The following is a 68,053-nucleotide window of genomic DNA, read 5'->3' as shown; positions in this document are numbered from 1 at the left end:
CAAATAAAGAAACACGTAAAACTATCATCCTATAGGGGGACACTCCCAGGGTGCCTTGAGGCGATATGCAGAAACTTTATTCAACCTAAAGAGAGAGACCGTGGGATATGCTGTCACTTCCCGCTCCCACTTACTATGAACATTCTTTCCATCCACCTTGATATTGACCTACCCAAACACCATTCTTTAAGGGGACACTCCTAGGGTGCCACGAGGCCGAGGATAAGTATCATGGTATGGACAATAAAGGGAGAAACGCAAAAGGTTTAAATGAAGCATCATATGCCCCTAGTACCTCTCACTGAATGTTCTACCTAGGGGTTCATTAACCTAGACAACCGGCTACTGATTTTAGTCTATGTCATTTTTTAAACTGCTAAAAAACAACTTTTATCTTTGAAATAAAATAAGTTCAAGTAGTCACATTAAACTCTTTAATGGATTGTCCTTAACCTTGCATGCAAACATCAAATCTATCTAATTCACCTTTCTAGTTAGGTTCTCAAGTAGGGGTATTCCGTTTCCGTCACCTTAAATATCCTAGCCTCAACAGAACCCGCCTTAGACAAATGGTCCCTTATAGATAGATGTTCTATACTTTAACATTTTATTAGTCAATTTAATCCCATTAAACTAATTAAAAGATTAACGCCTAAGGTTGCTAATCATATTAGAACCGTGATCTTAGGTCTATCTCATCCAAGTTTAAACATTTTAAAACCATGAATTAAACCTAAGTTAGCATACATATCTTTCTTATTGATTTTAGTTCTAATTTTTTTTATAACCTTTATAAAAGAAACAACTAAAACATACATTTCCACAAAACGAGGTATTTATAACGCTTATAAATTTAACCTATTTGTCATGCTTCATGCAATGTTCGATCATTACTATATATAAATTTTATATACAAGTAACTACCAAGCACACATGCTTTCCATACACCCTTATACTATAACAATTATAATATAAAGATGATACATGTCAATGATTTATGCATACATAAATATAACTTTTATATTATATGATGCATGAGCATGCTCTTACGTAATTTAAATCATGCTTCTCTAAATCATAACATTTATAATAAAGAGATGATGCATGACCAATGCATAACCTAAGGTAGGATTTTTCTATATAGCATACCAAATGACATATAAATAAAACATAATTTTCATGTATATTAACATAGATTAATGGACTGGGATGAACCACCTCTAAAACCGGAATGAAAAACTCTATCTATTACATTTTTTTCACCGAGCAAACCAATTCGCAGGCGAACCGGGTCTTGAACTGCCGGGTGAAACTCCCATTGTTTAGTAAACGTCTCCAGGTAAACGATCGTGTAGCGCACAAGATGAAAACACGCGGATGCTAAACGATCGTTTAGATGACTGTGAAGCCGCGAAGCCCGATCGCTTAGACAATCACTTAACATGCGAAAGGTAAACAATTTACTCCGCAATCATATAGTTAGTAACTAAACGATGAAGCTTGCTAAGCTATACGACCGTCTAGTGTACGTGTGTAAAACAACTCCTGAATATCTGATACTCAACGATCGTCTACCCCATCATCTACACGACCCGACCAACACTTAATCATTTTGATCCTCGAAGAATAGCAGCCCTTGCTAAGAAGCTTCTTCATGAACACTCATAGACTCAAACTACTTTGAAATTATAGACTCGATAGCAGTTAATTATGCCAAAAAATGCAGGGGCCTTTACAATTAACTCGAAATGTAAAAGAATTTAACAAACCAGAGGATTCATCCCAGAAACTCCATTAATCCACACACATCTACAAACGATTTAATGCTTAAACAGAGAGTAGACATGCTTTTATCCATCGAGAATGTAAACGCAATTCTTTGCATCAATGAATTTGGAATATCAGAAACCTAGATCTGATACCAATTGAAGGAACTCTTATACAAGAGTACCTCTGAGCGGAAGCAGATCTTTCCAAAAGCATTGTGACAGAATTACCACATTTGCATTCAAACAAACAGATATGCATCCTATTGTAAATTACCGACATGCTTTAAGATTAAACAACCAAGAGAATAAGGAAACTTATCAGTTGAAAATATTTCTTCTCGGCAAATCTCACTCTCTCCACGAACGGATGCTCTCGCTCTCGCTAGAACGACAAGCTATCGTTCACCAAAAATTCGGTTGTCTACCACAAACGGCCACCACATGAACAGATGAACAATGGGGACGACACTACCACTTGGAACCCTTAGTATTCTCGGTGTGAGAATCCAAAGAGTGGGCTATGTTCGGATTTGGTAGAGGGGAGGAGGAAAAGAGATCGTATACAACGATCAAGCAAGTGGGAGAAAGGCGAGTCTATTGTATACACAAAATGTTTGATCGTTTATGTGAAGTACACGATCGTGTAGGAAAAGGTCAGCGATCGTCTATATGATCGTTTAGTAAATGCTCGACCTTAGATGATTGTTTAGGAAAAGGTAGGCGATCATTTAGAAAGAAGTGCGCACGTGTAGTGAACTCGAGCTATCGTATAGTCTCTGATTTACTAAGCGATAGGCCGCAAACACCTTTGTGAGAAATTAACCATGTTCTTTGCAAAATGAAAACAATTTTTATTTTATTCTTCAGTTACGAAAATCGAATGGAACTTCCCACTAGCGCACAATTATGGAGAAAACAGCGACCAATTATCCTATAATCGTCCAATTAATAAAATAATAAATATAATCATATTATATTTATTAACCTATAGTTTAATATTAGATATAAACCATAGTGTTTTCTCCTTCACTAGATATAAATCATATTTATATCCATTTTCCTTCAATTAATGTATCTCATATATAAAATCAATCATATCATATATAATCGAACTCCCTCTTGTCAATTTGAACATTTCAAACTGACCCAAAAACTAATTCTCAACTTGAATCCATTGAGCTACCAAGGGGACCTTATAGACCTATGGCTCGAAGCTCTAACGATACGTGAATAGCTGACTAAACTCTTTAGCCACGAGATCCACCATCCATTAACTACCAGACATTCCACTAAAGACCGACAACTGAACTCTTCTTACCACAGATATATTTTTGTATCCATCAGATATAACCAATCAACAGTATGATAACCCTTCATAGATGCTCGTAAGTACAGTTGGGCCAATTTATCGTTTTGCCCCTGTAGTTACATCTAACTCCTTAAGTGCCATCAATCCCTCTAATGAACAATACAACATAGTCCTACTATGTGTGAACACCTCTTGAGCCATGAGAAGGTGTGTGGTGCCACATCGTTCAAGCCCCGGGATCAACCCTTAAGGGAGCAATCTATCTACTTACCCCTGCTTCAGAGAAGAAGTGAATTCTATCTTGTGTAGCTGAGTTCCCAACTCCTAAATCAGATGAATCCCCAAAATTGTAGGTTTGAGTTGGCAACCTAGCCACTCACACCCATGCAAATCAAAAGACCGCCATCAATGGTAGGAGTTCCCAACTCACTAAGGATTGAGGTCACGTTACCTATGGTCATCGTAGTGACGTGAAGTCTCTATCATGAACGACGTTATATAACGAGATGTTAACACTTCGTGGTCAAGTCTTATACAAACTCTTTGTATAGGATGCCTCCACTCGCATATCCCCACACGAATGATCAGGATCAGACCATCTGTAGTAAGTCACAATACTTGAAACTATTCTACAAAGCGAGCCGCATCCATAGCATTACCAGGATAATGTTTTCCTTCTATATGCATATACTACAGACATTTTGGTTATAACTCAAGACATGATCCACTTGTATGTCACCACATACATGCTTAAGTTACATAATGACAGCCAAGGATTTTAGTTTATTGGTTTGTGGTAAAGCAAATAAAACATCCAATGTGTAAAGTCAAGTAGTGAAGAAAATATCATATATTATACATCACAAGCATTCGTACAAAAGAAAATATCATATATTATACATCACAAGCGTTCGTACAAAAGAAAATATCATATATTATACATCACAAGCGTTCGTACAAACTGTGTTTACAAACTACAGGACACGAGACTTTAGGGCATCATCCCCAACACAAGCATCCTTCAGTTCCTTCAACACTTAGCCAAAAATTCCCCTTGTATAGCCCGTATGATATGTAATGAGAGCTAAGCTTCCTCACTTAACCACTTTTCTCCTGCTTCAAACTCATCTTTTGCTTCGAGATGCACAAATCCAATCTAACTTAGATGTTTAACCCAAAATTTTGCTTAACTTAACAATAAACATAGTATAAAAGGGAAAGTAAGGTATGGGTCTCATATAGGGAGTCACAAGCTGAGATGCGTTGGACCGTGCAGCGCATGCTAAAGCCGCAAGCACAAAAGCACTATGTGGGCATTAGACTATGCGAAAGAGCGAGTAGGGCTATGCATGCAGCCACGCGAGGCGCTAGGCGCAAGGTTGTGCTGGAGTGTGTTGGCGCGCGGCTGGACGAGCGCACGAGGCATGCGTTGAGCAAAGCGTTGGGCTATGCTGGTGTATGCTGAAGGCTTGGGCACATAAGGCATGCATGGGTGCATAGGGTGAGTGTTGGTGATGCAAGATTGCTACATAGCCAAGACTTAAACCTTAAGGAAATTTCAAGTGTTGGACGCATGGAAGGTAGGCATTGAGATGAAAGTACCCTATTTTAGACTAAATGTTGAGCTTAATTATGGAAGTTAGCTTAAAAGAGAGACCATTGCTAGTAGCTAAAGTATGTTGTTATGTTCATAGGGTTGACACCAATAGGAGAAGCTTATCAACCCTAGGAGGATTACCCAAAGTCATGAGTGACTATGACTATTTTCTAAATGTTTTAGTAAATACATGTTTTAGTTGAAAGTTTATTCTCATGCTAGCTTATTTTAAAGTAGGTTTTCCAAGCAAACCAAGTTTAGAAAAGATGGTTAATGCATGCTAGTTTTAAGAGGAAGTTTCTAAAACATGTTTAAAGTAATGACGTACTTAGTTATATGAAGCATGTGTTAGAAGTTATGTTTTATGATACTATGTTTTCAGTAAGCTTGTTTAGTGGAAATACTTACTTAAAAGTTATTTCGAGCTCGATACTGAAGTACTTAGAGAAGGTATCTGAGCAGCAATACCCAGATTACAAGTATGTTATGATCCTTGACATTGAAGGTAAGATAAGATGGGTAGGATCTAGTTTAGCTCTGCATGCACATATGACAGGTTAGTGATGTAGTTGGGATTGAACAAAAGAATTCTTTCCCAACATTGGCTGTAAGGTGATTGAGCAAAAGAGTTCTCACTCCAACCTAGGTTTATGTTTGAGGGATTGAGCAAAAGGGTTCTCTCTTAAACAAGGATATCCGACGTTGAGGGATCGAGCAAAAGGGTTCTCTCTGAACTAGGAATCAGTTCATCTATGTTTTTAGATACAATGAGTTTTAAAGTTTATGTACACATTTGCTTGGCAAGTTTCAACATATTTGAAAATAGTTTGAAAATGAGATAGTCTGAAATCATAAGTTTAGGCGTTGGTGTAGATTAATTTGGAAATAATTAAAAATAATTTGAATCATTGTGAAATCTAGAGAACTAGTAATTTTGTTATGAAAGTCACTAAGAGACAAGAGAATGATGAAGATTTCTCAATTTGATCGACTGTCATGGTAAATGACGGAGGAGAAAAATAAAAGGGCCGATCAATTGTGGGTTGTGACTTTATTAACCCCTCGTATTGGAGTGTGGCTTTAGAGCCGAACCAGGAGGGATGGGCCAAACATTGCATCTTTCAAACACTCTCTCCCACAAAAGTTATTTGAGGGAGTTCAACGATGAACGCATGAGAGTAATTTAAAGCTCATACTTTAAATTTAACTATAAATTGATTATTAGAGAGTAAAGATTTTAAGGGTCAGTTTGATTTGAATGTAAACTTTTTTCGACATATAGAAAGTATATATTTTTAAGTATTTGAAAAGACATTTTAAATAGGCCATAAATTATATTTAATCTAGTAGTTATTGAGGAATAGCTAAACTCACAAGAGGGTATTTTTTTAAATTTTTTTTTGAAAGTATAGGGTATTAAAAATTCTAATGGTTTCCATTTAAAACTAACGTTAAGAGTATTTTTTGAAAGTTTAAGAATATTTTCAAAATAAAATATAAAATTCAAATATATTTGGTATAATTTAGTTTTTTTTTCCTCGCGTACAAATATCTCATCCAACTTCCATATGGAAGAAATTTTAATCTATATGGTTAAGGGATAAGTTATTGTGGACGTCGATAATACAAATTTTATCTATTTGGGCTCTACATTATAAATATAGGGTAGGGGCAATAATCTCTATCTATTATTGGTATGATATTTACCCACCATATAAATTGATGTATGGTGCATCATGCACATAATAATTCACAAATTAATTTGTTTAAAATAGTGAGGTCTGATGTGTTTTGAAACTTGCATAAGGGAGGTAGTTTAGGTTAGGTTAATTACAAGTTTTTGATACATTGCTCCCACAATAAACTACTTTTATGGTAAATAGTTTCATATATCCATGTACTTAACCCAACAAATTAGTTTTAACATTTGGAAAATTTACAACTTAGGTTGAAAATGACTCTGGACCTTTAATCTACAATAAATGGAAAGAGAGAAACGTAGAAGTCAACAAGTTTATATATATATATATATATATATATATGTATATTGAATTTAATGAAAGAGAATAGAATTAGATCAAATCTTCAACCTTGCTTCATTAATTAACCACGTTTAAATCGACTGCAAATTGCCTTAAATTATATGTGTCAAATTCAAAATTGATTATTTATCAATAGGATTTTATCTGGAATTTGTTGGTAGGATTTAGTATAATTGAAAAGTGTAAGGGTTGAGTTATATGAAAAAAGATACAATTGTAAAGTTATATGTATATATACGTAGAGTGTGTTAATTTTACTATTTTTTGGAGAGTTTCAATTTTAACCTCAAAATTTTATTAGATAGAGATCAAGTGAGATAGCCAGTAATTTTTTTTTTTTTTTTTTTGAGAAATGAATTAAATGGAAAGTAATTATAATTACATTTTTGAAGAATATATAATCAATTTGGAACAATTTCATCTTTAATAGATTATAAAAATATTTTCTTTTTAAAAAAATGACTAACAAACTTACAACATTAGTTTAAAATAATCCACGGACTTTGGTTAGGGCAAACTTTTTTTTAACCATTTGATTTTCTTCTTTTTTTTCCTCTAAAAGTTAAGTTTATAAAAACTAATTTCACAAGTTTATTTTTATATGCCATCAACTTTTTACTAATATTTTAAAAATCAAGTTGAATTTAGTAATTTTCAAGAACTTCTTTAGTTATTTTTAAATTTTAACAACAATTTAATGTTTCTTCTAAAAATGTGAAAATAAAGTTTAGGAGGAAAGAAAAAACCCAAAATTTTAAAAACAGAAATCTAAGATCCCAACTGATAATAATTATATTTTTTATTATTAATTTATGAAAATTAAGCATATCTCCTCTAAATTTAGCCTTTATTGTAACATAACAAAATATAATCAAACCAATGATTAATCAAAATTTTCAATCTAGATTAATTATTTCATGAAGTTGAAAATGTTTTTATAAAAGGCAACGGCTACTTAGTGGAGCGTGGTTGTGAGTTTCAAAATAATAATTATGGGCAGCAACCAACGGCTAATTTGGAGAGGAGCGTGGTTAGTGAAGGCTGAAAAAAGGGTTATAAAAGGCAGATGATCAATTAAAATTAGGGTTTATAGCTTTTATTTTTTTTCCAACCAGATTGAGGTTAATAATAATTGCCTACTTTTCAAATTTCTCTTCCTCCTTAATTAATTTCTTCCTTTCCTTAATCTTCTGGTTCATTATCTTCTTCTTCTTTCTTCCTTTCTTTCGGTTGTCCTAATTCTCATCTTTACGATCAACATCTGGACGGAATGAAGCATAGCCTCTAACTAAAATCTGGTTAGTGAATATATATAATATAATTAACCCAAATCAAATCTTGTTTAATTAATTAATTTATTATTGTTCTACTTACATTTTTATTTTGTTCTATCTAATTCCATATTGATCAGAAAAGAAAGTGGGATTTAAATTAATGCCTCTCCTCTCAGATTTTTCTAATTTCATTCATTTTTTTAATTAATTTTCTGGCACTTTTATAGTGTTTTAAGGATATATATGTATATATTTCGTTTTTCATCTTCTTCATTTTTAGAAAGTGTTCTTATAACTTCTTCTTTTCTTCCTATATTTTCGAAAATTCTTCCCCAATTATTTTCTCAATTTCAACTTTTGCTTCACTTAATATTTTGATTTTGCAAAAACCTTCAAAAAGTTTTTATCAAAATATTTCCTCAAAACTTTTTTTTATCTTCCTTAATATTTTGTTTTTGAAAAATATTTTCTCAAACTCTTTTTATTTTAATTTAGATTTTAAAAACTCTTTTTCAGAACGTTTTCTCAAAATCTTTTTATTTCAATTTTTTTAAAAAAAAACTCTTTTTTTCAAAATGTTCTCAAAAACTCTTTTTATTTCAAATTTTTTGTTTTTTTTAAAAACTTTTTCAAACGGTCTTCTCAAACTCTTTTTATTTCAATTTTTGTTTTTAAAAACTATTTTTTTAAAAAGTTTTCTCCTTCTTCTTATTTCGAATTTTGTTTTTGAAAACTCTTTTCAAAAGTTTTCTCAAACTCTTTTTCTTTTAATTTTTTTTGTTTTTAAAAACTCTTTTTCAAATTTCTTTTCTCGATCTCTTTCTATTTCAAAATAAAAAAATAAAAAAAATTCTTTCCAAATTTTTTTTCTCACATACTCTTTTTATTTCAAATTTTGTTTTGAACAACTCTTTCCAAAATGTATTGCCAAACTCTTTTTATTTCAAAATTTGTTTTTAAAAAACTCTATTTCAAAATGTTTTCTCAAACTCAATTTATTTCAAATTTTGTTTTTAAAAATTCTTTTTCAAAATATTTTCTCAAAATATTTTTATTTCAATTTTTTTAAATCTTTTTTAAAAGGTTTTCTTGAACTCTTCTTATTTCAATTTTTTTTAAAATCTATTTTTCAAAATGTTTTCCAAACTCTTTTTACTTCAAATTTTGTTTTTAAAAAGTTTTCTCAAACTCTTTTTCTTTTAAATATTTTGTTTTTAAAAACTATTTTTCAAACTGTTCTCTCAAATTCTTTTTATTTCATATTTTGTTTTTAAAAACTATTTTCAAAATGTTTTCTTAAACTCGGCTCATTTCCAATTTTGTTTTGCGGAAAAATGCATTTTTTATCCCTACGTTTTGGGTCTATTTTCTATTTAGTTCATAGGTTTCAAAACGTTACATATTTAATCCTTAAGTTTTGAGTTTAGTTTCAATTTAGTCTATAGGTTTCAAAATGTTACAATTTTATCCTTAACATTTGAATTTTGCCTTAATTTGGTCCCTAGATGTTTTAAGATTTACACTTTTAATCTCGATTATTCACTAAATACTTATTTTTCATCTTTAGTGTTAATTTATGTTAAAAAATTAAAGATCATTAAAAGAATTATAATTATTTAAGTTTTTCTATTTTGTATCACTTTTTAAGTTAAATATAAAATTTCACTAAAGATGATAAAATGAGTATTTAGTGAATAATTGATATTAGAAATGTAAAATCTTGAAACTTAGGAATCAAATTGAAACAAAATACAAATGTCAAGAGTAAAATTGTAATATTCTGAAACCTATGAGAGACTAGATTAAAATTAAACTCAAAACTTAAAGACTAAATGTGTAATATTTTAAAATCTAAGGATTAATAGAAATTAAACCTAAAACCTAGAAGTCAAAAATATTTTGAAATAGAGTTCTTAAAAACAAAATTTGAAATGAAAAGAGTCTCGGAAAACATTTTGAAAAAGAGTTTTTGAAAACAAAATTTGAAATAAAAAGAGTTTGAAAAAACATTTTGAAAAGAGTTTTTAAAAACAAAATTTGAAAGAAAGAGAATTTGAGAAAACAGTTTGAAAAAGAGTTTTTAAAAACAAAATATTTAAAAGAAAAAGAGTTTAAGAAAACTTTTGAAAAGAGTTTTTAAAAACAAAATTTTAAATGAAACGAGTTTGAGAAAACATTTTGAAAAAAAGCTTTTATACACAATTTTAAATAAAAAGTTTGAGAAAACCTTTTGAAAAAAGTTTTTTTTTTTTTTAAAAAAAAATTGAAATAAAAAGAGTTTGTGAAAACATTTTGGAAAGAATTTTTAAAAACAAAATTTTGAAAATTGTTTTCAAAATATTTTCTCAAACTCTTTTCACTTCAAATTTTGGTTTTAAAAACTCTAATTCAAAATTCTTTTCAATATATTTTCTCAAACACTCTTTACTCAAATTATGGTTTTGAAAATTCTCTTTCAAAACTCTTCTCTCACTTAAACAATTGTTTTTATACCCTATTTCAAAACTGTTTTCAAAATATTTTCTCAAATTCTCCTCACTCAAATTTTTGTTTTAAAAAAATCTCTTTCAAAACTTTTCTCAAAATATTTTCTCAAACTCTCCTCACTCAAATTTTTGCTTTTAAAAACTCTCTTTCAAAACTCCTTTTAATGTATTTTCTCAAACTTTTTTCACTTAAAATTTTGGTTAATTTCTCTTTTAAAACTGGTTTTCAAAATATTTTCTCAAACTCTCTTCACTTAAAATTTTGGTTTTTGTTTTAAAAATTTTCTTTCAAAACTCTTCCCAAAATACTTTTTAAAACTCTTTTCTCAAACTTTTTTCAAAATGTTTTCTCAAACTCTTTTCACTTTAATTTTTGTTTTTAAAAACTCTCTTTCAAAACTGTTTTCAAAATAGTTTCTCATACTTTGAACTCGTCACTTGAAATTTTGTTTTAAAAACTCTTCTTCAAAATCGTTTTCAAAAATATCTTCTCAAACTCTTTTTCACTTCATCTTTTGTTTTTAAAATCTCAACCTCTATTACATTTTATCAAACTTTTTCTCTTCCTAAAACTTTCAAAATCTCTTCCCAACATATTTTCTCTTCAATTTTTTTTAAAAAAACTCTCATAAAATTTTAATTACACTTTCCAAAATATTTTCTCAAAATCCTTTTTTTTCTTTTTTTTTTGCAAAAAAGCTTTCTTATTTATTTCTCTTACTGTATAAAATGCTAACCATCCTATGTATTTTCTGTCATAATTAGTAAACTTGAGGTGATTTAAGAAAAGTTGATTGATTGGGAATCAATTTTTCTTTTATCACCTTATCTCTAATACCCTAATTACCCTCTCTTTTTTCTAACTTTATCTTCTTTTTGTAATTCTACTATGTATGTGGTTGCATTTCACTGTGGTTAATGGATGCTAGATTTTACTACCTTTGTATCTATGCTTTTGGCAGTTTTGTTGGCAACCTAAAAGTATTAGGGTCTTAGTGATGCCTCTTGTGCTTTTCATTTACCTTCCTATTTAATACTTGAGCTTTTATCTTATTTTATCTTGTTTTTAGTTATTTTATATGTTCATAGTTTGACTTTCTATTTAATTAATGTGACATCTTTTTATCTTTTTCACTTTTCGTATATTAATGTAGAATCTTCATTATGCTTTCCTTTTGTGTGAGTCCTTTAGTTTCATTTTAGTTAAGGAAGATTTCAGAACAATTCTTATGAATTCTCTTGACAAATTATGGATGTTTTGTGTGTTCTAGTTTCACTTTTGAATTTTTACTACTTTATATTTTTATTTTTCTCATCTATTTGAAATAGGTTATTATATATTTTTTTTTATGTTGGACCAAATGTAGAATTTATTTTTCTTTTGACTTTTTCTTAATACTCCTTCCTCTAAATTTTATTAACTTCATTTTATTCTTATTATTTTATTTGGTTCTCTGTAAAGTTGTCTTTTATGGGACATTCTTAAATGTAGATTGTTCTCATATTTTCATTATCTTCTATTGTCTCTTTTATGTGGACATTCTTTAGTTCATTCTTTATATTCTCTGTTTTTATTATTTTTATTATTTTGTACTTTTTTTTTTTTACTCATTTGTGGAAATTTTTTTGACATTGTCACATTTTTTTCATCCTCTCTTTTATTGTGACTCGATGGATGGTTCAGATTTCTCACTATTTCTCTCTTTTTTTTGTTTCTTTGGTATATTATTGATGTGTTAATTTTGTACACTATTTTTTAGAATTGTAGATAACTTTCTTTGGTTTATGTTTCTTTTTATTTTATTCCCTTTATTTTCTAAATCTCCTTCCAAATTTTATTTATTTTTCTTTATTAGCATTTTACATTATAGTCTCAACAATATAAAAATTCTATTGGATTGTCAAATTATGGATAATTTTTTTTGAGTCTTCTAGGATTTTTATTTTTATTTTTTTTTTATTATTATTTTTTTTTTTGTATTTTATCTCTCTGTCGTGGTACATTTTTTTTAAAAAAACTAGATTGTTAGCTTTTTGGCGTGGTTGCTTCTGTTCAATTTTTTTTCACCCCTTTCTTATTATCGTCTATTTGATGTGTGAACATTCTTTTAGTTTAACTTCGTTTGGTGCTACTACTTTAGATACTCTTATACATATGTGTGTGTTTTTTAAGACAGATAACTCATTTGGTATCTTTCTTTTTTAAAGATTTATGCTTGTACTTTTTTTTTTCTCCTCATTTGGTCATTTTTAACATAGATTATTATATTTTATTTCTTTAGATCAATTCTTAGTTTTGACTTTTACTCTTTTTATGCGATATTCTTTTAGTTGTTTTATCTTATTTGGTACATTTATTGAACTATGGATTGTTCAAATTGGTTTCACTCTATTCTATTATGTGACAGCCTAATTCTGTACACTATTTTCTAAAACGTACTATTATTTGGTATATTGATTTGTTAGTATATAGTTACAAATTATTTTTTGATGTTGATGACTTTCTTTTGTATATGTTTTTATTTGTAATGGTAGATAAACGTCTTTGTGCTTTATTTTATTTTATATTTTCTCAATTCTTTAAAGGATTTATTTTTTATAGTAAGTTTTAATTATCCTTTACCAAGCAATTTTAAAAACTTTCTTGATAAATAGATTGCTTTATGTGTTTAGTAGTCTTATTTTTATGTGTTTTTAGTAATTTTGTTACTTTTTCCTTTACTCATTTGACTGTTTTTTAGAATTTATTTTTCTTTTCCATGGTTTTGAGTGGGGATGCCTGAATTTCTTTTCACCCTCCCTATTGTCTTGTAACATCTTTGTTTACTTCTATTATTTGGACTTTAATGTGACTTTTCTATTTCACTTTTGTACTTTTAATCTCTTTTACATATGACCTTTTCTTTTTGTTTTTCTTTTTTTTTTGTGACATTTTCTTAGTTTTATCTTCTTTTTTTTTGTTATATTATTTGGTATATAATTTTTCTATTGAATTGTGATTAATTATCCTTCTTTCTTTTATATTTTTTTCCCTTCAAAATGGGTGCAATATAAGGACTTCCCAAATGGTAATCCAACTTAGTACTACTCTCGTCTTAGTATACTTAACTACCGAGTTTCTAATGAAATTTGGTACATTAATGCTGGTATGATCGCATCCCACTTTTTCAATCTCTTATATTGACAAGTAATTATTTTCACTTTTGTGTATTATTTTCTTCATTCTACTATTAGTTGTTTTAGTACAAGTTCTACTCTTTGTTGGTGTGATTTGTTAGTTTTGTACATTATGCTACAAAATAATTTTCTTTAGCTTGATTGTATTTGCACTATGTACATGATTCAAAAAGCTCAACCATTTTCTTTCTTTTTCTTTTTTTTTGGGTGACATTTTCTTAGTTTTATCTTTATTTCGTTCTATTATTTGGTATATTATTTTTCTATTGAATTGTGTCAAATAATTATCACTCTTTCTCTCTTATGTTGACATTCATTAGTTTTATTTTTGTATATTATTTTCTTAGTTCTACTATTATTTTTTAGTACAAGTTCTACTATTAGTATATAGATTTGTTAGTTTAGTACATTATGTTGCACATTGTTTTTTTTTATGATTATACATATTTGTCTTTTTATGTGACATTCTTTTTAATTTATCTTGAATTTCTCAACGAGTTGATATTCTTTAATTTCACTTTTGTATATTTTTTCTTAATTAAAGTAGTTCTTTTAACTCTCTTTGACAATTTATGAATTGTTCTCCCTCTCTTTTTTGTTGGTTTCATTTTCTTGAACTCTCTTTGACATATTATGAGTTGTTTTCTTTCCAATTCTATCCTTTCAATTAGTTTCATTTTCTTTATATTATTTTATTTGTTTCTTTGTACTGTTCTCAAATTTTCTTTTTCTTTCTTTTTCGTCTCTTTTATGTCGACATTCTTTTAGTTTCATTCTTTCTTTTCTCTGTTTGATTCTATTTTGTTTTTTTCTCTTTACTTCTTTCAAACTCATTTGTGGAATTTATTTTTCTTTGACATTGTTGCATTTTTACTATGATGGCCCGCAAATTTTTTTCCTAAACTTAGAATTAGATAATTTTCTTTGATATAGGTTTATTTTTATTTGATTCTCTTTATTTTCTAAATCTCTTTTTATTTTCTTAAATTTTTCTTTCTTAGCATTTTACACTATAGTCTCGAGCTAAACTCTCTCGATATATTATGGATTGTCAAATTATGGATTTTTTTTTTTTCTCTTTAGAACTAGATTGTTATGTTTGATCAAAGGTAGATTTTTTTTTTTTTTTGTGACCATCTAATTTTGTATACTATTTCCCATGGTTTTCACTAGGGGTTAGGGATGATTAAATTTCTTTTCACCCTCCCTATTGCCTTCTTGACATTGTTTTAATTTACTTCTACTATTATTTGATTTTTTCTATTGCACAATGGGTTGTTCAAAGTTGTCTCTTTTATGTGATTTGTGTTAGTTTCACTTTTGTACTAATTTCACTTTTGTATATTAATTTCTTTTACTAATTTGGTCATATTTTATTTTTTGGGATATCAAAATGTAGAATTTATTTTTCTTTTGGCTTTGATTGTATTTGGACTATATACATGGTTCCAAACTTTCAACCATTTTCTTTCTTTTTTTGCTTTTTTTGGGTGACATTTTATTCATTTATCTTTGTTTGATTCTATCATTTGGTACATTATTTTTCTACGAATTGTGATTGTTCAAATATTTATCACTCTTTCTCATATATTGACATTCATTTTTTTCACTTTTGTATATCATCTTCTTCATTCTACTATTATTTTTTAAAATTATTTTCTTCGATATACTATTAGTTTTTTTTAATATTATTTTCTTCGTTGTACTATTACTTTTTTTAGTACAAGTTCTACAATTATTTGGTATATTGATTGGTTAGTTTTAGTATATTATTTGGGATATTGATTGGTTAGTTTTCTTTGGGCTCTTGATTGTTTTATGACTATGTACAAGGTTCAAAAAGTTCAACCATCTTCTTTCTTTTTCTTTTTTTTTTGGGTGAAGTTTTCTTAATTTTATCTTAGTTTAGATCTATTATTTGGTACATTGTGTTTCCATTGAATTGTGATTGCTTTATCTTTTATTGACACTCATTATTTTCACTTTTGTATATATTTTCTTAGTTCTACTATTAGCTTTTTTAGTACAAGTTCTACTATTTCTTGGTATATTGATTTGTTAATTTTGTGCATTATGTTGCACTATTTTTTAATGACTTTTATTTATATGACATTCTTTTAGTTTATCTTAGATTTTCTCTGACATTCATTAGTTTTACTTTTGTATAATTTTTTCTCAGTTAAAGTAGTTATTTGACTCCCTTTGACAAATTATGACTTTTTTTTAATTTCTATTTTATTAGTTTCATTTTTGTATATTATTTTATTTGTTTCTCTGTATTTTTTATGGGACATTCTTCAATGTAGATTTATTTATTTTTCTTTCAACATGTTTGCATTTTGCACTATGGATCGTTCTCAAATTTTCACTCTCTTTTGTTGTCTCTTATAAGTGGACAGTCTTTAGTTTTTCAATCTTTGTATTCTTTGGTTTTGTTATTTTTGTTATTTTTTTTTATACTTTTTTGTTTTACTCATTTGTGGAATTTATTTTTCTTTTAACACGTTGCATTTTCACTATGATGGCCGGCATATTTTTTTTCCACCTCTCTTTTATTGTGTCCATGGTGGATTGTTCAGATTTCTCTCAGCCTTTCTCTGTTTTGAATTTTCTGAACCTAACTTAGATGGCCAAACAGAACGTAAACAATCAGCATAAAATAAATCAAAAGCAGTAAAGAACACCTTATATATAGTGGTTCGACCAGTTTGGTCTACATCCACTTTGAGAACCAGCTTGAATTAATTTATTAATGAGCAATAAAGGAGTTTTACAAATTACCGATAATCAACAAAATCACCAATCTGTAATTTTTGTATCCACTGATACCGAAAGATCCACACACAATGTCGCCTTTAAAAACTGTGAATAACTCGCTGCAAAACAGCCCAAAAACAGTGTGCTATCGCCTCTGACCGACGAATCACGCGTAGGCCCACGCGTATCTCTCACTATTGCCGCTCCACGCAAGAACCAGCGCGAAACCCACGCCCTCATCGTCGACCTCGCATGCCAGACGAAAATCAATCTCGCCGGACACCCACACCAACGCAGCAGACGCTTGCCCACGTCAGACCCCGTCACCCACGGACAGGGCGGACGTTTTGCTTCAGGCGGCTCGTGGACTTCAGCGGTTGCGGCTCACCAGACGAAACCCCCAGGCGGCTGCTTCTATATTCGGTTCAGCGGCTGCTCTCCCCTCCTAAAAGAGTTACACAAAAATACTGCCCTATTTTTGAAGAAGAGATAATTGCAAAAATGCCACTACCCAATAATTACGATAATGCCATTGGGCCTTTAAATTTCCAAAAACCTAATAAAAAACCACTTAAAAAACTTGTTATTTTCTACAAATCTCCCTCATAACAAGAATATTTAAGTGCCAAGCTGATTCTTCAATCTTTCTATCATCCAGATTTAATATTCAGCCCATCTAATAGGTATTTGAACCTATGGGCTGGAAGAATCTTGGTTAACATATCTGACAAATTCTCAACTGTATGAACCTTGACCAGTTTAACATCTTTCTAGGTCACAACTTCTCTGATAAAATGAAATTTGACATCGATATGCTTAGACTGTTCGTGATGAGATGGATTCTTCGCAAGATGAATAGCACTCTAGCTATCACAACGGATGATAGGAATGAACTCCTACGACAACAACTCACCAACTATCCTTTTCAACCACACTGCCTCTACAGCTTCTCACCCACTAAAATATACTCTGACTCAGTAGTAGACAAGGCAACAACTGACTATAGAGCAACCTTCCAACTGACCATATTACCAAACAAACGAAAAATGTGACCTGATAGAGACCTTCTTTTATCAAGGTCTGCAGCATAATCTGCATCTGTGAAGCCTTCCAACAATGCTGATTTTTCACAATTCTTGCTAAAACACAATGATACACTGGTACTATCTTTCAAATATCGAAGCACCCATTTAATAACATTCCAATGCTCCTTCCCAGGATTTGACATAAACCTACTTATCATACTCATAGCATATCCTAAGTCAGGCCTAGTACAAATCATCAAATACATAATACTTCCAACAACATTACAATAGGGAATATTAGCCATCTTTAACCTTTCTTGTTCAGTAATAGGACACTGAGATGAAGAAAGCCTAAAATGAGATGCTAAGGGTATCGAAACTGCCTTACAACTAGACATATTATACTTCTCAAGCAGTTTATGCACATAACTCTCCTGCGAAATGGTTAACAAACCTTTCTCCCTATCTATTTGCATATCCATGCCTAAGATCCTTTCTAGTTCACCTAAATCTTTCATCTCAAATTCACTACTCAATCGTTTCTTGAGATCACAGATTTCAGAATAATCCTTAGACACCAGAATCTTATCATCTACATATAGAAGTAGATAAGTATATATACCTTTCTGAGATAGTTTCCAGTTCACGCAGGCATCATATGAGCTCCTGTGAAACCCCTGCTTCAGAATAAAGGTGTCAAACCTGATATACTATTGTCTTGGCGATTGCTTCAGTCTATACATGGACCTGTGAAGACGACAAACCATGTCTTCCTTTCCTTTCACCTCATATCCCTTAGGTTGAGCCATGTAGATCACTTCCTCCAATTCACCATGAAGGAAAGCTGCGGTGACGTCCATCTGTTAAAAAACATATCAAAGTGAAGTGAACAACAATAGATAAAATTAATCGAATGGACGAATGCCTCACCACCGGAGAGAAAATCTCATGAAAGTAAACTCCCTCCTTTTGAGTGTAGCCCTTGGCTACCAGTCTAGCCTTATACCTAGGCTTGCTGTCACCTCCTGTACCTGGCTTGATTTTATAAATCCACTTTGATTGAATGAGTTTCTGATTATGAGGCTTTGGAACCAATGACCATGTCTGATTCTTTTGCAACGAGAACAACTCTGCTTCCATAGCATCGTTCCACTGTTCCTTTGAATCAGATACAATAGCCTCCTCAAAAGTAAGAGGATCTGCTTCAATACTGTCAGCTGCACAAGTAAGAGCATAAGCAACTAAATCAGCATAACCATACCTCGTAGGAGCTTGCCTCACCCGCTGAGGCCTGCAACGTGTAAGCTGATAGTTCTGTAGGTCAATGCCACTTGAGTTTTCATCACCAAAAGCTCCCTCATCAATCAAAGTTCTCTGCAGTTAAGGCTGTCTACCATCAGAACTAGATGACTGATCACTGGAATCACCTGAACTAACTGATGGTTGTGCTTTAGAATCAATTCTAACCTCTGCCTCAACCTGATCAACTGTCTGCTGTTTCTGCTGCTCTTTGACACGAAATGGCATCTCTGTTTCATTAAAGGTCACATCTCTGCTGATAATGCATTTATTTCTGCCCTCTTCCAAGCACCAAAGTTTATATCCTTTAACACCCTGAGGATAGCCAATAAACATACATTTCAATGCCCTCTTGTTCAGCTCTCTTCCTTAACATGAGCATAAGCTGAACATCCAAACACTCTGAGATGATCCAAGCTTGGAGCTTTTCCTATCCATATCTTCTGAGGAGTCTTTAGGCCTAAAGTGGAAGACGAACTCCTATTAATAAGATAACAAGCTGTTTGGGCAGCTTCCCCCCAAAATTTCAAGGGAGTGAAGCATTTGTCAAGAGACATTTTGTACGCTCCATAATTGTTCTGTTGAACCTCTCAGCTAAACCATTCTGTTGTGGAGTGTATGTAATAGTGAAATGCCTCGTAATTCCCTCAGATTTGCAAAATTTATCAAATTTGTGATTCACAAATTCTAAACCATTGTCTGTCCTTAGATAAAAACCTTCCTGCCTATCTGGTTCTCAACCTGCTTTTTCCATTCAAGAAATTTCCCAAAAGCTTCATCCTTCTGTTTTAGTGGATACATCACTCTAGTAGACTTTCCCATTATGCAATGTTCACAAAATGGGAGTTCAATGTCTTTAACTCCTCCTAGCAAACCTTGTTGTGAAAGAGCTTGCAGACCTCTTTCACTCACATAAGCCAATCTGTTATGCCATAACATAGATTTATCTATTTCTTTCCCAGATGCAATAGCAACACTACCTGAAACTGTAGTATCTTCCAACACATAAAGACCATTCCTCAAGGTCCCCTTCAGCTTAACCAAAGAACCCTTGATAACTTCAGAACTCCATTCTCAGATTTATAAGAATAACCTGCTTTATCTAATTCGCCTAGAGAAATTAGATTTCGTTTGAGTTCTGGAACATACCTTACATTTGTAAGAATTCTGATCATACCATCATGTGTTGCAATTCGAATTGACCCAATTCATTTTACATCACAAGCACCATTATCATCAAGCAGAATTGATCCACCATCATTTTCCTGAAAGTCAATCAAGAAATCCCGATTAGGAGTCATGTGAAACATGCACCCTGAATCCATGATCCAAGCATTCTGAACGTCCCTGCTGGATACCATCAAAACCTCTACTGAATCATACCCATCAGTAATATTTGCTGCATTCTGAATTATCAAAGCATGCTTGCTACTTTATGCTTCCTTGCTCTTATTCATAGGGCAATTCTTTCTAAAGCTTCCTTCTTTATGACATAGGAAACACTTTTTGCTTTTCCCCTTTGATTTCGACCTGGATCTCGACTCTTTTTCTTTTCCATTCTTTTTCTCATTTCTACCTCTGGCCATGAGTAACTCTCCATCATTGTGTTCCTTTTTAATCTCGAGATTTCTCGTTCTCAAGGCATCCAACACTATATCCATGGACAATGAATCCCGTCCATATTTAATAGCTGCCTTAACTTTTTGATACGATTATGGCAAAGAATTCAGAAGAATATCTGCTTGATTTTCATCCGACATCTTCTCACCGATGTTATTGAGATCAACTATAATCTTCTGGAATTCATCTAGGTTCTCTTCTAATCCTTTACTTGAGTCCATCTTATATCCAAAGAATTTCTCCTATAGATATAATTTATTTGGCAAGGACTTAGTCAAATAAAGACTTTCCAGTTTCTTCCACAACTCCGCTGTAGTAGTAGCCTCATCTACTAGCCTAAGCACTCTATCTGGCAGATACAAAATTATTGTCGAATAGGCCATCTCATCCATATCCCTTTTTTCAGCTTCTATAATTGTTGGTGGAAGGTTATCTTCATCTAAGATTTTGGCTACCTTTTGTTGTACCAGAATAGCTCTAATCTTTTTTCTCCATAACCCGAAATCACCTTTCCCATCAAATTTAACAACTTCGAATCGTGTAGACATCGAAGACATCTGTCAACTTAATTCCAACAAAAATCCTGAATAAAGAATATGCCAGCACACACTACCACACACCCTCTTTGGATTAACTGGAGCTCTGATACCACTTGTGAGAGTTTCTGAACCTAACTTAGATGGCCAAACAGAACACAAACAATCAGCATAAATAAATCGAAAGCAGTAAAGAACACCAAGCTATATAGTGGTTCGACCAGTTTGGTCTACATCCACTTTGAGAACCAGCTTGAATTACTTTATTAATGAGCAATAAAAGAATTTTACAAATTACAGATAATCAACGAAATCACCAATCTATAATTTTTGTATCCACTGATACCGAGAGATCCGCATACAATGTCACCTCTTAAAACTGAGAACAATTTATAGCACACTGTTTTTGGACTATTTTGCAGCGGGTTGTTCTCAGTTTTCAGAGGCTACATTGTGTGCGGATCTCCCGGTATCAGTAGATACAAAAATTACAAATTGGTGATTTCGTTGATTATCTGTAATTTGTAAAATTCTTTTATTGCTTATTAATAAATTAATTCAAGCTGGTTCTCAAAGTGGATGTAGACCAAACTGGTCGAACCACTATATATCTTGGTGTTCTTTACTGCTTTCGATTTATTTCTGTTGATTGTTTGCGTTCTGTTTGGCCATCTAAGTTAGGTTCAGAAACTCTCACACTTTCTTTGGTACATGTTTCTTTTTATCTGATTCTCTTTATCTTCTAAATCTCTTCTCAGTTTTTTTTTCAATGTTAGCATTTTACACTATGGTCTCAAGCAATATAAAACCCTCTTGCCAAATTGGATAATTTTTTTTTGTGAGTCCTCTTGTTTATTTTTACATTTTATTTCTCTCTATTTATATTCGGTACACTTTTATTCTACTCATGGCGTTTTTAGAACAAGATTGTTATGTTTTATATCTTCTATACCAAATGTAGATTTTTTTTTTTTTTTCTTTTTGACATATTTACCGCTCAATTTTTTTCACCCCTTCTCATTATCGTCTCTTTGATATGTGAACATTCTTTTAGTTCAACTTCATTTACTTTTTATATATGTTACAACTTATTATGTTTTATTTCTTTAGGATCAAATGTTAGTTTTTTTCTCTTACTATTTTACGTGACATTATTTTAATTGCCTTACGTTATTTGGTACATTTGTTTTCTTTTGATTTATGGATTGTTCAAATTGTTTGTTCTATTTTGTGACGATCTAATACTGTTATTTTCTTATAGTTCTATTGTGTGACATTCTTTTAATTTTGTTTTATTTACTTCTATTATTTGGTTTTTTCTATTGCACAATGGGTCGTTTAAAGGTTACCACCTTCTTCTTTTCATGTGACTTGTTTTATTTTCACTTTTTTACTTTAATTTCTCTTACTAATTTGGTCGTATTTTCTTTCTTTGGAATCAAGTTGTAAAATTTATTTTTCTTTTGGCGTGGTTTTATTTCACTTTTTTTTTTCAATCTCTATTGTTTATTTGATCTCTACTATCTTTTTTATGTGATTCCTTTAGTTTTATTTTATTTGATTCGTCTATTATTATTTAGGTACGAAGAAATTTGATTTCCAATGGCTATACTTTTACTAAACAGATTCTTAACAACATACTGTAACAGATCTTTACACATAAAAAAATTTGAGCTTTAAAAAAAAAGATAGAGTGTGAAAATTTGTAAGAGTGAACTTATCTTCTATTTGTAGTCTTCAAGAAGTAAAAGCATATCCCCTTCCCATGGATGTAGGCACCATTTGCCGAACCATGTACATAGCTGTGCTCATCATCATCATCATCATCTTCTTCTTCTTCTTGGAATGCATGCTTGATTTCTCAATTTCTTCACATAATCACTATAGAGAGATCATGCTCGATTGAAGAGAGTTAGAGACGAGTTTTAAAACTTTGAGAAAGAGAGTGAGTTCTTCAAATGAATTTTATATTCAAAATTGATTTTGTGAATAGAAGAAAGAAGCTTACCACATGTGTGTTAAAAGAGCTCAAGACGTGGTTGCCTCTCTTCCAAGTTTTCTACCTAACTCAAATCTCAATTGTATCAAATTCTCCTTGTACTTTATGGCCGAAAAATTAACATAAAAGCCCAATAAATTAGTATCAGAGCATAAAGAGAATCAAGAAAACATTTATTGGAGAATCAAGATTCAAATTCAGAGCATCTACGGCAATAAGAAAGTTTGAAATCGAGAAATTTGATGGAAAGGGTGATCAAAATCAGAGCCATCCTTGACTAACAAGAGGCTCACACGGTTCTTTTAGATCCATCAACTGTTCCGAATACAGTGACAACACAAGAAAGAGAAGATTGGAAGCTGGCAGCTTATGGTACACTAGTCATAAATCTCAATGATAATGTTTGAGGCAAGTCCTATCAAGAGATAGCCTACAAGATTTGGACTAAATTGTACGACCTATTTGTTACAAGGATCTTTCAAACTCTACCTAAGGGAGAAGTTCTTTAAGTTCAAAATGGATTCATTAAGATCTTTGTCTAACAACCCTGATGAATTCAAAAAGATTGTTTCAGAACTTAGAAACCTATGAGATAAACTAGGTGGTGACAATGAAAGCTATGTGCTTCTTAACTCTCTACTAGATACCTACAAAGAATTAAAAAATGCACTGAAGAATTGAAGAGTGTCAATAAACACAGATGCCATTATTTCAGACTTAAGAACAAAGGAAAGAGCTACAATCAGTGAAAAAAGAACAACCAAGTGGTAAAGGATTGTTTGTGAAAGGGAATTCTAAACCTAATCACTCAAAAGATGGAAAACAAGAACATACCAATGAAAAATAAGCCTAAATAGAAGTTGAAACATGAATGGGTCTTAGACTCTGGATGCACCTACCATATGACTCCTAAACCTTGGTTCAACAGCTACAATGAGATTGATGGAGGGTCTACATGGGAAACAATCAAGCTTGCAAAATAGTTGGGATTGGATTCATTGAAGCTACAAGATGAGATTGTGGAACTCCTAAGAAATGTTAGACATGTGCCACTCTTTAAGAGAAACTTATTCTCTTTGAGAATGTTAGATGCAATTGGGTGTGAATACAAATGAAATAGAAGAACATTTGAAGTCATTAAAGACTCTAAGGTGGATGGAGAGAAGGTCAATGACCTATTTGTGGTGAGAGAAGTTGAAATGGTATAGTGACTTCTAATGAGTTGACTGTTGGGATTGGCGTCCTAATTCTCCCAGAGTCTATTGTTATGAAATAATTATTTTATTTGGCATTTGCTCATATCCAATAAACAAAGCTCCATGGTTATTGTATGTAAACTTAAGCATGTATATGAGATATACAAGTGGATCATGCCTTAAGTGATAACTTAAATAGGTCTGTAGTATAAGGATTAAGGAGGGATACCTGATCCTTGTGACACTACGAATACGAGCCGTTTTGTAGAGGTTTGCAAGTGTTGTGAACAACTACAGATGGTAGATCCTGACCATTCATGTGGAGACATGGGAATGGGGGTGTCTTATACAAAGAGTTTGTATAAGATTGGACCACGAGATGACTAGTCTCTGTATATAATGTCATTGATACTTGAGACTTACATCTTACCTAAATGACCATAGGTGACATGACCTCAATCGTGAGTGTTTTGGAAACTCCTGTCTTTGAGGGCAGTCCTTTGATCAATATGGATGAGATTGGCCAGATTGCCAACTCAACATGCTTACCTTTTTGGGGATTTTTCTGATTTGGGAGTTGGGAACTCAGTTACACAAGATGGAATTCACTCCTTCCCCGAAGCAGGAGTAAGTAGATAGATTGCTCCCTTAAGGGCTGATTCCGGGTTTTAAATATAGTAGGCACAACTTCTCTTTGGAAGAGAGGATTCAGTCATAGTAGAACTATGACTTATGTTCATTAGAGGGATCAGTGGTACTTAAGGAGTTAGATGTAACTATAGGGGCATAAAGGTTATTGGCCCAATTGTACTTACGAGCGATCTATGAAGGGTTATCGCACTGTTGATTGGTTAATATGGATACATAATATATCTGTAGTAAGGAGAGTACAGTTGTGGGTTTTTAGTGGAGTGCCTGGCAGTTAACAAATGGTGGATCTCGTGACTAAAGAGTTTAGTAAGTTATTCACATACCATTGGAGCTTCAAGCTATAGGTCCATAAGGTCCTCTTGGTAGCTCAATGGATTCAAGTTGAGAATCAGTTCTTAGTGTTGTAATGTACAAATTGACAAGAGAAAAATCGATTATATATGATGTGATTGTGTGATGTATGAGATATGTCACACCCCACCCCCAGACCACCTTCTTAGCCTGGGAGAGGGATGCGACTGCAGTAATTATCAACCCTTGAGCTGACACTTACTGCCTAATGATTCTTGCGAAATAACTCTGATACCATACTATAACTTATACACAACGGAATGATTAAGTCAAGGAGATAAGCTATAACGGATTAAGTAGGCCCATCTTTTATTACGACAATGATATAACGTTTATATAACTTAAGGACTTAACAACAAAGTTTACAACGACAACTGTAAAAACCCTCCGGAAGTGTAATTGGGGCACGTGGCAGACCTTGACCTTAGTAGCACCTTGGAACTTCTCATCTTCTGCTACCTAGGGGGGGGGGGGATTAAGAAAACATTTTGAATAGTGTGAGCTACTAAGCCAAGTGAGTGGTTCATTTAAGATGAAATTCACTTTGAAAATCATCATTTTTGGGAAATCAATCATATGCCAACACTCGCATTATAACTCATGCACAGTAAAAAAAATAATCATGCAACCAGTAATCTTTATCCCAAAAGCTACATGTAGCATGCATATCATATCATCAATCAATACAATCATCTATGAAAACCTTTCTATGACCCCAATTCCCGCCAATGTGCACACTGACTATTTTTATTTATCCCACTAGTCATGCTTAGGTACTTAACTATATTTCCCGCCGATCATCACCGACAATTATTTTCCACCGATCGAAGCCGACAATTATTTTCCGCCGACCGAAGCCGACTATTTTTCCCGCCAAGCACCTTTTGTTAAGCATGCTAACTATATCCTGGGCATAATCTCAGTTTCCACAGTCACACACAAACAATATCATGGCAATCATCCTATCATCAAAAGCATGGATTTTGTATTTACATATGCATATAATCCTATATCATAGTATAAAACTAAGTAAATACTCATAATATGCATTTATATACTAAAGTTATATAACATTCAACATATGTACCAAAGTTATATAATACTCATAATATATCAAAGTTATATGACAATCACAGTACATATCCAAGCTATAATAACACTCCTACTATGCATTTATTTATCAAAGCAACCTAACACTCACGATATATCGAATCTATAAAGCTATAACACTCACGATATATCGAAACTATAACGCTATAACACTCACGATATATCGAAACTATAAAGCTATAACACTCACGATATATCGAAACTATAAAGCTATAACACTCACATTATGTGTTAATTATCAAAGCTATAACACTCACCTTAATTGCTTAGGAGCCTTTCTAATAGTTCCCTTTTCTTCCTCGGGCTCCCTTTTTATCCCTAGAATCCAGATCCAACTTACAGCTTAGATTACTCGTAGTTCTAAACCTTATTTGGAGATACTTTCTTCTACAAAACTATTCTAAAATGTTTCAAGAAGCTTACCCGATAGCTCGACCCCTCTATCTTTTTCTCATTCTCCAGCCTAATTCCTTAGAGCTTCTTCTCTGGCAGCCTCACCATGAAAACTAGACTCTCTTATCTTTCAGATGGCTTTGGAATTACATCAAACGCTCAAGTAGATTGGAAGATCTCATCGTCTCAAGTTGATGCATTCTCCTCTACCCCCACTGTCCAATGCACTCTACTCTCCCCCTCTTTTTACGAATTTTATGATTTGTGATTTGAAAATGAAATCCCAAAGGCTCTATTTATAGGCGTCAAAACCTCCTATGGTGTTGACACCACCTATTTGGCTGCATGGCCAAGTGGTTACTTCTCCCCTCATCAATGCAAGCTTACCTCACTTTGGCTCAAGGTGTTCTTTCCATACGCATCCACCACAATTTCTTAGGGTTTAAGAATTTCTCTTAATAAGACACCTAATTTTGGTTGACGTTTGCCCTTGCATCTTCAATCTTTGTTTGTATTCAATTTAGGGTTTTCAATGTATAATCTATAAGAACGTGGCCAAATTCAACACATAAATACTTATCCGGCTGTTTAATGTATAGGTGAGTTCCTTCGATCGCGTGGGCGTGACGTTCGAATGCAGCACCAGATAAGGCATGGCTGACGCACAGGCTGGTCTCGCTCTCTCCCACTTTCTCGCTGGTCTCGCTCTCTCCATTCTTGTTCTCTCCAACTTTCTAGCTAAAAATCTCGCTCTCTCCCACTTTCTCGCTGGTCTTGCTCTCTCCCACTTTCTTGCTCAAAATCTTGCTCAAACTGCTCTCTCCAATCTCATTCTTTCCAATCTCGCTTTCTCCCATTTTCTCTCCAATCTCGCTCTCTCCATTTTCTCTTCAACTTTCTCTCCAATCTCGTTAGCTATTGTGAATATGGTTTATCTCCGTGCAACTTTCACACGAATTTTCCCAAATAATTTTCTATATTTTCCTCAATTCTTCAATCCTTTCTTCACTATTTAGGATTTAAGTCTTCAAGGTTTTCTCTTCTTTTTATCCTCTTAGGGTTCTCTCTACTCGTACTCCAGGATCAAAAATGGTTATCGTAACTATAATACCTAACCATTATAGTTTACATTCACTCTTACTAATTGTTGATCCACAGAAGGTGACAATTATTACAGTTATTATGACAATTGTAAAATTATTAGATTATTTACATAACATAAGATTTAACTTTCTCCTAATTAACCCCTTAATCACTTACTTAAGTAGGAAAATGGAGATCCGAGTTTCACAAGATACATCAAGTGGAGGATTAATGTAAATGAGATTTACATTAAGTACCATGAAATAGAAAAAGAACTATGATTTATATGTTTCATGAGACGAAATATTGGAACTATAGGTTATAAATATAATATGGTAAGTTGTTTATCATATATATTTATATAATAATATTAATTATTGGATAATGATATCTTTTTCTCTAATAACCAATTAAGTAGGAGATTATTGGTGGTTTCATGGTAACCATGAGATAAAAGAAAAAATGTTTTCCTAAATTTAGTAGGTTTTTCCATTCTCGGAAAAACTCACATAATTGTTGTCAAGTGAATAATGACAGTTGAAGAGAGACTAAATGATTGTGGAGTGACATTACACGATAGTTCACTCAACTAGCCATTAGCTAAATGATAGTGGAGCATTTGCTAAACGATTGGGCATTCATCTATACGATAGACTTTTGTCATCTCCCATTTGCTCAATTGTTTACACGATTTTTATTCATTCGGTCTCTTCCTCTAACAAAGTCTACACAGAAACCACACTTCTGGATTCTCACATCGAGACTACCAAGGTAGCCATTGTGGTGGTGTCTTACTCAACTCGACCGAGGTTGAGGTATTTAGAGGCCGTTCGTTGGGTTCGTGATCTTGGAGTTCGTTAAGTTCGAGTTCGCTGTGATCGTGCTGTGTTGCGATCATGATGTACGAGCTTTCGTGTGTTGCAATCTTGGAGGTTGAACGAGCGTTCGTGATCGAGGCAGTTTGAAGATGAGTCTTCAAAGGTATGATGTTTTATCCTTTGATCTTATTGTAAAGCATGCTACAATTTCGTATTTTGCACGACCTGTAAGTTTCCATTTCTTGATTGTAATTGTCTACGTTCAAATACGAATGGAATTTGGAACAATCATTCTGCTGCTCATGGAAATTCTCATGTCTGATTTCCTTCACTGACAAAGGCTGACATGTGGCATAAGAGGCTTCCCCACATCAGTCAAAGTGGCTGAAAACTCTATCTAAATAGGGCTAAGGCCATTTGTGATCAACTTATATTTCGTGAGCATTGTGTAATGGGCAAAGCTACAAGGCATAATTTTACTAAACCACAAGATTCAACCAATGCAATCCTAGACTCGTACATTCTAACCTTTGGAGGTCAGCCCCAATTCCAAGCCTAAGTGGCTCAAGGTATCTCCTATTTTTTTTTTACTGGTGATTTTTCAAGAAAAAGATGGGTTTACTTCCTTAAAATTAAAGATTAGGTGTTTGAAAAGTTTAAGGAATGAAAACTCTTAATAGAAAAGCAAGCTTCTAAGGAGATGAAATTCCTAAGGATCGTGGGCTGGAATTTTGTAGTAAGGAGTTCAACCAATATTATAGAAAGTGGAATAACTAGACTAGGACAATGAGGTTTACACCTCAACAAAATGGGGTGACTGAGAGACTAAACAGAATAATCATGGACAGGGTTAGATGCCTACTGTCTGATGCCATTCTTAGTGAGAAATATTGAGCTAAAGCTGCTGCTTACAAAGTGCATACCTTAAATAGGTGCCCACATACATCCTTAGACTTCCTAACCCCTGATGAAAAATGGTCCAAACATCCACCTAACCTAGAAAATCTAAGGGTATTTGAATGTGTTAGATACATACATCAAAACCAAGGAAAACTCAAATCTAAGGCTATCAAGTGCATGTTTGTAGGGTTTACTGATGGTGTTAAGGGTTTTAAAATGTGGCGCCCATTTGAAAAGAGATTTATAATCAACAGAGATGTTACTTTTAGAGAGAAAGAAATGTTTATGTAGAGAGAAGAAGTGACAGTTAAAATCCCTAAGAACCCTACCATTAGAATTGAAGTGATGTATCCTAAAAATTCACCTACAGAAGACACCCTCAAACTGATTAAGAAGAAGAAGAAGAAGCTATTACAGGTGAGCAAGTTGAAAATGTTGAAGACCTGATTTGAGTTAATACTTTCATTAGTAAAAGATAGACAAAGAAGGATGATTGTTCCTCCAACTAAGTACACTGAAATGGAAGGATTTGAATCCTCAGTAGAAGCAAGTAATCGTTGTATGTTAGTGATTTACTTTTGGAAAGAACTTAGAGAAATTGTACAATGTAGGAAAAACATTAAACACATATAAACATGTTTTAGTTATATAGAGAGAAAGGGAAAAGAAATGGTTACCCTTGAAGAATTTCCTTCTTCACATTTTTCCTTTCCCGAAAGTCACGAATAATGTCTTCCTCCTTCATACAGTCAACACAGAAACAATAATGCTCTTGGACAACACCACAAAATTCTTCCTTGCTATTCTCAGGATAAAAAAAAATCAAAACTAGTTGTGGGCACTCTTATTGTGAGGGAATGTGGATTTCTTTTTTAGAGAGACCTTTTCAGGAAGGAATGATGATGTAGAGGAAAAAATACGTTCTGTATTCATAGTAAAAACTTCCTTTATGTTATTATGTGTAAGAGAGAATGGGGGAGTTATTCAAAATAACTCCCTATTATCACATTGAATAACTAACAAGGGAGTTATTCCTCATTTAATTATAATTAATTTAATTTAATTTAATTTAACTAAAAACTTTATATTAAATCTGATTTAATATAAGTATCACATATTTGAATCATAATCAAATAATATTCTCTCACATAATCTATAGTTTTAATATGATCATATTCATATTAACTTTAACCTATAGTTTTATATGAATCTCATTAATTAATATTTGAATCTCATTCAAATATTTATCTCTCTCATCAAACTTTATATTATAACGTATCCATATACATTATATTAATTACATCTCATACGATTAATTTCCTTAATTAATTTGAAAAATTAAAATTAGTCCAAAAATTAATTGATTCTTATTTAATCCTTAATGAGCGCAGGGGCTATGGATTTATAGATTAGAAGTTCCACTGATACGAGATTAGTTAATTGAACTCTTTAATTAAGTTAAAAAATATTCATTAACTGTTGGTCACTTAACTAAAAATCGATAGCTGCACTCTTAGCATTGTAGATATATTTCGGTGTTTATGAATATAACCAATCAAATTAAGTTGACTCTTCACAAATTGCTCGTAACTACAGTTGGGTCAAGTTACAGTTTTACCTTTGTAGTTACATCTAACTTCTTAAGTATCACTGATCCCTCTAATAAATAAGCTATAGTCCAACTATAAACTAGACCCTTTTTTGGCCAGTGAGAGGGTAAGGCACCTCATTACACAAGACGCAGAGTCAGTGCTTAAGGGAGCAATTCATCTACTTTCCCTTAAAATGGGAAAAAGTGAACTCCATCTTATGAAGTTGGGTTCCCAGCTCCCCACTCAGATAAATCCCCAAAATGGTAGACATATTGAGTCGACGAAGCTAGCCACTCTCACCCATACAGATCAAAGGATCGCCCTTATAGGCAGGAGTTCACAACTCACTCAGGATTAAGGTTAAGTTACCTATTGTCATCTCAGGGAAATGTACTCTTCAAGTAACGATGTTATAAAGAGAGACTAATCATTATGCGGAGTTTTATACAAACTCTTTGTATAGGATACCTCCACTCACATGCCTTCACATGAATGATTATGATAAGATCATTTGTAACACTATACAATAATTGTAACAATTACAAAGTGGACCGCATCTGTAGTGTAATGAGGAGAAGGTGCCCAACCTTATATGTCAACCATATACATGTTTAAGTTAAAACATGATCCACTTGTATGTCAAACATATACAGGTTTAAGTTACATTAGATAACCTTGGATCTTAGTTTTTTTGCATTTGGTTAATAGACTAAATGTCAAATAAAATAACACTTTATTTCTTTAAATAAATAATTCATGTACAAATAATTTATATAACTACTAAACCCATGAGATTTAGGACATCAATTCCAACAATCTCCCACTTGTTTTAAAACTAGTTGAGTGTATAAATACAAAGTATAAAAAACAAAGTACAATACACAAAATAATAAAATAGGCATACACTATACCCAGTAACATCTCCCACTTGCCCTAGACTAGATGATGCATGTCCCATAGACCAAGACTCTCCAAGGGACTCTAAAAAAACTTTAACCATGAGAGCCTTTGTAAATGGATCAACAACATTGTGCTCTGAAGCAATCTTCGTGAAGATCACATCCCCTCGATGCACAATCTTCCAGATGAAATAATATTTCGCTCAATATGCTTCTCTCTCTTGTGGCTTCTAAGCTCCCTAGAATTTTCCACAACACCACTATTATCACAACAAAATGGTGATGGGCTTTAACATGTCAAGAACAACTTCCAGATTTGTTAAAAATTTCCTTAGCCATACAACTTCCTTTTCAGCTTTACAAGCCGCTGCATACTTTGCCTCCATGGTGGAGTCAGCAATGCAGCCTTGCTTTGTGCTTGCTTCTCTAGATTACATCTCCTTCGTTAAGAGGGAACCCTGATCCTGATGTAGATTTCCTAGAATCTCTATTAGTCTAAAAATCAGAGTTTGTATCTCTATTAGTCTACCATAACCTTCGCAGCCCCACTTCCCACGTTCGAACGTGGATCAATCGGCTAATTATAAAATAATTAATCAATTAATTTAATTAATAAATATAATCATATTATATTTATATCCTATAGTTTGATATCATATCTACTATAGTATTCTCTCCTCTACTTGATATAAATCATATTTATATCTAACTTCCTCCCAAAATAATGTATCTCATAGATTTAGCCAATTATATGATATATAATTAACTAGTCCAATTATATCATATATAATTGAACTTCCTCTTGTCAATTTGAACATTTCAAATTAACCCAAATATTGGTTCTTGGCTTTAGAACCAACTCTTGGAACTAAACCTAACAACCACCATTTTTTGATCCAGAATCGTTAACCTTTAACTATTCCGTGTAAGTGTAACCCCTCGTTTTCGGTGCCAGAGTCCCACCCTAATGCGCTTACCATAGGGAAAAGACAGATTAGAATAAGAGACTCAGTTACCTTATCCTCTTACAGGAGATCAAATAAAGAAATGCGCAAAACTGCCATCCTTTAGGGGGATACTCCCAGGGTGCCTTGAGGTGATGCGCAGAAACTTTATTCAACCTAACAAGAGAGACCGAGGGATATGTTATCGCACTTCCCGCTCCCACTTACTATGAACATTCTCTCCATCCACCTTGATACTGGCTTGCCCAAACACCATCCGTTGGGGGGACACGCCAAAGGTGCCACGAGGCCGAGGATAGATCTCACGGTGTAGACTTTAGGAGAAAAGTGAAAGGTTTAAGTGAAGCATCTTATGTCCCAAGTACCTCCCACTGAATGTTCTACCTAGGGACTCATTAACCTAGACAATCTGACTACTGATTTTAGCCTAAGTGGTCTTTTTAAAGCCTTCTCATAAACAACGTTTTTTATGAAATATAAACAAGTTCAAGTATCACATTTAAACACTTTAATGGACTGTCCTTAACTTGCATGCATGCATCAAATCTATCTAATTCACCTTTCTAGGTAAGTTCCCAGGTAGGGTGTTACGTTTCCGTCAACTTAAATACCTCAGCCTAGACTAAACCCGCCTTATACAAAAGGTCTCTTATAGATAGATTTGCTACACTTTAACCTTTTATTAGCCAATTTAATCCTATTAAACCGATTAAAAGATTAAAGCCTTAGGGTTGCTAATCATATTAGAACCGTGATCTTAGGTCTATGTGATCCAAGTTTTAAACATTTTAAAACTATGAATTAAACCTAAGTGAGCATACATATCTTTCTTATTTCTTTTAGTTCTAATTTCTCTTTAACTCTTAAAAAGAAACAACTAAAAAATATTATGCATAACGAGGCATTTATAACATTTATAAAGTATAACAATTATAATATAAAGATGATGCATGTCAATGCTTTTTATGCATGTGATAACTTGTAGAAATACAAGTTATTTTGGCTCTTAAGTTGGAACAACTAAGGTTTTTAATGATAAAATCTCCTCATTTTTGTAGAAGAAATGCATGGAATTACTCAAACATTAGCAAACTCATGCAAAAGAATGTTTATTACTAAATACTGCGACACTAACGCATTATACTGCAGGATTTCAACAAGAAGCTAACACATGATTAAGAAGTGTTGCAGGCAAAGTTCTAACGCATAGGCCATGCATCGGAGGGATTCAACGCAAAGAAGATTCATTGATTCAGGTTGTTTGTGTCAAATCACCACTTGCAAATATGGGCACCTGCAACAGGCGGCGTCTGAAAAGCTTCCGAGTGTCAGGCGGCTGACCAGGGCATGGACTTTAATGTTGCCCATCACCAAGCTAGAGATGACCAACGCCTATAAATAGATGAAATCCCTCTAGAGTTCGAAGTTCAGAAATTTTCAAGTTCTCGCTCTCATAATTAGCATAGTCGTAGTGTTAGATTTACAGAAGCGGTGTTGTGGTGCCAAAAAGAGCAGAAGGCAAGAGATCCACCATCACCACCGGTTAAGGAGCAGAGAAAGCCGAGCTTGAGAAAGACACTTCATCCAATTCTTATACAAGTGATTGTACACAACTATAATTGAGCCAAAGAGATAAAAGAGATTGTACTCTACGGCTTGACTCAGTTCCTTTAATCTCAATTATCGCTTTCATTTCATCTGATTAAATATTGCTTTTGTAAAGACAATTTGCTTCTTTATAAATTCATATATTTGATCCATCACACTCTGCCATTGTTTATTTCTTGTTTATGTTGGATGCATCTATACTTCATGCAAAATTTCATTTCAAACGCTTAAGCCAACTTGATCAACTGGTAAAAGCATCTTTAGCTTAGACTATTCGAGAGAATAAATAAGCCCGCATCAAGTAGAACGCCTAATACATCTAGAGATAGACTTACTAGTGTTTATTGCATCTTGTGTTTGACCCATGCATCCTAAAGATAGGTTTTGTATGTTATTCGCATTGAGAAGTGTTGAATAAAGTGTAACGCATAAACAAAGATAAACAAATCATCTCATTCATCACATTCTAGTTCGTGTACACTCATCTTAGATCGACGCATACCACTTGCACTAAAATCCATTTCCACATGACCCATCATTCTCTACTCCACTCTTTTGTATCTTCTTGCACGAGCACAACACCTTACTGTAAATAATACATTCCTTCATACATTTAGGAAATCCCTACGATAGCTACAACGCAAGGTCTGCGTTAGCTTAACCTGAATCCCTAAGTTCGACCCTCGACTTACATGGAATCTAAATTGGATTTATACTTGGGTTTGATTTAGGAAAACTTAAACATTAACAGTGGAGTGTCGTGCGTTTTGTTGCACATCTATAACACATCAACGTGTTACAAATACATAAATGCATCAAAGCATCAACGCATGATTCATACTTAAAACTTATTCTTCCAATTTATTTTATACAATACACTCCTAGCTCGAATCACGATAGCAACAAACAACATGCATAAATATAACTCTTATATTATATGATGCATGAGCATGCTCTTATATTATATGATGCATGAGCATGCTCTTACATAATTAAAATCATGCTTCTCTAAATTATAACAATTACAATAAAGAGATAATGCATGATCAATGCATAACCTAAGGCGGGATCCACTATATGTGCATACAATATGACATATAAAACATACATTGCATGTATTAAACAAAGAGTTAATAGACCGGGATGAGCCTTTAAACCAAAAAAAGGGGGAATGAAAACCCTATCTATTACATTTTTTATCGAGTAATTCGGTTCATAGGCGAACATGGTCTTGAACCGCCAAGAGGTCTTCATCATGTAGCAAACTCCAGTAGGTAAACGATCGTTCAACATGCAGTAGACGATAGAAACATTAGCAAACAATCGCATAGACGACGATGAGGCTGCGAAGCCTGATCGTCCAAATGGTCGTGTAGTGGGACAACAGGTAAACGATTTACCTTTGAGTTACTAAGCGATCGTTTAGTCAGTTACTAAGCGATGAAGCTTGCTGACCTAAACAATCGTCTAGCGCGCTTTAAACGATACGCGAGCGTCTGATCGTCTAACCGATGCATACAACTTGGTAAACGAGTTACCTTTCGATGCTAAGCGATCGTTTAGTCAGTTACTAAGCGATCGTTTAGTCAATTACTAAGCGATGAAGCTTGTTGACCTAAACGATCGTCTAACGTGCTTTAAACGATACGTGAGCGTCTGATCGTCTAACCGATGCATGCAACTTGGTAAACGATTTACCTTGCGATGCTAAGCGATCATTTAGTTAGTAACTAAGCGATAAAGCTTGCTGACCTAAACGATTGTCTAGCTCGCTCGGGCATTCAACGATACTCAGCGATCGCATGCCCGATCGTCAACCCGATACGACCAACTCTTGATTGCATACCCCATCGTTCAACCGATGCGTTCAACCCTAGAACTTTTGCCAGAACTTCGACGAACGACTCAAGACTCCAAACATTTTGAATACAGACTCGATTACGATTATTTATGTCCAAAAAATGCAGGGGCCTTTACAAACAACCGCAAATGTAAAAAGGAATTAAACAAACTGAGGCAATACATCCCAAAAACATCTATTAATCCGGCATATCCACAGCAGAATTAACATTTAAAACAGCGTAGAAATGCACCTATCATGAATGTATACGTTATTTTGTTGCAACAAATGAAATCGGAGTATAAAAAACCTGGCTCTGATACCAATTGAAGGATCTCATACCGAGTGTTCTATGAGCGGACTTAGATCACTTCAATTTCACAGTGATCGAAACACAAACGACATACATTCCAAACATACAGTTATGCATATAAAACTTATTATTGCCATGCTTAGAATACAATAAAACATGAGAAAGAAGGTTCATACCAAATGAAGACTGTCTTCGTATGTCTGAACCCTCAACAGCGAAAAACCTCCCACCGATCTATCGGCACCCAGCGAGTATGTTGACTGCAACAACACGATTCGAGCATAAACGAACAATGCAACTGGGATGACACCACCACAAGAGAAACCCGAGTATCCTCAGCGCAAAAACCCAAATAGTGGGCTCTGATGAGTTTGGTAGAGGATGGAGGAGAAGACGTCGTGTAGACGATAAGCAAGTGGGAGATGAACTCTGCTATCGTATTGCTGAAATGTTTATCATATAGTAGAGCTACACAATCGTGTAGGAAAAACTGAACGATCATTTAGGAAAGATGTATATGATCATTTAGAGAACGCGTGAGGTAGACGATCGTTTAGACGAATGAGCTTCTATCATATAGGCTTTCGCGATCGCTTTCACGAATTTTTTTTGGTTGCTGGCGAGTACGAATGCACGATTTATTGAAATTAAAACGATTTTCATTGTTTTAATTCGTCGGTTACCATAACCTTCGCAGCCCCACTTCCCACATCCGAACATGGATCAATCGGTTAATTATCAAATAATTAATCAATTAATTTAATTAATAAATATAATCATATTATATTTATATCCTATAGTTTGATATCATATATCTACTATAGTATTTTCTCCTCTACTTGATATAAATCATATTTTTATCTAATTTCCTCCAATATAATGTATCTCATACATTTAGCCAATTATATCATGTATAATTAACTAGTCCAATTATATCATATATAATTGAACTTCCTTTTGTCAATTTGAACATTTCAAATTAACCCAAACACTGTTTCTCGACTTTATCCAAGCTACCCAGGTGACCTAATGGACCTATGGCTCGAAGCTCCAACGATACGTGAATAGCTGACTAAACTCTTTAGCCACGAGATTCACCATCTATTAACTGTCAGTGATTCCACTAAAGACCAACAGTTGAACTCTTCTTACCACGGATATATTTCTCTGTCCATCGGATATAACCAATCATGAGTACAATGACCCTTCACAGATGCTCGTAAGTACAGCTGCGCCAATTTACCATTTTGCCCCTGTAGTTACATCTCACTCCTTAAGTACCACTGATTCCTCTAATGAACAATACAACATAGTCCAACTATGTGTGAACATCTCTCGGGCCAAGAGAAAGTGTGTGGCGCCACATCGTTCAATCCCTAAAATCAGCCCTTTAGGGAGCCATCTATCTACTTACCTCTGCCTCGAGCAAGGAGTGAATTCCATCTTGTGTAGCTGAATTCCCAGCTCTCAAATCAGACAAATCCCCAAAATGGTAGTTTTGAATAGGTGACCTGGCCACTCGAACCCATACAAATCAAAGGACTGCCCTCAATGGCAGAAGTTCCCAACTCACTCAGAATTGAGGTCATGTTACCTATGGTCATCCTAGTGAAGTGAAGTCTCTGTCATAAACGGTGTTATATAACGAGACATTAACACTTCGTGGTTAGGTCTTATACAAACATTTTGTATAGGACATCCCTGCTCGCATGTCCCCAATATGAATGATCAGGACCAGATCATCTGTGACAAGTCATAACACTTGTGACCATTCCACAAAGCAGGCCGCGTCCGTAGTATTACCAAGATAAGGTTTTCCTTCTTTATCCACTTACTATAGACCATTTTGGTTATCACTCAAGACATGATCCACTTGTATGTCACCGCATACATGCTTGAGTTACATACAGATAACTAGAGATTTTATGTTTATTGGTTTGTGGTAAAGCAAATAAAACAAATAACCGAGCAAAACAACAAGATGTGAAGTAAATATCATATATTAACAATCACTAGTGTTCGTATATACTGTTTATAAACTGCAGGACACGAGACTTTAGGGCATCAACCCCAACAACAAGGCTCATCAACATTTCAGTCAAAGCTATAAAATTTGATTGCAGTATCAAATCTTATATCCAAGATTGAAAAACCTGTTTCAATCCATAAATAGAATGATTAAGCTTGCAAACCCTTTATTTTTTTTTTTATCTTGTTTAATGAACCCCTTTTGTTAACATATAGATGGTCTCCTCAAGATTACCATTTAGAAAGGCAATCTTGATGTCCATTTTCTCATAGTCATAATATGTGACAATGAGCAAGAGAATCTGGATAAACTACATGGCAACAGGTGAGAAAGTTTCCTCATAGTCTACTTCCTCAACCTGGGTATAACCCTTTGCCACTAGTGTAGCATCAGGTCTGTACATCTTCACCTCTTTTCCTCTTATTGATCCACTTGTAGCCTATAAGTTTGACACCATCAGGTTAATCTATAAGATCCCAGATTAAATTAAAATACATATACTCCATTTCAAGATCCATGGCTTTAACTCATTCATCTTTTTCCACATCATCCATTGCCTGGTTAAGTGACAATGGATCCTTAACTTCACCATCTGATATGATGGTTAAGGTTCTTGTTAAACCCATATAACAAACAGATGGGTTTGGAACCCTCCCATTACATTGAGGATCCCTCAACTATTGAGGTGGATATGCTTGACTAGATGAACCAACATCAACAACATTGTTGATGTACTAGCCTTTGTTGAAGATTCAATAGTTTCATTGGAAATTTCATTCAACACAATCTTACTATAGTGCTTACGCTCCCTGATGTGGTCCTTCCAAAAAAATGTAACATTTGTCGACACAAATACTTTATTCTCTTTTGGATGATAGAAGTAACCACCCCTCGTTTCCTTGGGATAACCTATAAATAGATACAAATTTAAACATGGTTCCAACTTTTTAGGATTTGCCTCAAGCACATGTGCTAGACAACCCCAAATTCTAAAGTGTTGTAAACTACTTCTATAACATCTCCATAATTCCAAAGGTGTTTCAGAAACATTCTTGAATGGAACACTGTTCAAAATGTAAGTTGAAGTTGATACTGCATAACCCTAAAATGAATCAGGTAAATGAGCATAATTCATCATAGACTGAACCATATCCAATAGGGTTCTATTTCTTCTTTTTGACACACCATTTTGTTGAGGTGTACTAGGTATCGAGAGTTGTGATGCGATTCCATGTTCTATCATGTAGTCCTGGAATCTTAAATCTATTTACTCTCCACCTCGATCTAATCAAAGTGTTTTAATGGTTTGACCTAATAATTCTCAACTTATACTCTTTGAAGTTTTCAAGAGCTTCAGATTCGTGTTGCTAATATTAAGTCAGCATACACATATCTCGAATAATCATCTATGAAGAGATAAAATATTCAAACTCTCCTCTTGCCTTAACATTTATAGGACCACAAAGGTCCGAATGTACAAGTTCCAAAGGTTCTTTGGCTTTATGACCTTTTCCAGTAAAAATGTCGTTGTGTCATTTCTTCTAACTTGCTTAGAAGTCCATTCTTAACTAATCTTTCAATCCTATTTAGATTTATGTGACTCAACCTTAGATGCCAAAGATGGACATTTTTCTTAGGAGAAATCTTTTGTTTTTTTTTTTTTTTTTATGTTGAGTAGTTGCAGTTATGAACATTTCAATATTTAATAGTGTTTTAGATACTAACAACCTTAGCACATATAAACTACTCTCTAAGTTTGCAGAACAAATATTAACACAATTCTTATAAAATAAACGTTTTATTTACCATAAAAAAAAATAGAGTATTGTTGTTTTGGAAAAGTTTTTACAGAAACCAGTTTTCGTTTTAAACTCGAAACCACGTAAACGCATCCCAATGCAACCCACATTATCATCTTGTCAAGTCCCGAGCTGCTGCCGGAAACTAATTCCTTGAAAAGAAGAACAAACATGATTAGTGAACAGTTATCCAGACTAAATCATTTTTCTCCACTAAATAAGTTTGAAAAACTAGTAAATCATGTTTACCTTACTTAACCTCCTTTTTCTCCGCAAAATACTAGAGACAGTTTTGTTTTCAGTGTCCCTTCTAGTTGCAATGGAAACAGGTTCACTTGGTAACTTTGACCTTCTTGCCCTTTTGGGCTGCAACAGGGTTAGCTTTATTCCCCTGACCTCCATTCTTCTTCTTTCACTTTTTAGTGCCAGATAAAGAAGGCACATGTTCAGTTCTAGATGTCGAACCTCTGTGGAACTTCCAAGAGGTTGTGGCAACATTTATCTCTCCTTTCCATTTCTTGAATTTCATCAAGGACTGATTAGTCTGTAGCTCTCATTAAGGAGGGTGGTCAGAGTGTAGTCTAGCTTGTCTTGGGTTTTATGCCCTAAAACTCATAGATAGTAAATGCTATTAATTGACCGTCATCAATAAAAAGTTATGGATGTTAAATTAATAAATGTTATTATTTGTATTATTTTCTATTTTGTCTTAATAACCCTAAATCCAATAAAATAACATCTAAGGCTGAGATGAGTCTTGAACTGTGTGTGGTGACATACAGGGATCAATGTTCAAGATACAACCTAAAGGGTCTATATTATAGGAATAAGGCTGGGTACTTTATCCTTGTAACACTGGGAGGGGGCGGGCTTTCCTATGGTAGTCCCGCTGCGGCCTCTGACCGTCCGTCCCGTCTCATCTTTCTTTGGCTACAGGAGTGAAAAGAAGCTCGACTGAATATAGGACCCCTCTTGTAACTCCATCCTTCCCACTTTGTGTTTGATATAAATGTAATGATCCAACGTGTTCGTGTAGGTGAGAGTGAGGTATCTTATGCACAATGAGTTTGCATAAGACTGAACCATGAAATAGTAACTACTAGATGTAACAACGTTGACTAGTTAGGTTCCTATTTCAATAGGATGGCCTAGGTGACTTACTTTTAATCCTGAGTATATTATGTACTTCTGTTCAAGAGGGATTGTCCTTTGATTTTCATGGGTGAGGGTGGTCAGTTCACCGACCCAATATGTCCACCATTTTGGGGACAAGACTGAATGATGAGCTGTGAACATAATAATACAAGATGAAATTCACTCATTCCTGCCTTAAGGGTAAGTAGATGAGTGTTCCTTTAAGTGGTATCTTTGGGACTTGAACAAAAGGGCCCTACCCTCTCGTTGGCCTGAGAGGAGTTTTTGTTTATTGGTTGGACCATAAACAGATTGTTCATTAGAGGAGCACTGGTATTTAAGGAGTTAGAGGTAACCCAAGGGTAAAACAGTAATTTGACCTTATAGTGAGAAGAGTGACCTGGAGTGTACCCACAGTTAACGAATATTGATTAATTTGGTTAATGAGTTTAGCCAATTAATCTCATATTGTTGGAGCTTCTGATCTACAAGTCCACCAGGTCCCCCGTTAGTTCATTAGAGGATACTTAAGAGAGATAATTTAAATTGTTTAAATTAATTTGGGGAAACTATATATCAATGTGATTAATATATAATTAATTATGGATATGATCTATAACTAAATTAGAAAGTAATATTTGAATAAAATTTAAATTAATTAATTTAGGTGAATTAGATTCACAAAGAATTAATTAATAGAGATGTTTTGCACATATACATGAGATGTATATGATAATTAAATATATACATTAAATTGAGTTTAATATATAAATAGTTATTTAAATATTATGAAAATTAAAATTAAATAAGTGTTATTTAATTATTGTGCAAATTAAAATTAAATAAGTGTTATTTAATTATGGTGCAAATTAAAATTAAATAAGTGTTATTAATTGGGCTAATCAATTAAATAAGTGTGATTTAATTAATTATAGAAAAGAAAATATTAGGAAAAGGGTCTGACCTTTCTTTATATAAAGACCTCCTTGTGGCCTTTTGTGAGTTACAACACACATTCTCATACAATTTTAACAATACACAATACCTTAGTGTTATTGTGTAGAATATTTTTAGTCTTTCTACTCTCCAAAACCTTATTCTCCTGCTCCTCTTCTAATAATTGGATACCACCTATCCTCTATTGCAATCCTATGAGAATAACGAGATTACTTTCATGGTAGTATTCGAGATTACGTAAGGAATTGTTCATGATAAAGACCGTTTGGAGTTCCATTCGTGGAACCTTGGTGGGCTTGATCATAATATTAAGGAATCCACAAAGGTAAAAATCGTTCTAATCTTTTCCCTATTGCATGCTAATTCACATGTTTATACGTTCTGTTTAGTATATTGATTCTGTTTATAGTAAAAATCGAATTGTGGGATGCAAGACGTTCTAACACAACACTTCCACTGCGAGATTCGATCCTCCCCTCCCCCCCTCCCCCCCAAATAATTGGTATCAGAACCAATTCCTTGCATCTTCGTTCTTCGTATTTTTTGAAACAAAATTGTTTAAAGGTGGGTTTCATTTTCTGCATTATGAAATGTTTGAATATTGGCTTGCAAAATTGGATGCTTTCAATTTTGACACTAGATTACTTTTGAATTTGATTAAATTGTAAGGGCATGTTGTGTTTTTAGGCAATTTAATTCTTGCACCGAGTCTGTAAGTCCGTGTCAATCGATAGAGCAACATTTGCTGAAGAGATTGGGAAGAAACAGAGGCATTTGGGGCAAGTTTGAAGCCGAAAATATGCAGAATAGGAGTGTTTTTCCGTTCAGTGTCGCGACGTTGCTATCGCAGTGTTGCAATGCTGATGGGCAGAAGCAACACACATCAGTCACAACATTGCAATGCTACCCTCAATCTTGCAACGCTCCAAGTATCGATAGAGCAAAGGTGGTGTGCGCGTGAAGACGTCTCCAACAGTTGTTTTGACCTACTTTCCTTGTAATATTTAATTAATTATTAATTAATTAAATTAATATAATAGTTATATTAATTTAATCAATTAATTTTGCATTAGGGTGCATAAATCGGTCCAAATTTTGCTGTTTCATTTAATTATGCATTGGATGAATATTTTTAATTAATATTTAAATTCATATTACATATTGTATGTCAGATGAAACGCTCGAACTGAACCGCTCCTTAAAGAACATCTTGTAGCAGATCATGTAGCAAACGCACTATGCGTCGAGTATACAACACTATGTGATCGCGTAGCTAATGATTATGCAATGAGCATGATAGTCTACGCGATCGTGTAGCACGCAAGCATGCGTCGAGTATCCAATACCGCGTGATTGTTCAGCAAGCAAGCACCTATGCGATCTTGTAACAAATGCCAGACGATCGTGTAGCAAACTCTACACAATCGCGTAGCATTAGCTATGCGATCGTTTAGCAAATGCTACACGATCATGTAGCAAATTCTACAGGATCGCATAACTAAAGCTACCCTATCATTTAGTTCTAGCTACACGATTCAGAACCTTTGTTTCGTCTTCTCCATCGAAACTACGAACTGCAACCCTTCTTTGAAGCCTCCGGAACACCACGAGTGACTCAAAACTAACAAATTTATAGTCTTGATTGCAATAATAATAATGCCCAAGAAACGCAGAAGCCCTTTACAAACCAACTTTGTAAATTTAAAGAAAGCCTTAAGTTGAGATTTCTATCCCGAAACATCCATCAGCAAAGCCATCCATAAACATTTATCACATAAATGGTATGCAGATTATAAAACTTACCAGTACTGTAAAAGATTCAATACAAGAATGGAATTTAGAACCAGAAACCAACAACCTGGCTTTAATACCAATTGAAGGAACTCGTATGACGAGATCCTTGAGGGGAAGAGAATAGACAAAATTCCATTAATTATCGAATACAAAGTTTACAGTAAACATACAAGCAGATATGCACTTAAGTTAAATTACAGCATGCTATTAAAAGAAAAGAGTTCAGGAAATATTACCTTTGAAGAACCTTTTCTTCGTGAATTTCCTCTGAACAGTCACGTACAACTTGAAGACTTTCTTAAAGATAGATCTCGAACCAAAACCTGGATACTACCACAGTGTTACCTTGATATTCTAAGAGTGAGAACCCAGAAGTGGTGGGCTCTAACTATTTTGGTTAGGAGGGAAAAGACTTAAGGTGGAGGAAGAAGAATATTGAGAACTGTCTTCGCACAAGACAAAGACAGAAAATTTTTTTAGTCAAACTTTCTCTCAATCGTTCAACCAAATAGCAAAAATGTAGAGGAAAAAGAAAAACCAACTTTTCTCTTATTCCTCTTACCATAAAAGATAACCACCTCCATTAAAGTGGGTGGAGAGAGAAAAGATGGGGAAGGGAGTTGTAACTCCCTTCCTTATTATTCAAATAATATATAAATAAATATGATAACTAACTTATCATATTATATTCATATTAAATTATATGTTATACCAAATATAACATATAACCTATAGTTTTAATATTATATCACATATAATATAAACTATAGTTTCTTTTCTCTATTATATGAAATTTAATATAAATCATATTTATATTAAATTTAATAACTATGAATCGAATTCATAGAAAAAAATATTTGAATCTCATTAAATATTTATTTCCTCCCATTAAGCTATAATGCATCAAATACATTATGAAAATTATATCATATATAATTGAAATGATTTAATTATATCATATATAATTAAATCTCTCTATTAGTTTAAACCATTCAAATTCATCCAAAAACTTATTCTCAACTAAATTCTTTTGAGCTACCAAGGGACCTCATAGACCTGTAGCTTGAAGCTCCAACGGTACATGAATAATTAATAAAACTCTTTACTTACATTATTCACCATCCGTTGGCACTCCACTAAAGACCGACAGTTGCACTCTTCGCACTATAGATATATTTCTGTGTTCATTGGATATAACCAATCAATAGTACGATGACCCTTCACAAATTACTCGTAAGTACAGTTGGGTCAAAATACCGTTTTGCCCCTATAGTTACATCTAACTCCTTAGGTACCATTGATTCCTCTAATGAACAATAAGTCCTAGTCCCACTATGACCAAGTCCCCCTTGGGATAGGAAAGGGTGTGGCCACTATGTTCAAGACCCAAAATCAGCCTTTAAGGGAGCAATTTATCTATTTGCCCTTGCATCGGGGAATGAGTGAATTCCGTCTTGTGTAGTTGTATTCCCAGCTCCCCACTCAGACGAATCCCCAAAATGGTAGGCTTGTTGAGTTGGCAATCTAGCCACTCTCACCTATACAAATCAAAGGATCGCCTTCATGAGTAAGAGTTCACAACTCACTTAAGATTCAGGTCATGTCACCTATGTGAAGGATCTCATGTCTAAGAGTTCCATGAGCGCGTTCGGATCGCTCCGATCTCACTGATGCGTTATTTTATGCGATGAAATAATGAAAGGAATTGCGGTGATGGAAAATGTGTTGTGCAACAAAGTATAAATCCTACTGAGTTTCCTAGTAAGCCCAGGGTCGAACTCAGGGACTAAGGAAAACAATATGCGGCAATAATTTTTAGATTACTTTGCGGTAACAAATAAATCAAAGAGTTGTTGGGTTGTTGTTTACAATATAAAATGTATGCAGTGGAGTTAAGAAAAGAGTTAATATTACGAAAGATGCGATGAATATGCAGGGGAACGGGTTGAGAAAGGGTTCAGCTAACACTTCCTAGGATTGTGTTCATGTTATGCGATCATGCTACACACATACAATAGCAAATCATCTCTCAACACAAATGCTACGGCTTCTAGTTTTAGACTGTATGCGATATATGCGATGATGTCTATAGGACTTACACATAAGCCTCTATTCTTTTCTATGCGATGACGATTGACACACACACATACAAGGCGGCCGCATAATACCATAACCTATCTCTAGGGTGCATGCGATGCATGTTGACAAACAGAGCTTATCTCTAAGTCTCTATCTCTTGCTTATGCAGATCTAATCTTGCTCTTTCGAGTCTAGATTCTAACTTAGCTCTCTCAAGTCTTAGGTTCTTTCTTTAGAATCTCTCTCGAGTAGCTCTAAAGGGGTGATGGGCGCAACATAAGACAAGATGATCGCATGCAATGAAAATCCCAGGTCATGTTAGCTAAGTTCTTCTCAACCCATTCGATAAATTTAGCTACTCATGCATGCTTTTAAGAGAGTGAACAGATGTAGATAAGCAAGTTCCATTTTATAGATATATAATCGAAATACAGAATGACAATGCAGAATAAGAATAAAGAGTCTGGTAGCAATCTCTTGCTTCCCAAGGCTTTTACACTGTTCTTCTCTACTCTGCTCAAAAGATAATCTTGCTCTCGCAAGAGTTAGCCCTCTCTCTATTTTTTCACGCCTCCTGGGTTCTCTCTCAAGCTGACCAGGGCAATCTTCCGGCGTCTCTTCCCTTCTCTCGCTCCGCCTTCTAGTATAAGAAACTATGAACAAGGCTATTTCTATTTATGGAGAAAATTATCTAACTGAACGAACTTCTTCACTAAAGGTGGCCTTTGGTATTTATAGAGCTTCGAGGTGAAAGGCTTCTTCTCTCTTATGATTGCACTGATGGGATGGCATTAACTCTCTGTCTGATGCGCCGAATATTTGTCATCGAAAAATTGCGTGTACTTGCTATAGTAGATCGTTAACGGCTTGTCAACTTAATTCGGAATCGACCGTCATCAGCTTTCTATCCCATCGTGATTTATTACGCTTTTCACCCAGATGGACCCACCATGATGTGTCGGCTCTATACGGCAACCTTCTTAAGCAGATAGTCGCAACGCAATTTGATCGCATAGCCTTGCGTCAACGCAATTTCTTAATGCGCTCGAGCGTTAATTTCTGTGGATCGCATTTTCGCCTTGCGTCAACACATTTTCTGCAAAAAAAAATACATAAGTTAACTGTTTTAATGCGATGGAAGCATGAGATTGCAATATTGTGAACTTAATGCTTTTGGACATAATATTGTATATTTTTATCAACGTAATCCTACATTGTTTTATAACTTTGCATTGTAATAACGTGTATTTTTGCCTGTTATAACTCACCGTGACCAAAATATAGATTATACATTCAAAACATATAGTTATGCAAACAAAACTTAATTAACGGCATGCTATGAACAAGAAAACAACAAGGGAAAGAGTTCCATACCAATTGAAGACGTTTTTCACACTTTGAAACTCGAACACAGTGGAAACCTCCACACGATCTACCAACACCCAGCAGCAGTGTCGATAACAACAGCACGAACAACGCACAAACACGAACGCCGCAGGGACGACACCACCACTAAAGAACCCCGGGAATTCTTGGAGTGAAAACCCAAAGGGTGGTCTTTGGTGAATTTGGTAGAGGAAGGAGGAAACCCGAATCCTATAGGCGATAAGAAAGTGGAAGGGAAAAAGACACTATCGCATAGCAGACTGCTTGTCGTATAGGAGGAGCTACACGATCATGTAGGATTTACTGAATGATCGTTTAGGAAAACGTACACGATTATTTACTAAAACTAGCACACTATACGATCGTTTAGAGAAGTTATCCGATCATGTAGGAAATAGCGTGCGATCGTTTAGGCGCGAGATAGACGATCGTTTAGGTGGAGAGTGCTATTGTATAGGCTCTCGAAAACACTTAAGCTATCGTTTCGCTTTCTACCAATGCGCGCTCTACGAATTCCTTGGACGATTGACGAACGACGCAAAAATGAAAACTCTTTTCATTTTTATTTCATCGGTTACAATAACCGACTCATTCCCACTAACCCACGTCCAAACGCGATTTTTTGGATTAATTATCATATAATTAACCAACTAAAACATTAATAAATATAATCATATTATATTTTTATCCTATAGTTTGATAGCACATATCTACTATATATTTTCTCCTCTACTTGATATAAATCATATTTATATATAATTTCCTCAAAATAATGTATCTCATACATTTAGCTAATTATATCATATATAATTAACTAGTCCAATTATATCATATATAATCGAACTTTCCCTTATCAATTTGAACATTTCAAATTAACCCAAACACTGTTTTTGGACTTTATCCAAGCTACCCAAGGGACCTAATAGACCTGTGGCTCAAAGCTCCAACGGTCCGTGAATAGCTGACTAAACTCTTTAGCCACGAGATCCATCATTCATTAACTGTTAGGCATTCCACTAAAGACCAACAACTAAACTCTTTTTACAACAGATATATTTCTCTGTCCATCGGATATAACCAATCATGAGTACGATTTTGAATTATACACTTCTCATTACGTGTTATAACTAATATACACCAATAATTATACCAATAAATTATTAAGATCTGTATATTAATATGTCCGATCTGACCACGAAATATTAATATTTATAAATTAATTATAAACTCTTTTGTACAAGGACACCCCCATCGGATATAACCAATCATGAGTACGACACTTATAAATTACCACAGATATTAATTAATTATGGATATGATCTATAATTAAATTGGAAAGTAAGATTTGAATAAGATTCAAATTAATTAATTCAAGTGAATTATATTCACAAAGAATTAATTAATATAGAGGTTTTGCACATATATATGAGATGTATATGATAATTAAATGTATACATTAAATTGGATTTAATGTATAAGTAGTTATTTAATTATTGTGCAAATAAAAAATTAAATAAGTGTCATTTAATTGTGCAAATTAAATAAGTGTTATTTAATTAGGTTAATTGATTAAATAAATATTATTTAATTAAATGGGCTAATTAATTAAATAAATATTATTTAATTAATTATAGAAAAGGAAAATTTATTGGGAAATTTGCTTGGTTCTTCTCTATATGAAGATCTCCCCATAGCCCTGCAATACACATTTTGATTGCAGAAAAACTCTGACAATACACAACTCTTTAGTGTTATTCTGCAAAATTTTCTCTAAGCCATAAATCCTTTCAACTCTCTTGAACACTTTTCTCCTCTCCCTTTCCCAATTGTTGGATACCACCTATCCCTCTATTGGAATCCCAGAGAATAACGAGGTAGCTCTCGTGGTAATGTTCTAGATCGCTCAAGGAGTTTTTCGTGATCAAGATTGTTTGGAGATCCGTTCGTTGGAACCTTGGAGAGGATTGTCGTGGCACTTGGGGAATCTACAAAGGTAAAGAATCGTTCTAACCCTTTCTCCAATAGCATGCTAGTTTACATGTTTATTCATTTAGTTTAGTATAACGATTTTGTTTATTGTAAAAATCGAATCGTGGGATGTAAGGCGTTCTCAAACGAGACGCTTCAGCTATGGGATTTGATCCCTTCATCATAGTCATAATATGTGGCTATGGATAAAAGAATTCTTATAGACTTAAGCATGACAATAGGGGAAAAAGTTTCCTCATAGTCAACCTCTCCCTCTGGGTATAACCCTTTGCTAAAAATCTAGCTTTGAAGGTCTGTACCTTCCTAGCTGCATCTCTCTTTCTTTTATAGATCCATTTATACCCTATGGGTTTAACCCCTTTAAGTAGATCTACAAGCTCCCATACTGAATTGGAGTACATAGACTCCATTTCAAGATCCATGACTTTGACCAATTGGTCATTGTATACGTCATTCATTGTTTGTTTATAGGACAATAAATCCTCAACGCCATCATCTAGTATGACAACCTGAGTTTCAATTAAACCCAAGTAATATTTAGGTTGTGATACATCTCTTCCACTGTATTGATGCACTCTTAATGATTGAGAAGAACAAGACTAAGCTGAAGTGCGGATTTTTCATTAACTCTTGATGAAGGACCAACTACATCAACAACTCTTGTCGATTCTTCAGTTGCTTCATTTAATACTAATTTTCTCCGTGGTTTATGATCTCTCATGTGGTCTTACTCTAAGAATGCAACATTTGTCGATATAAACACCTTGTTTTCTTGAGGATCGTAGAATAGACCACCTTTCGTTTCCTTAGGGTAACCAACAAATTGGCACAACCTTGAACGAGGTCCCAACTTCTTAGGATTTGTCATTAGCACGTGTGAAGGACAACTCCAGATTCTAATGTAATGTAAACTGGGTTTATGCCCCTTCTATAATTCAAGAGGCGTTTCAGAAACACTTTTCGAGGGAACATTATTCATGATGTAAACTGCAGCCTCTACTGCATACCCCCAAAACAAGCTAGGCAACTGAGCATAGCTCATCATAAAACGAACCATGTCTAACAAGGTTCTATTTCTCCTTTCTGACACACCATTCTGTTGAGGTGTACCAAGTACTAAGAGTTGAGATTGAATTTCATGTTCTATAATATAGTCCAGAAATTTTAAATCTATGTACTCTCTACCCCGATTAAATCGAAGTGTTTTAATCGTTTTACCTAACAGGTTTTCAACTTTCGTCTTGTACTCTTTGAAATTTTTAAAGGCTATAGATTTATGTCCCATATATAAGTAACCATACCTTGAATAATTATCCATGACAGATATTAAAGTATTTGTACCCTCCTCGAGCTTTTACATTCATTGGACCACAAAGATCCGTATGTCTGAGCTCTAAGGGCTCTTTGGCTCTATAACCTTTTCCACTAAAACGTCTTTTAGTCATTTTCCCTTTAAGATAGGATTCACATTGAGGTAATGAATCACCTTCTAACTTGCTTAGAAGTCTACACTTTACCAATCTCTCGATCCTATCGAGATTTATGTGACCTAATCTTAAATGCCAAAGATAACAATTATTGTTACTTGAAGAAATTCTTTGCCTTTTGGTTTGAGTATCTACAGTTTTAAACATCTCATGATTTAAAAGTACTTTTGATTCAGTTGATCCCAATACATATCAATTGTCTTCTAGTTTAGCTGAACAAATCGTGACACCATTTTCATAATGAATGCTTCATTAAATGAAGAAGAAACAGAATATGATTGTGCAATTAAACAAGTAATAGATAGAAGTTCCTCTTCATTTTACGAATTATATACAAGTTTTTCAAAAATAGGTATCTCTTTCTAGAAAAAAACTTTGTAGCTCCCATTGCACGAGTTGAAGTGGCATCTCTTATTCCAACCTTGAGCATCATTTCATCCTCCTCGAGCTATTGGAAGGAGCTAATTCCCTTAAAGAAGAACAAACGTGATTAGTGACTCCCAAATCAAGTATCTAGACATTATGGTCATTTTCCACTAAACAAGTTTCTAGTACTAGTAAATCATATTTACCTTTCTTCTCTTTCTTCTTCTTGGGGAGGTACTTGAGGCAATTTCACTTCCAGTGACCATTCACATTGCAGTAGAAGCATTTGCTCTTATCAGCCACCTTGGCTTTGCCCTTTCTTTTTCCAGCAGTGGGAGCCTTTCCCGTCCCTCGTTTCTTTTTTTGGATCTTCTTAGAACCAAAAGATAATGGAACAATAGTCCATTTTCCATGCATTCCTGTCACAAGTTTTTTACGGGTAATAATTTTTCGTCACCAAGTTTTTGGCATTAACGAATGTATGCGATGACCATGCGTTCCTGTCACAAGTTTTCTTGCGTTCACGCCAAGTATAACGAAAACGCAAGTTTCACGGGTGATCCAAGGTCGAACTCAGGGACTTGTAACTAGACATAAGTGGTAATGTGTATGCGGCGGTTGAATAAAAGAATGATGGGGGGGGGGGGGGGGGAGGGGGGGGTTTAAGCTAACACTACTCCTACTCCTATCTAACAGACAACGCAATGAGAAGTATTCATGAGAGGGAGAGACATGACAACCATTGACGTGAAGTAAATGGATGGAAAATAGATAAAATGTGAGGATGTCTTCATTGCAACCTTTAAGAGTGACCGCAAGGGTAACCTTAGCCAACACAAGCTATGCGATCATGCTACACACACTTGAGCCTATTTCTAGGACGTATGCGATGTGTATGCAAAAGGGTCGAGATGACCGCATACCGCCACCATATCCTACTTCTTGGACGCATGCAATGTCCTCTTCGTAGGGTGCATACACTGTGTAATAGCAAATGGAGGTTATTCCTAAGTCTCCATTCTTACTTATGCAATCTTAATCTAGCTCTTCCGAGCATCGATTCTAATATAGCTCTCTCAAGTCTTAGGTTCTTTCTTTAGACTCTCTCTCGAGTAGCTCTAAATGTGTGATGGACGCATACATAAGACAAGGTAACCACAAAAACCTAGTGGACATAAGATTATTCCTATCTCTAGTGAACACTTGCTTACATTGCTTAATGCGACCAACCACTTACCCTCCCAGGCAGTTAGTTGTTGCTAATTTTACTTATAGACAAGCATTGCGTCCGCTTATAGACAAGCGTTGCTACAACTTCACACCAAGCAAATAATATTTTCTCACAACACTCACGCAAACGCACACCTCCTGGTGGTTTGCTACATGCCTCATATTTCTATTACGCATCATTAAGTATGCGATACTCTAGCAATCTCACTAAGTGATGCAATGAAAGTTAAGGATGTTAAGCAAATAAAGATGGAGATGGAAGCGAAGGAAGCAAAGAAATGCATTGAACACATAATGTATTAATTTCTTAATCCAAAATATAATACAATACAATATAAGAAAAGAAGAGAAAATGAAAGGACTAGCTGGAAGCAATGTCTTGCTTCCAGCAGATGTGTGTCAAGGTTGCCGGTGCCATAGATGGGCGGTGGAGCTGACTCTCTCGAGATCTAACTTCGGCGAAGGCTGCGGTCGTCATTCGACATAGAGGAAGAAGATGAAGAACTCTCAAGCTTTCTTCTCACGTGTTAGTCTGGATCACAAGGATCCGCCCGAAGGCCGAACCTTGGGCGAAAACCCTGGATGATCTACAATTCTGCTCAATTGCTTCTATTTATAGAGCTGGATCGCTGACAACATTAATAGACTGCTTTGATTCTGACATTCGGGGCGCGTTAGTCCTTTTTTGAATCTCTGCTGCTAATGGCGTGGTAGGTGAAATGTCAACATCATCTTTTGATTTTCCCGAGATATGCATTGATGCCTTCATTCCACCAACCTTGTGTTCATCCCACTATTATGGTTATCGTGTAGCCGCAATTGTGTAGTGACCGCATTTGCTTAATTACCGTAACTTCTACACGATGACCGCAATCGCTTGACGATCGCAACTCCTATGCGATGGACCCATGTGGTTGATTACCGCAACACCCATGCATTGATCGTATGCGTTCGCCTTTACGATGGAGAGTTTCTTCACATGTAGTCGTCTATGCGGTAGCCCGGCTTCCGCGTTTGGGTCCAGTTCCTGCGTTAGCTATAAAAATAGACAATTGAACACATAATAATGCATAATAATGGGATAGCCGAGATTCTCAATGCTAAATGTCGTAAACTCATTTTCTCATGAATTCCTAACATAATTGCCGCATATTCTTCTTAACAGCCCTCATAATTCTAAATAAAGGGCCTAAGATGACATGCATTTCTACATGTCATCAAACCGCAAACTCATGAAAGCAACGGGGACGACACCACCAGAAAAGAGCTCCACGTATTCTCGGAGTGAGAACCCAAAGCATGGTCTTTGGTGAATTTGGTTGAGGAAGGAGGAAGAACAGATCGTGTAAGCGATAAGCAATTAGGAGGGAAAAAGACTCTACCGTATAGCAAGATGCTTAATGTTTAGGAAAAACTACACGATTGTTTAGATTTTACTAAACGATCGTTTAGGAAATGGTATACAATTGTTTAGAAAACTTGGCACACTATATGATTGTTTAGGGAAGCTATCCGATCGTATAGGAACTAGTGTGCGATCGTTTAGGCGTTAGGTAGACGATCGTTTAGGTGCAGAGCGACTATCGTATAGGCTCTCGAAATTAAGCGATCGATTACGATTTTAGACCAACGCGCTCTTTGAACTTTTTCCGGACGAACGATTCAAAATGAAACAAATTTCATTTTAATTCATCGATTACAATAGCTGACGCAGTTCCCACTAACACATGTCCAAACGTGATTTTGGGTTAATTATCATGTAATTAACCAATTAAAATATTAATAAATATAATCATATTATATTTTTAACCTATAATTTGATATCACATATCTACTAGAGTAATTTCTCCTCTACTTGATATAAATCATATTTATATCTAATTTCCTCCAAAATAATGCATCTCATATATTTAGCTAATTATATCATATATAATTAACTAGTTCAATATCATAAATAATCGAACTTCCTCTTGTCAATTTGAAATTTTCAAATTATCCCAAACACTGATTCTCAACTTTATTCAAGCTACCCAGGGGACCTAATGGACCTGTGGCTCGAAGCTCCAATGGTCCGTGAATAGCTGACTAAACTCTTTAACCACGAGATCCACCATCCGTTAACTGTCAGGCATTCCACTAAAGACCAACAGCTGAACTCTTCTTACCACAGATATATTTTTGTGTCCATCGGATATAACCAATCATGAGTATGATGACCTTTCTGTAGGATTGTATCAACAGCAGCGGAAGTACAAGGATCATCAAAGCATTCAAATTCACTAATTTTGGCAAAATATAAAGCATGATTTTGCAGAAAAAGTGAGTTTCAAGACATACCTCTTGAAGAACTTTTTCAAAGCTCCATCTCCAACTGCTATCTTCTTCATATCTTATTGTAGACCACCTCAAGATCTTTCCCACTATTCTCTTGGTGCTCTAGATTGAGTTGTGGATCTTAAAACAAGCTTGAATCAAGGGATGAATGAGAAAAGCTCACTGTTGCAACCTTGTTGAAGAATCTTTCTTCAAACCAGTTTTTCTCTCAAAACTCTATAGATTGCATGCCCGATTTTCACTCCAGTCTCTTCATTATATTGCAAATCAACATACAAAAGAGAAGAGTTGCATGAGTTGCAGCTCATGCTTGGAGAAGACAAGGCCAAGACATTGCTTCATGTGTGAGCTACTTAGGTGATGGATAATGATAAAAAACCATTTTTCCATTTTGTGTTTTAGTTTTTAGATTTTCCAATTTTATCTAAAAATAAAAAATTTGATTTTATAAAATCTATTTTGATTTTAAAATGAAAAATTAATTAATTTCATAAATTAATTATTAAATAAAACTTAATTAATTTAATATCAAATATTAAATTAATTTTAACAAATATCCATCTTTATATATTTAAATCATATTTAAATATATAAATTCTCCTATTCCATTTAATTCTAAAATTAAACATAATTATATCTCATATAATTACTAATTCTCTTAATTCCAATTTAAACGTTTCAAATTAACTTATCACGCTATTCTAGAGCTAGTCCGTTACGAGCTAGTAGGGGGACCTCGCGAACCTACGGATCATGGACTTTAACGATCCGAGATTAATTGGCTAAACTCATTAGACCAAATTAATCTCCATTTGTTAACTAGTGGGTCATTCCACTAAAGCCCATAGTTGCACTCCCCTCATTGTAGATATATAATATCCACATGATTTAACCATAATCAGCAAGTCTACCCTTCATAGATTGTTCGTAATAACGGCTGGGTCAAATATCTGTTTTACCCTCGAGATTACGTCTTATTCCTCAAGTCCCTACTGATCCTCTAATGAACAACTGGTTATTGATCCAATCACCAAACCAAAATCTCTCAGCCCAGTGAGAGGGTGGGGCCACTTGTTCAAGACCTGGATTCAGTACTTGAGAGAATAACCTTTCTCCTATCGCTAAATCGGTAGGCGTGAACTTCATCTTGCACCCTATGTCCCCAGCTATCTATCCAGTCTTACCCCTGAAATGGAAGTCTTATTGAGCCGGCGTTGTTGAGCCAACCCTTAACTATGCAAACTAAAGGCAATCCTGAATAAACAGGAGTTCATAGTTAGCTCAGGATTAAGATCGAGTTACCTAGGTCATCTAGGTGAAATAGTCAGTCTTAACAGTAAACAGTGTTATAAAGTAAGAGTGACGTATTTTTTGGTCCAAATCTTATGCAAACTCATTGCATAGGACGCCCTCACTCCTCATGTCATAACATGTATGAATTAGGATCACATCATATGTAGCACTTTACAACACTTTGTAGCAACTACAGAGTAGGCCACATCCAATGGTGTTACCAGAATAAGGTACCCAAACTCATTCATGTACCATAGATCATTTTGACTATTTACTAAAACCCGATCCACTCTTATGTCTCCACATAAAGTTCAAGTACTTATACAATAGTCATGGGTCTTAGTTTATTGGATTTAGACTTTCATACAATTTATGAGATCAATAACAAGTATATTGATTATAGAAAATGTTTATCATTTTACAAACTGCGAGTTTTTAGGGCATCACAATACCCATCAATAATCCCACTTGAACTAAAATTCCAGTGAATCAATATATACAATGTTGAGTTTACATGGAGAAAATAAAATGTACAAATACAATAAATTAGGGCATCACAATACCCATCAATTCTCCCACTTTCCCTAGTGATACAAAACTCGTAGACCTAGTCCTACTAGGTGACCCTCGAACACTTTAGCCGATAGGGCCTTCGTAAAAGGATCAGCTATGTTTTTTTTTGCTGATTTACTTGCAGCAACATACTCAGCTTCCATTGTGGAGTCTTCAATAAAACTTTGCTTGATGCTCCTCCACACAACTGCTCCTCCATTAAGAGTGAATACTGACCCCGAAGTTGATTTCCTCGAATCAATATCGGTCTAAAAGTCAGAATCAGTGTATCCAGTAAGGATCAGATCCTTAGAACCATACACGAGCATCTAATCTCTCGTTCTCCGAAGATACTTGAGAATGTTTTTAACAGCAGTCCAATGGTCATGATCAGGATTGGATTGAAATCTGCTGATAATTCCTACGGCATAGCATATATCGAGACGAGTACACAACATTGTATACATTAAAATCCCAACTGCAGATGCATATGGAATTCGATTCATCTCCTCAACTTCTTCAGGTGTCTTAGGACTCTGTTCCTTAGACAAGTGAATTCCATGCCTAAAAGGTAAAGATTCTTTCTTGGAATTTTGCATTTTGTACTTAGACAACATCTTATCTATATAAGGTGCTTAAAATAATGCCAATGTTTTCTTCTTGCGATTTCGAACTATTTGGATTACAAGAACATATTTTGTTTCTCCCAAATCTTTCATTTGGAATTGTGAAGCCAACCATCTCTTAATGTTAGCTAGATATTCTACCTCATTCCCAATGAGTAGAATATCATCAACATACAACACCAGAAAAGAGACAGTTTTGTTGACGATCTTCTTGTATCCACAGGGTTCGTCAACATTTTGTTCAAAGCCATAAGATTTGATCGCAACATCAAATCTCATATTCCAAGATCTAGAAGCTTGTTTTAATCCATAAATGGATCGATTAAGCTTGCAAACTTTTTGCTCTTGACCCTGCTGTATAAACCTTTCTAGTTGAGACATATAGATACTCTCTTCAAGATAGCAATTCAGAAAAGTTGTCTTGACATCCATTTTCCATATTTCATAATCATAAAATGTGGCTATGGACAAGAGTATTCTAATAGACTTTATCATGGCAGCTGGAGAGAAGGTTTCTTCAAAATCTAACCCCTCTCTTTGGGTAAACCCTTTGCCACTAGTTTAGCTTTGTAGGTATGTACCTTACCAGTTTTGTCTCGTTTTCTCTTGTACATCTATTTGCAACTGATGGGTTTTAACCCTTTCGATTGATCTACAAGATCCTAGACAGAATTGAAATACATAGATTCCATTTCAAGGTCCATGGCTTTAATCCATTGGTCTTTATCCACGTCGTTCATTGCTTGATTAAAAAACAATGGATCCTCTAAACCATCATCTGGTATGATGACTTGAGTTTCAGTTAAATTCATGTATCGGTCAGGCTGTTGCACAACCCTCCCACTACGACGAGGCATTCTCAACTCTTGAGAAGGATGTGAAGTATCAGTTTCATCAAATACTCTTGTTGACAGACCTGCTCTATCAACAAATCTTGTTGAAGGACCTGTTCGATCAACAACTCTTGTTGATACATTTGTCGTTTCTCTAGACATTTCTTCTATTACTAACTTACTGTGAGGTTAATGGTTCTTTATATAATCTTGCTTCAGGAAGGTTACATTTGTCGATACAACTACTTTATCTTCTTGAGGATCATAAAAGAAACCACCTTTACTTTTTATGGGTAGCCTATAAATAGACATACTTTTGAACGGTGTTCTAACTTTTTAGAATTTTGCACCAACACATGTGCTAGATAATCCCAAATCCTAAAGTGACGTAAATTTCCTTTACATCCCATCCAAAGCTCATAAGGCATTTCAGAAACGCTTTTCGAAGGAACTATGTTCAAAATATATACTGCAGTCCCAATTGCGTGTCCCCAAAAAGAATTTGGTAACTAAGTGTAACTCATCATGGAACGAACCATTTCTAACAAGGTTTTGTTTCTCCTCTCTGCCACACCATTCTACTGAAGTGTGTCAAGGGCTGTGAGTTGAGACTAAATTCCATATCCCGGTTGTTGTAGAGTAAACCGGATTTCCAGCTCCGCTGTAGGGTGAACCTCCAACAACTTAAGCGGTCAAAGCCTGAAGTTTGAGTATTGTTGCTAGCTTTTCTATCAAATAGTTCTGGAATTCTATGTCCAAATACTCACCACCTCGATCTGATCGAAGTGTTTTAATCTTTTTACCTAATTGGTTTTCAACCTCAGCTTTATACTCTTTGAACTTTTCAAAAGTTTCAGACTTTTGGCGCATTAGGTAAACATGCCCATACCTGGAATAATCATCTATAAAAATGATGAAATATTCATACCCTCCTCTTGCTCTAACATTTAGAGGCCCATAAAGGTCTGAGTGAATCAGCTCTAGGGGTTCTTTGGCTCTAAGACTTTTTCCAGAAAAAGATCTTTTTGTCATTTTACCCTCAGGACAAGACTCACATGGTGGTAATGATCTGTCTTCCAACTTATTTAGATGATGTTCTTAACCAATCTCTCAATCCTGTTGAGATTTATGTGACCCAATCTCAAGTGCCAAAGATAGGAATTTGGAGAAATCTTCCTCTTCTTATGAGTCCCAGCAGTTTTAAACATCTCTATGTTCAAAACAGTTTTGACCTCAGTTGGTTTTAACATGTACAAGTTATTTTCTAATTTTGCAGAGCAAATCTGTTTATTTCCCATTTTGATGAACACTTCACCATTTTCCAAAATAAACTTTATAATTTTGTTCTAGCAAACAGGAGACAGAAATTAGATTCCTTTTCATAAGAGGAATGTAATAGACATTTTTCAAATAAATGTACTTATCTTCTATAAATAACTTCATATCTCCTACTACTTTGATTGAAACAATCTCTCGGTCCCTACCTTAAAGATCGTCTCACCTTCTGTCAACTGTCTCCAGGAACTTGTTTCCTGTGAGATAGATACATGATTAGTGACACCTGAATCAATTATCCAGATTTTATCGTTTTGCTAAACATGCTTCGATAACAAGTAAATCATATTTATCTTGTTGTTCGAATTCAGCATTCTTATCTATATAATTCATAATTTCAGATGAGTTGGGAGATAGAGGACAATCATCTGTTAAAACTCTTTTGGTATATCAACCGCTAGTAATTTGTTTATTGATTTGATTTTACTGTTATGTACATCGAAAATGAGTATTCTAGAATTCGACATGCTGATAAAATTCAAACAAATTCTAATTAGCAAATTGTAACTAAATCCAAAATCAAGTTTTAGCAAAATGTAATAATGTACCCATAACCATTATTTATTTGCAACGATATTTTACTGAGTCAGAATATGTGCTACCGTGAGGCAGTCAGATACTCCTTCAGTAAAACAAACAATTTTGACCAAACACTATCCCCGGAATAACTCTTATTCCTATAGTCGTTTAGTTATCGTTTTCGGTCAAGATCTATACTAACAACTTAGTAATTCTTGTAAGTGTGACCCGCCATTTTCAGATCCTATAGGACGGGATGAATTTGCCTCTGAAATAGAAGACAACATCCAAGACGGAACTATAAGACCCTATTCATTTTATTAAAGTCTGGGTTGTTCCGAATCCTATGTTACAACCCTTCGTGGGTATAGTCGTCGCTAAACGACTAGCAAAGGGCCGCTTAAAGCTAACCAGCATGCGCAACATAGGAATCTTACGGTTCAAACTAATAGAGAAGACCGTAGGATATATTGACACATATTCTTCACCCACTTACTATGAACTACTTCCTCCGTTTACCTTGATATTCACTCATACAAAACACTCTCCATAGGGAGGCCACTTCCAGGGTGACATGAAGCGTCATATGAATCTCATGGTGTAAACTATGTGGAGACGTGGTAGTTGAAATCTATTTATCGTATAATAGACTTATGTTTGAACAACTTCCTCTTATTCATCGAAATCTAGATTTAAACTAAAAAAAAATACTCTCCGTAGGGAGGTCACTCCCAGGGTGACACGAAATACCGCTTAAATCTAGATTGTGAACTCTAGAGACATGAGAGCTAAAAATAACGTATCGTATATGTTATTAATCTCTCACTAAAGTTTTCTAATCACTCTATCATATAGAAGTTATTAAACTGCCACTGAAGTGTTCTATTTGGGTATATTTATACTTAGGTTCTTTTCGGCTAATAAAACAACCCTAAGTCTATGTGGTTTATCCAAGTATAACTCTTATAATTGAATTTTAACCTACGATGTCTAGGTGATAAACCATTTTATTACCTCACATCACTCACGTATGCTCATAAAACCGGTTACCAACACTCAATAATTCGGCCATAATCCCCAGATAAGAGGTATTCCGAAAACCATCAACTTAAGTACCCCCAGCCTTAGACAGGATTATATACCAGTTGAGTTTGTAACCTAGGTTTTATAAGTTTTAACAATTAAAATAGGTGATCAACCTACGTGAGCATGTAGCTGTTGTTTATGGATTTTAAATGTCTAACCCAATTTTATAACAACTTATAAAACTTTAGACATGTTATTCATCCATAACATACTTGGGGCATTCAAATTTAATATAACATTTATATTAAATACAACAAACCCTAACATACATACTATATATTATAACAATTAAAACATACATTCAATGCATATTACATGCTTCTTATGGTAGGATTTTAAATCTAAATGGCATACTATATGCACATACAAGATTTATTTAATTATAACATACATCAAATGCATAAATAATTAAACATGGACTGATATGGTCCTAGTTTTGGCAAAAAAACAAGCAAACAAAACCTAATTATTACAAAACAGCTTCCGGACCGCTCCAAAATGAACTCAAGTAACTTGAACCAAACCTGAACCATCTGAACCAACCAGCCAAGTCTAAACCGAACCAACCAAGAACCATTCGAAGCTGAACCGGACCAGACCACAAGAGAACCGATCGAACCGACAGCCCTTACACATGTTCAACATCTCGCTAAGTCTTATCGTTTAGCAATGACGACCATCGTCTAACATTTTGCCAGATCGTTTAGTAAATCCTTGATTGTTTGGCGTTCGTAAAAGGTAAACGATCGTTTAATGCCATCGTATAGCATTTATGCATCGCCCAGCTGCCGCACAAAGGTATGTGATCGCGTAGTGCTATCGCATAACAACTCGACGCATCGCCTAGCTCCCGCATAAAGGTAAACGATCGCGTAGTGCTATCGTATAGCAACTCAACGCATCGTTTAGCCCCCGATCAAAGATAAACGATCATAGTAAGCGATCGCTCAAGACTATCGTATAGCTCTTGATAACTATCCTTAGTTTTATCGTACAGAACCAAACGATCGCTTAACCATCGTCTAGCACTGTATGTCATCGTTTAGTATCTGCCGTAGCTAAACGATCGCTTAGCTCTATCGTATAGAACATCATCGCATCGTTCAGCATCGTAAGTAAGCGATTTGTTTAGTTCCATTGCATAGAAACTTCAATGCATTGCTTAGCACTTCGTCTACACGTCGCTTAGCTTCGCATCTAGACGATCGCCCAGCGCTATCACGTAGCACTTCATAGCATCGCTTAGTGCGCATCGTTGCTAAACGATCACATAATACCATCATATAGTAAATTCAACTTATCATTTAGTTCCCACGCCAAAGCTAAATGATCTCTTAATGCTATCGCATAGCAAATTGAACGCATCGTTTAGCTCCCGCAGGTACACGATCGTCCAGCGTAGGATACCTCAATGATCAACGTCCAATGCTATACGATCATCTAGCTTTTCTTCACATCGTGTAGCGTCTGGAGCTAGAAGATCGTTTAGCAACTGGAACCTCAATGCGATAAGAACAGAGGCTGATTTTCTGGAACTGCAACTCAGCCTCTTCGCTTGTTTCTTCGATTTACAGCTTAATTTCAACTCTAATGACACCAAATAAATTACAGACTCTTGAGAACACATCAAAGCTCATCAAGCAAGAGTCAACTACAAATTTAAATGAGAAATTAAAGAGAATTAAATAGCCAAAACTCAGAAAACCATATCAGTAGACCAGTTTCATATTTCTCATATAAAACACCCACCAAACCAAAATTAAACCAAATTGAATGCTTATTTGATGCTCTAATACCAATTGTAGGATTGTATCAACAGTAGCGGAAGCACAAGAATCATTAAATCATTCAAATTCACTAATTTTGGCAAAATATAAAGCATGCTTTTGCAGAAAAAGTGAGTTTCAAGACATACCTCTTGAAGAACTTCTTCAAAGCTCCATCTCCAATTGCTATCTTCTCCATATCTTGTTATAGACCACCTCAAGATCTTCCCCACTATTCTCTTGGTGCTCTAGATTGAGTTGTGGGACTAAAAAAAAGCTTGAATCAAGGGATGAAGGAGAAAAGCTCATGCTGCAACCTTGTTGAAGAACCTTTCTTCAAACCAGTTTTTCTCTCAAAACTCTATAGATTGCATGCCCGATTTTCACTCCAATCTCTTCATTATATTGCATATCAGCATGCAAAGAGAAGAGTTGCATGAGTTGCAACTCATGCTTGGAGAAGACAAGGCCAAGACATTGCTTCATGTGTGAGCTACTTAGGTGATGGATAATGGAAAAAACCATTTTTCCATTTTGTGTTTTAGTTTTCCAATTTTTCAATTTTATCTAAAAATAAAAAAATTTATTTTATAAAATCTATTTTGATTTTAAAATGAAAAATTAATTAATTTCATAAAATAATTATTAAATAAGATTTAATTAATTTAATATCAAATATTAAATTAATTTTAACACATATCCATCTTTATATATTTAAATCATATTTAAATATATAAATTCTCCTATTCTGTTTAATTCTAAAATTAAACATAATTATTGTTGGGGTTGATGCCCTAAAGTCTCGTGTCCTGTAGTTTGTAAACAGTATATATGAACACATGTGATTGTTAATATATGATATTTACTTCACATTTTGTTGTTTTGCTTATTTACGTGTTTTATTTGCTTTACCACAAACTAATAAACATAAAATTCCTGGTTATCTGTATGTGACTCAAGCATGTATGTGGTGACATACAAGTGGATCATGTCTTGAGTGATAACCAAAATGGTCTGTAGTATATGGATATAGGAGGGAAGCCTTATCCTAGTAATGCTACAGACATGGCCCGTTTTATGGAATGGTCACAAGTGTTGTGATTTGTCACAGATGGTCTAATCCTGATCATTTGTGTTGGGGACATGTGAGCGGGGACGTCCTAGGATGACCATAGTTAACATGACCTCAATCCTGAGTGAGTTGGGAACTCTTGTCATTGAAGGCGGTCCTTTGATTTTTATGGGTGCGAGTGGTCAGGTCGCCAATTCAAACCTACCATTTTGGAGATTCGTTTGATTTGGGAGCTGGGAACTCAACTACACAATATGGAATTCACTCCTTCCCCAAGGCAGGAGTAAGTAGATAGATAGCTCCCTTAAGGGTTGATTCTGGGGCTTGAACGATGTGGCGCCAGACACCTTCTCTTGGCCCAAGAGGTGTTCATACATAGTTGGACTATGTTGTATTGTTCATTAGAGGAATCAGTGGTACTTAAGGACTGAGATGTAACTATAGAGGCAAAACAGTAAATTGGCCCAGCTATACTTACGAGCATCTGTGAAGAGTCATCGTACTCATAATTGGTTATATCCAATGGACACAGAAATATATCTCTGGTAAGAAGAGTTCAGCTGTTGGTCTTTAGTGGAATCATTGACAGTTAACGGATGGTGAATCTCATGGCTAAAGAGTTTAGTCAGCTATTCACGTACCGTTGGAGCTTCGAGCCATAGGTCCATTAGGTCACCTGGGTAGCTTGGATAACGTCGAGAACCAGTGTTTGGGTTAATTTGAAATGTTCAAATTGACAAGAGGAAGTTCAATTATATATGATATAATTGGACTGGTTAATTATATATGATATAATTAGCTAAATGTATGAGATACATTATTTTGGAGGAAATTAGATATAAATATGATTTATATCAAGTAAAGGAAAAATACTATAGTAGATATGTGCTATCAAACTATAGGATATAAATATAATAAGATTATATTTATTAAATAAATAAATTGATTAATTATTTAATAATTAACTAATTAATTCATGTATGAACGTGGGAACGTGGAGCCACAAGGATTAAGGTAACCGGTGGGTTAAAGATTGAAAATGGTTTTTCATTTTGAGAATCAATTGAATTTGTGCATTCGATATCCCGCGCCCCAAAAGAAACCATGAAAGATCGATCGCCAAGAGCCTATACGATAGATTCTCTTTCGTCTAAATGATCGTCTAGTTCACGCATTCCCTAAATGATCGTATACCACTTTCCTAAACGATCATCCAGTTTTTCCTAAATGATCGTGTAGTTTTACTATACGATAAGCATCCCCGCTATACGATAGCAGAGTTCTTCTTATGCGCGCTTGTCATCTACACAATACCCTTTCCTCTATCCTCTACCAAACTCACCAGAGCCCACACTTTGGGTTTTTGATGCCGAGGATACCTGAGTTTCCTTGGTCGTGGTGTTGTCCCCGAATCCTTGTTCGTGTACGTTCAGATCGTGCAGTAACAGTCGAGAGACTCGCCGGGTGCTAGTAGATCGGTGGAGTTTTCCGTTGCTGTGGGTTCACACAAAAGAAGATCATCTTCCTCTGGTATGAACCCTTTCTCTATGTTTTATCGTATTCTGAGCATACTGGTTATGAGTTTAATATGCATAACTATTAGTATAGAATGTATATCGTTTATGTTTTGGTCATTGTGAAATCGGAGCGATCTAAGCCCACTCATAGAACTCTCGTATTGAGATCCTTCAATTGGTATCAGAGCCAGGTTTCTGATACTCCGATTTCATTTTTGCAAGAAATAACATTTACATTCATGGTGGGTGCATTTCTACACTGTTTTTAAGTGTATAATATTGTTGTTGATGTGTCGGATTAATGGATGTTTTCGGGATGAATTGTCTCGGTCTATTTAAATTCCTTTTACATTTGTGGTTGTATGTAAAGGTCCCTGTGTTTTTGGGCATATATAATCGTCATCAAGTCTGTATTCAAAGTGTTTAAAGTCTTGAGTCGTTCATCGAAGTTTTGGGCAAAGGTTGTTGCTCTTCGAGGTAGGAGATGATCTAGGGTTTATCGCATCGTGCAGAAAAAGTTCTATGTGATCGCTATCCATCGCATCGTGAAGATGAAGGACTAAGCGATCATGGTTGAAAGCATCGTTTGAACGATGAGGTATGCGATCAAGCGTTGGTCGTATCGGGAAGACGATCGGGCACGAGATCGCTGAGTATCGTTTAATGCGCGCGCGAGCAAGACGATCGTTTAGGTCAACAAGCTTCATCGCTTAGTAACTGATTAAACGATCGCTTAGCATCGCAAGGTAAATCATTTACCAAGTTGCACGCATCGGTTACACGATCAGACGCTCACATATCGTTTAATGATCGCTAGATGATCGTTTAGGTCAGCAAGCTTCATCGCTTAGTAACTCAAGGTAAATCGTTTACCTATAGTCGCGCTACATGATTGCATGGATTATTAGGCTTTGCAGCCTCGTCGTCGTCTACGTGATCGTTTGCTAAAGTTCCTATCGTCTAGTGCACATTGAACGATCGTCTAACTGCTAAAGATTGCTACATGATGGAGACCTTCTGGCGGTTCAAGACCCAGTTTTCTTGTGAACCAGTTTGCTCGATGACAAATGTAATAGATAGGGTTTTTCATTCTAGTTCTTTTTGGTTTAAAGGCTCATCCCAGTCCATTAATCTATTTGTTTAATACATGTGATGTATGTCTTATATGTCATATGATATGCACATATAGTAAATCCTACCTTAGGTTATGCATTGATCATGCATCATCTCTTTATTGTAATTGTTATAATTTAGAGAAGCATGATTTTATTATGGAAGAGCATGCTCATGCCTCATTAATATAAGAGTTATATTTATGCATGCATAAAAAGCATTGACATGCATCATCTTTATATTATAATTGTTATAGTATAAGGGTGAATGATAGCATGTTTGCTTGGTTATTATAAAATAACCTACGTGTTATATAAAAGTTATATAGTAATGACCAGACATTGCATGAAGCATGACACATAGGTTATTTTATAATTGTTATAAACGCCTCGTTATGCACAATTTTTTTAGTTGTTTCTTTTTAGGAGTTAAAGAGAAATTAGAACTAAAAGAAATAAGAAAGATATGTATGCTCATTTAGGTTTAATTCATGTTTTAAAATGTTTAAAACTTGGATCACATAGACCTAAGATCACGGTTCTAATATGATTATCAACCCTAAGACTTTAATCTTTTAATCAATTTAATAGGATTAAATTGGCTAATAAAAGGTTAAAGTGTAGCAAATCTATCTATAAGGGACTTTTTTTCTAAGGCGGGTTCTGTCTAGGCTGGGGTATTTAAGTTAACGAAAACGTAATACCCTTACCTGGGAACTTACCTGGAAAGGTGAATTAGATAGATTTGATGCATGCATGCAAGTTAAGGACAGTCCATTAAAGTGTTTAAATGTGACTACTTGAACTTGTTTATATTTCATAAACAAACGTTGTTTATGAGCAGACTTTAAAAAGACCACTCAGACTAAAATCAATAGTCGAATTGTCTAGGTTAACGAATTCCTAGGTAGAACATTCAGTGAGAGGTACTTGGGGCATAAGATGCTTCAATTAAACCTTTCACTTTTCTCCTAAAGTCCACACCGTGAAATCTATCCTCGTCCTCACGGCACCTTTGGCATGTCCCCTCAACGGATGGTGTTTGGGTAGGTTAATATCAAGGTGGATGGAGAGAATGTTCATAGTAAGTGAGAGCGGGAAGTGCGATAGCATATCCCTCGGTCTCCCTCGTTAGGTTGAATAAAGTTA

At 34.6% G+C, this 68,053-nt stretch overlaps 1 long non-coding RNA gene across 1 annotated transcript; it reads left to right on the top strand.

Annotated features, from left to right (window-relative positions):
* Window positions 1–7,834: 7,834 nt before the first annotated feature.
* Window positions 7,835–34,545, top strand: LOC150035164 (uncharacterized). The gene is made up of 3 exons (XR_016530567.1): window positions 7,835–8,015; window positions 28,408–28,655; window positions 34,040–34,545. It is a non-coding gene; the product is annotated as an uncharacterized LOC150035164 (long non-coding RNA).
* Window positions 34,546–68,053: the final 33,508 nt, after the last annotated feature.

Source organism: Benincasa hispida, chromosome 7 (genome assembly GCF_027475165.1).
Source record: "Benincasa hispida cultivar pf3 chromosome 7, pf3_genome.v1.1, whole genome shotgun sequence".
NCBI lineage: Eukaryota > Viridiplantae > Streptophyta > Magnoliopsida > Cucurbitales > Cucurbitaceae > Benincasa > Benincasa hispida.
The sequence above is the reverse complement of the archived record's forward strand: the minus strand, read 5'-3'. Positions and strand labels throughout refer to the sequence as shown.